Below are 61868 nucleotides of genomic sequence, written 5' to 3' on the forward strand. Positions count from 1 at the left end.
GAGCGGAAGGCAGACACTTAACCAAATGAGCCACCCAGGTGTCCCTGATTTTACATTTATTTAGAGCATCGGTGCACAAGTGGTGGGGGAGGGGCAGAGGGAGAGAAAGAGAATCCCAAGCAGTCTCCACACTCAGCATGGAGCCCGTAATCACGACTCCAGCCAAACCCGAGTGCGTAGTTCAACCAGCTGAGCCACTCAGGAGCCCTACAAGATCAGTTTAAATAAAGACATTGTATTTCATATTTTGACATGCCAGCATTTGCTTAAATAGTTCTGTTTTAAGGGGCTCCTGGGTGGCTAAGTTTGTTGGGGATCTGACTCTTGATTTCTGCTCCCGTCATGATCTTGGGGTCATGGGTTAGAGCCCCTTGTCAGGCTCTGCACACAGCATGGAGTCTGCTTGGCCGCCTTCCTCTGCTCTCCCCACACGTGCACACACTCTCTCGCAGAATCCTCCGATAATAAGTTTTATTTTAAACGTTTCTGTGTTAGTGGGAGGGGGACATAGTTAAAGCAGTAGGAAACAGTGCAGGTTTAAGGAGTCAAAGGGGGACAGATGTTACCTTCCTTCTCTTTTCCAGGATCGGAGGTGAGCCGGCTGGCGTGTAGAAGTTTGTATGGGAACCGGGAGCTTCGGGGCCGGCCGGCTCTCATTACCCTGGTGGGCTTTCCTCCTCTTACAGCTGTGCCTTCCCAGCATTTGACATTCTACCCAGAACAGCAGAAAATGAGCAAATCCCAGGTGAGTGGTTTCTTTTCTTTATTCCATGTTTCATTTTTCAGCAAATTTTGTGTTTTTTATAAGTGTCTTCATAAAGTAGAAAAGTCAAAATAGATGAAAAGCTGCTTGTGGGTAAATAAAGAGTGAGTGGTACCTTTGTAACCTGCGGTGGTGGCTGTGAGTCATGTGACTGCTTGGTCATCACAGGTGAGCTCACGTTTGTCTGAGCTTCCTGATCTACGTAGCATTTTCAGTGACCACAGAGAGGAACCGGCCAGTTACTCCTGGGACGAAAGACTTAGTGACCCTGGAGTCTGGGAAAAAACGTCTTTGAAGTTCTTCAGGTGGTGAAGAGCTTTCTGGTCACCCCTGTTTGCCTGTAATCATTCTTCACTGGAGGTAGAGGTCAGAACTCAGGTTTTATTAGGGACCAAAGTGCCGCTGGACTCTGGAGAGCTTTCTGAACGTCCGCTCTGATCTAGGGACAAAACCCTCAGGCTCTCTGGAGGCATGAAAGAAAGGGATGGCTTCTTCTTAACTCTTCAAACAGTTGGATGGCAGATGGTTCAAACTCCGTTTTTGGCAAATGCTTATGCACTATTTGCTCACGTTTCTTTCATTTTGATAAAGTATATATAACAGAATTCATCATTTTAACCATTTAACCAGAAGTGTACAGCTCAGTGGCATGAATTACTTTCACAGTGTTGTGCAACCGTTACCCCTATTTTCGTAACTTTCTTGGCTCCCCAGACAAATCTCTGTAACCCTTGGCCAGTAAGTAACTTGCAGTCCTCCCAGCCCCGGTAACCAAATCTTCCTGTCTCTCTGAATTTCCCTATTCTAGGTATTTTATATAAATGGAATCACACAGTCTCTGTCCTTTTGTGTCTGGCTTCTTTCACTTGAATTAACATTTCTAGGGTTTATCCCTGTCGTAGCATGTATCAGAACTTCCTTCCTTGCAGTGTCTGCATAATCTTTCGTTTTACAGATGCATCACCTTCCGCTCATCCATTCGTGTGTTAATGGACACTTGGGGTTGTTTCCATCTTTTGGCCCTTGAGAATAGTGCTGCTGTGAGCGTTCAGGTACAAGGATCTGCTTACCCATTCGCATTTCAGTCCACTGGGGGTATCCTCACTTCTTCTGCATTACTTGCCTAAATATGTCCTGATAAAACTTAGCAGTAATGTCTCTGCCGTGGACGCCAGCAGATGTTTTCCAGACCTTACTTTAGTAGAATATTCGGCTGCATGTGGCAGTTAACCCACTTTGACCTTCTAGAAAGGCCTCTTTCTATGACATTTTGTGGCATGGTTCTTCTGGCTTTTTCCCTACTCTGATTTCTTTGTCTCTCTCATGGCATCCTCCTCCTCTTAGGCCCATTCTCACAGCTTTTCCCCAAATTCCCATCCTTCATTCCGTCCTCCTGTTACTCTGCCAGTCCTTTCTGTTTCCTGCGCTCTGTGGTGGTAGTACCAAGTGTTAGCCTGGGCTCTCCCCTCACGTCTTGTCTTTCTCCGTGCCGGTGGCTAGAGTCTCCTCTGTTTTCCACGTTCCAAAGTTAAAATGATCGTTTGCAGCCTCCCCCCATCTCCTGTCTAAGCTTGTTTGCCCATCCCCTGTCGGATGGTGGGCCACCTGCGGGGCAGTTAAAGGAAGCACTGGAATGGATTCATCCTGAAGCCTTCCCTCCCTCAGCCTCATCACATGTGCATCTCAGTTTTATTACTTTTAAGATGGCAACAGTTCTTAAACCTGTTCTTCCTACTGAATTCTTTATCCCCCTTCAGAGCTTAATTTTCTCTTCCCTGGACTGTTGGAAGAGCTGCTCTCTTCTTCGTCCCCCAGATTACATCTGTCCTCCTGAGTAATTAATCTGAAATGCTATTCTGGGGTGCTTGGGTGGCTCAGTTGGCTGAGTATCTGACTCTTGGTTTCGGCTCGGGTCATGATCTTGTGGGTTGTGGGATCGAGCCCCATCTCGGGTTCAGCGCTCGGCGGGGAGTCTGCTTGAAGATTGTTTTCCTCTGCCCTTCGCCCCCCTCACATAAGCGTGCTTTCTCTCTGTTTAAAATAAATTCATAGGGCGCCTGGGTAGTGGTAAAGTAACAGACATATAGGGGGTACCTGGGTGGCTTGGTTTTGATGTATAATTCTTTTTATGCGTTATTGGTTTCATTTTGCTAAGATTTTGTTGAGGATTTTTGCTTCTGTGTTGATGGAAGATACTGGTCTGTAGTTTTCTTGGGATGTCTATCTTATTTTGGTATTAGGGTAATGATGGCCACATAGAATGAAACAGGAACTGTTTGTTCCCTTTGTGTCTGTCTTCTAGAGGAGATTGTAGAGAGGTAGTATAATTTCTTCCTTAAGTGTTCGGTAGGATTTTTACCAATGAACCAATCTAAGCCTGGTGCTTTCTGTTTTGGAAGATTATTAATTATTTTATTTGTTTGTTTGTTTATTTTTAAAGATTTTATTTATTTATTGGACAGACAGAGATCACACGTAGGCAGAGAGGCAGGCAGAGAGAGAGAGAAGGAAGCAGGCTCCCTGCTGAGCAGAGATCCCGATGCGGGTTCCATCCTGCGACCCTGAGATCATGACCTGAGCTGAAGGCAGAGGCTTAACTCACTGAGCCACCCAGGCGCCCCCCTATTTATTTATTTTTAAAGATACTATTTATTTATTTATTTGACAGCACAAGCAGGCAGAACGGCAGGCAGAGGGAGAGGGAGAAGCACGCTCTCCACTGATCAGGGAGCCCGACATGGGTCTTGATCCCAGGATCTTGGAATCATGACCCAAGCCAAAGGCTTAACTAACTGAGCTACACAGATGCCCCAAGATTAATAACTATTGACTCATGTTCCTTGATAGATGTAGACATAGATTGTGTATTTCTTCTTCTTCTTTTTTTTTTTTTTAAGATTTTATTTATTTATTTGAGAGAGAGACAGCGAGAGAGAGCATGAGAGGGGAGAAGGTCAGAGGGAGAAGCAGACTCCCCGCAGAGCTGGGAGCCTGATGCGGGACTCGATCCTGGGACTCCAGGATCAGGACCTGAGCCAAAGGTAGTTGCTTAACCAACTGAGCCCCCAGACGCCCTGTGTATTTCTTTCTTTCTTTCTTTCTTTTTTTTTTTTTTTTTAAGATTTTATTATTTATTTGACAGACAGAGATCACAAGTAGGCAGAGAGAGAAGGGGAAGCGGGCTCCCCACTAAGCAGAGAGCCTGATACGGGGCTCGATCCCAGGACCCTGGGATCATGACCTAAGCTGAAGGCAGAGGCTTTAACCCACCGAGCCACCCAGGCGCCCCAGTGTATTTCTTCTTGCACATTTAACAGGTGGTGTCTTTGTTTGGATGGGTCCACTTCATCTGGGCTATCAAATTTGTGGACATAGAGTTGTTCATTATATTCCTCTGTTACTTTTTTGCCACCCCGAGAATCTGTAGTGATGTGTCACTTCTTTCATTTTACATATTAATCATTTGTGTCCTCTCTCTTTTCGTAGAAAACCTAGCTAGAGGTTTATTGAATTTTTAAAAAAATCTTTTCAAAGAATCACCTTTTGGTTTCATTGGATTTTTTCCCTATTGATTTCAATTTTACAATTTCTTTTGACGTTTCCATTGGATTTCTACTCTAATTTTTACCATTTCTTTTCACTTTTAGTTGTTCTGGTTCTGGTGATTGATCTTAGGTCTTCCCTCTTTTCTAATATGGGCACTAAGTGCCATGCCTCTGGCTCTACTGCTTTGGTTGTGTTGCACGCGTTTTTTATACATTGTGTTATAATTTGTATTTAGTACAAACTATTTTAAATTTTCTTTTGAGATTTCTTCTTTCATCCATGAGTTATTTAGAAAGTGTGTTGTTGGGGCGCCTGGGTGGCCTCTGCCTTCGGCTCAGGTCATGATCTCAGGATCCTGGGATCGAGCCCCGCATCGGGCTCTCTGCTCAGCAGGGAGCCTGCTTCCCTTCCTCTCTCTCTGTCTGCCTCTCTGCCTACTTGTAATCTCTCTCTGTCAAATAAATAAAATCTTAAAAAAGTGTGTTTAATCTTCATATATCTTGGAGTTTTTCAGTTATCTTTCTGTTCCTGATTTATAGTTTAATTCCACTGTGGTCTAAGAGCAGAAATTGTATGATTTCTAGTTTCCTTTAGTTTATTAAGATGTGTTTTATGGCCCACAGTGTGGTCCCTTGTGGTGAATGTTCCATGTGAATGTAAGAAGAACGTATTCTACTTCTGTTGGACAAAGTAGCCAATCGATGTCACTCCAGTCCAGTTGATGGATGTTGTTGTTGAGGTCGGCTCTGTCCTTGATTGTCCCCCGGCTGGATCTGTCCGTTGCTGATAGAGTGATGTTGAAGTCTCCTAACTGTAACCATGGATTCATCTTTTTCTCCCTGTAGTTCTGTCAGTTTTTGCCTGACAGATTTGACTCATGTTCTTTGATAGATGTAGACATAGATTGTGTATTTCTTCTTCTTCTTCTTCTTTTTTTTTTTTTTTAAGATTTTATTTATTTATTTGAGAGAGAGACTGAGAGAGAGAGCATGAGAGGGGAGAAGCACTTATCTGTTAAGGATTATTATATCTTCTTGGAGAGTTGACACTTTCTTCATTATGAAAGCCTCTCTTTATCCTTGATAGCTTTTCTTTGAAGTCTGCTCTGTCTGAAAATAAGATAGGCCCCTGCTTTCTTTTGATCGGTATTATCATGGTATATCTCTCCAGCCATGTAGTTTGATGGGTTCATTCTTTAAGGAACAATTTTTTCCCAGTTTTTTTTTTCTTGTGGCATAGAAAATTTACCATTTTAATTATTTTAAGGGTACAGTTTGGTGGTAATACGTTCATAATGTCGTGCAGCCATCACCATCTGTTCCTGTAGGTCTTCTAGAATCTTACAAAACTGAAGCTCTGTGCTCGTTGAGTAGTAACTCTCTATTCCTCCCTTCTTGTCCCGAGCAACCACCATTCTTCTCTGTCTCTCTGATATTCTCTTATGCGTAACGTCTTAAAGGTTCATCTATATTGTAGCAAGTGTCAGAACGTCATTCCTTTTCTCTGACTGAATAACACTCGATCTTATGTACATACCACGTTTGCTTCTCCATTTGTCTGTTGATGAGCACTAGGGTGCTTCAACATTTTAGCTATTGTGAATAATACTGCTATAAATACGGGAGTACAGATATGCCTTTAAGACCCTGCTTTCAGTTCTTGGGTATAGAGCCCGAAGTAGAATTACTGGGTCATATGATAAATCTGTTTTTCACTTTTTAAGAACTGCCGTGCTCTTCTGTACTGGTTGTACCATTCCACATCCCCACCAGCATTTCTCCACGTCCTCTCAACCATGTGTTTTGTGTGTGTGCGTGCGTGTGTTTTATAGTAGCTGTCCTAATGGGTATGAGGCGGTATCTCATTGTAATTTTAATTTGCATTTCCCTAATGATCAGTGATGTTGAGCGTGTTCTTATGTGTTTATTGGCCATTTGTGTGTCTTCTGTGGAAAAATATCTGATGAAGAATTTTGCCCATTTTTGAATTGGATGTTTGTGGTATTTGTGTGTGTGTGTGTGTGTGTCTTTAGGAGCCCTCTATATATTCTGGGAATTAATACCTTATCAGATATATGACTTGCAAATATTTTATCCCATTCTGTGCATTGCATTTTACTCTGTTGATAGCGTCTTTTGATGCACAACATTCTTAATTTTCAGAAAGTCCACTTTGGTTTTTTCCCTTTTGTTGCCTATGCATCATATCCAAGAAATTATAGCCAGATCTAGTGTCATGAAGATTTTGCCTTATGTTTTTTCTAAGAGTTTTATAGTTTAAAATAGTACATTTAGGTCCTTGATTCACCTTAAGTTAATTTTTGTATGTGGTGTTAAATAGGAGCCCAGTTTCATTCTTTGCCTGTGGATACCCAATATTCCCAGTGCCATTTATTGAAAAGACTGTCTTTTACCCATGGAATGGTCTTGGCACCCTTATAAAAAATTATCTGGCCACAAATGCGAGGATTTAATTCTGGGCTCTCTATTCCATGAGTCTGTGTGTCTGTCTATATACCTGTGCCACACTGTTTTGATTTTTGTCGCTTTGTAGTGAGTTTTGTAACTAGGGAGTATGAGTCCTCCAACTCTTCTTTTTCAAGGTTGTTTTGGGTATTTACTTGGGCAAAGGATCTCCCTTTGAGATTCCATGTGAATTTTAAGATGAGTTTTTCTATTTCTGTAAAAAACATCACTGGGATTTTGAGAGGGATTGCGTTGATTCTGTAGATCACTGTGGGTAGTGTTGACATCTTCACAATATTAAGTCCTCCAATCCATGAATGTGGGCTGTGTTCCCACCTAGTTATGTCTTTAATTTCTTTTTTTTTTTTTTAAAGATTTTATTTATTTATTTGTCAGAGATCACAAGTAGGCAAAGAGACAGGCAGAGAGAGAGAGGAAGGGAAGCAGGCTCCGTGCTGAGCAGAGAGCCCAATGCGGGGCTTGATCCCAGGACCCTGAGACCATGACCTGAGCTGAAGGCAGAGGCCCAGCCCACTGAGCCACCCAGGTGCCCCGATGTCTTTAATTTCTTTAAGCAGTGTTCTGTGGTGTTCGTTGTGCAATTTTTCAACTCCTTTGTTAATTCCTAAGTATTTTATTCATTTGGTGTGATTGTAAATGGGATTGTTTTTATAACTTCCTTTTCAAATTGTTGTCCGTGTACAGAAATGCAGCCACTTCCTGTGTATTGATTTGTATCCTTCCTCCTACTTTGCCGAATTCATTTATCAACTTTAACATTTTTTTTGTGTACTCTCCAGGGTTTTCTACATACAAGATCATACCGTTTGCAAATAGATATAATTTTACTACTTCTTTCTGATTTGAATGTTTTGTTTCATTTCCTTCCTTCCCTTTCCTTCCCCTCCCTCCCTCCCTCCTTCCCTCCCTCCCTTCTTTCCTTCCTTCCTTCCTTCTCTCCTCCCTCTCTCCCTCCCTCTCTGTCTCTCATAAGTCTTCTGGCTAAAATTTCCAGTACTAGATTGAACAGAAGTGGTGTAAGTGGTCATCCTTGTCTTTTTCCTGATTTTAGAGGAATAACTTTCTGCTTCCACCAGTAAGTGTGATGTTTGCTGTGGGATTTTCATGTATGACTTTTATTATGTTGAGGTGGGTTCCTGCTACCCCTAGTTTCTTGAGTCTTTTTATCGTGAAGAACGAGTGTTGGATTTTCTCAGAAGCTTCTTCCACGCCAGTTGTGATGATTGTGTGTTTTTCCCCCTCATTCCCTTAACGTATGGTGTATTGTGTTGATCGATTTTCATATTTGGAGCCATCCTCACACTCCAGGAATAAACCACACTTGGCCATAGCGGGTAGTCCTTTTATTGTTATGCTGCTGAATTTAGTTTGCTAGTATTTTGTTGAGGATTTTTATAGCAGTGTTCATAAAGGATAATGGTCTGTAGGTTTCTCTCAGTGTCTTTTTCTGGCATTGGTATGAGGGTGATGCTGGCCTCACACAATGAGTTAGGAAGTATTCACTCCCCTTCAATTTTCTGGAAAGGTCTGAGAAGGATTGGTATTAGCTCCTCTTTAAAATGTTGTTAGAGGGGCGCCTGGGTGGCTCAGTGGGTTGATGCCTCTGCCTTCGGCTCACGTCATGATCCCGGGGTCCTGGGATCGAGCCCCGCGTCGGGCTCTCTGCTCAGCAGGGAGCCTGCTTCCTCCTGTCTCTCTCTGCCTGCCTCTCTGCCTACTTGTGATCTCTGTCTGTCAAATAAATAAATAAAATCTTTAAAAAAATAAAATAAAATGTTGGTAGAAAAAAAATAAAAATAAAAAAAATTAAAATGTTGGTAGAACGATACAGCGAAGCCATGAGGTCCACCCAGGACTGTATTTGTTGGGATAGTCCTCATTACTGACCCAGTCTCCTTACTAGGTGCAGTTCTGTTCAGACCATCTGTTTTCATCCTGATTGAGCCTTGACTGGGTTTTGTGTTTCCAGGATTTTCTCCATTACCTCTTGGTTACCCAAATTGTTGGCATGCATTTGTTCATACTGCTCTTACAAACCTTTTTATTTCAGCAGAACTGGTAAAATGTTCTTATTTTCATTTCTGACTTTATTTGAGTCTTCTCTCTTCTTTTTCCTTAGTCCATTTAGGCAAAAAATTGTTCTGTTCATCTCTTCAAAAAACTGGCTTTTGTTTTCATTTTATCTGTTGTTTTTCTCTATTGTTTATTTCTGGTCTAATCTTATTTCCTTCTGGCAGGTGGGTTTGGGTTTAATTTTCTTGTTTTTCTGGTTCTTTAAGTTGTAAAGTCAGGTTATTGATTGGAGAGCTGTAAGGGTGATTGCTTTCAAGTCCTTTATGGTTCTTCCTTATTCTCAGGGTCACACCTGCTGCCTGCCGAGGGCCCAGGATGCTCCGGCAAAAAGGAAACAGTAGGTTGTCTACATTTAACTTTTAGCCGGGGGGGGGAAAAAATTAAGCTTATCATTGTGTGGATTGGCAGTCTGTATATATTATCCATTAAGAAGTAAATAAAAATTGGAAGGTGCTCAGACTTTATTCCTAGGGTGAGGGTAAATTATTCTGGAGACACTACAGTATAGGAATGAACCCAGACTTGCTGTGTAGTGTATCCCTGGACACCATGGCAAATCTCTATCATCTTACAGCCCTACACACTGTTCTGTCACACTTCTGGGTGCGTCTCCTGACTCATTGGCCCTGCTTACGTCACGGTGCCACCTTAATGACGATCTCCGGTTTAGTGAAGCCCAACTTGACAATATAAAACAGAACCCTATTTTCTGACATTACTTAATACTCTTTGTAAATGACTCTAGCACAGCTCGCACGATACCTTATTACAGCATAAGTGTTCATAAATCTGATTTGTCTCCTTATTAAGACTCAAGCTCCTGGGGCTAAGCCTTGGTGGCTCGGTTAGTTGAGTGTCTGATGTTTGATTTCGGTTCAGGTCATGATCTCAGGGGCCTGGGCTCGAGTCCTCTGTTGGGCTCTGTGCTCAGCGGGGAGTCCCCTTCTCTCCCTTGACCTCTACCCCTCCCCCCACCTCACATGCTCTTTCAAATAAATCTTTAAAAAAAAAAAAAAAGGCTTAGGCTCCTTAAGGGCAAGAAAAAAGAACAGGATTTATTTAGCTTAATATTCCTTGCAGAGTAAGACAGTTTCAGAAACATAGTAAGAACTTCAGTTTTTTTGTTTGAGTTAATAAGCTAATATTGGGTTTTCTGGGTTTTCCCATCATATTCAGTTTATCCACAAAGTAAAAACAAAAGATATTATAGAATAGGCCACATATATACTTTTATGGTCAACTTGCAAAGTAAACATGTTAAGACTTGTCTCCCACTTGTCTGTTTCATGTCACCCAATGCTGCTCTCTTTGGCTTGAACAGAAATGTGCTGGTCAGGGATCCGTGTCATTCAGGGATGTGACTGTGGACTTTACCCGGGATGAGTGGGTACAACTGACGGGCACACAGAGGACACTGTACCGGGACGTGATGCTGGAGAACTACAGTCACCTGGTCTCAGTGGGTGAGGGTGTTCCCTGTGTCACGTCACAGCATGCATTTCCTTTCTTCCTTCATAGCTGCCAGAGTTTGTGGGCCCCTGAAGGAGTGTTTAATGATACCGTGTGTAGGGGTGCCTGGGTGGCTCAGTGGGTCAAAGCCTCTGCCTTTGACTCATGTCATGATCCCAGCATCCTGGGATCTGGGATCGAGCCCCGCATCGGGCTCTCTGCTTGGCAGGGAGCCTGCTTCCCTTCCTCTCTCTCTGCCTGCCTCTCTGCCTACTTGTGATCTCTGTCAAATAAATAAAATCTTTAAAAAAATAAAAGTGATACTCTGTGTATATCTCATGATCTCATGGGTGAGAGATGTTCCCTTTGGGCACATGCTGTGTTCTTGCCTCCCTAATGCAAGGTGCACACGGGCACCTTTATCATGTGGCTCCTGAAGCTGCACCTTCCTCATCCTCCAGGGCCCTTATATCGAAGCAGCTATGACGAGTTTTACCCTGTATTCCACTTACAGGGTGTCACCTCACCAAACCAGAGGTGATCTCCAGGCTGGAGCAAGGAGAAGAGCTGTGGCCTTCAGAGGCAGAATTCCCAGACCAGGGTGATCAAGGTGAGTTAGTCATTGTGGAGGAAAGAAGAACCCTACAGAAATCAGGCCCCAGGTGGGTCGGTTCTGAGGTTGGTGTGTGTCTCTGTAATTCAATTTTGGGCCCTCAGACCTTTGGAAGTAGCTGAGCAGCGAGCTGGCAGACCTCCAGTCACCCAGGTCACCCCTGTCTGTCACTTGTAAATACCGTGTTGCCCTCTTCTGCCTGATAGCCAGTATGGAACGCCTGCCTTCTTCGCCTTAGAACTTTGTCTTTGGTTTCTTTCTCTAGTATTCATCTTCCTCCGTTTCATGGACTATTTCCTCGTTATTTTTCCTCTGGCCATCCATCCATCCGTCCATCCATCCATCCTTCTGTCCTTCTGCACATGTTCCTCCTGCATGCCACTCGTGTTCTTGATGCTGGAGATATGCTGGTGAACTAACAATGTTCCTGAGCTCTTAGAGCTTACAAGCGAGCAGGAGAAGATAGACGTAAACGAAAAAAAATTACTTAAGTGGTGAGAAGACCCATGAAGAGAATTAAAGCAGGCTAAAAGGAGATCGTGGGGTGTGCTCTTTTAAAAGGTGGTCAGAGAATGCCTTTTTGATGAGGTCCGCATTAGAGCGGGATACTGGGTTTTCCAGGGAGAAGGAAGAGCCAGGCCATGCTCTTGTGGCAGCTGTTGGTTGGAAGAGCTCTGGGAATGGCAGGGGGCCATCATGGCTGTAGGGGTGCATCTGAGAGGGACATTGGTAGGGGCTGACTTCAGAGAGGTAGCCAGAGCCCAGATGATGCCTTAGAGGACAAGCTAAGGGCTTTGATTCTGCTTTAGGTGAGAGGGACAACTATTCATGGATTTCCACAAAACAGTGTTTTAAAAGAATTTCTCTGGCTACTGCCCAGAGAAAATCAGAGATGAGCGTGAGGGTGGTTGACGAAAGTAGAAGCAGAGACAGAATGCAGGGCTGCTTTCCCCAGAGTGCCACCAGAGTTACTGATCTGGCAGATTTCAATTTATTGCTCATGCTGACAGTCTCAGTAGTGCCATGGAGGAAGTTGAAAAAATCAGGTTATTTATAGCATTGGAGGGCATGGTTTCAGGTATATTTTTAACATAGGAACTTGATAACCATTGAGTAAGGACCATAATATAGTTTAGGATGTGTGGACACAACAAGGATTGAAGGGTCCTGGAGAATAAGTTTATTATTTATTGGAATGTTGAACAGTTTGTTTAAAAGGTTGGGGGCAAGATTCTGAACTGAACAGTAAAATTGCTTGCAACTCTTAGCTTCCCAGGCAAGTGTCCCAGAGTAGTACAGTCCTGTTCTGAAGACAGAATACTGGTCAGGTTTAGGTAGGGACTGGGCTGTGTGGGTGTGGATGGTTTCGGTTCTCAGCAGAGCAGACCTGCTTGCAGTGGTTCAGGTGAGCAGTGATGGGGGCTTTGAGTTCCGAGCTGGTGCGGGTGAGGAGGCGGGGCTGCCACTGAGTCGGAGGTGGCCTTTGAGAGAGGGACAAGGGTAAAGGTTAGGGGTGGGAGGTGTTTACCGATGTGGCAGATTGGGGAGGAGATGTTTGGGGGAAGTTTAAAATTTAACATCTACTAATTCTAAAACCTGAAGTCCCTTAGATTTTAGTTCTATTCTGATAGCCAGTCCCTGCTTTAGTTCTAGAATTGGTAAGCAAATCAGTTCTCAAAAGCAGTCTTCTGCTGTATTACATTTCACCATTTCTTGACCAAAGTTCATTTGCTAGTAGGTTCTTTAAGAATTCATGAGAACAATACTTCCCTGCATTCTTACAAATACAGACTTGCTGGTGTTACTTCAACTGAGTATCATTTTGTCTACATATAAAATTATTGGGATTTACTTTTAGTCTTTAAGGATTTTGTAATTCTTTCTCCACTGCTTTTAGCACTGAATTCTATTATGGATGCCTGAAATCGCTTGATTTTTTTTTTTTTTTTCTCTTCTTAAAAATGACTGACTTTGGGTTCTGGGGATGTGATGTGCAGCAGGGTGACTGTGGTTACTAGTACAGTAAGTACAGTGGAAAATTGATTGTTCTAACCACACACAGTTTACCTGGGTTAACCGAATATGGTGATAGATGTTTTGATTATCTTGATTTTAGTAATCATAGGAAATGTGTTAACATTTTTGAAGTACACTTAATTTTTCTTCTTTATAACCTTACAGACAGAAACCAGGAAGACCAAGACAAACGTTTGTGGCGAGTTTCACTCATCAGCAAAACATCACTAACTAAGAAGAGAGAGAATGTTTTCAGAGAAACACCCTGTCAGGATGACTCTCATGGAAAGCGTTTGAAAAATGTTTCAGAATCAGTTATTAGTAATACCAATTATTCAGGTAAGAACTTTGATGAAATTAATGCATGTGGGAAGTTACTGTCTGATAATGACCCAGGAAATACTCATACTGCAAAGAAGTCTGGCGAACAGAACCTAGGTGGGAAATCCCCAAGTCCTATTGGGGGCTGTACTGAGCAACAGAAAATTCAGACTTTGGGGCCACTTTTTGTAAATAACGAATGTGGAGAGATCTTTCTTAATAAGGCAGCTGTCATTACACCTACGAGGGCTCAAACAGAAGGGCAGTCCTGTGATTCTAAGGAACAGGGGCGAAATATCAGAGATGAGTCAGCCCTCGAAGTCCTCCAGGAAACTCACACGAGGAAGAACCGCTGTGAGGGCGATGAGTGCCGGAAGTCAACCCTCTTAAAACATCAGAAAGTTAACGTGGAATGTAATGACAACGAGACTAATTTCAGCAAGAAGTCCCATGACACTCAACCTCCCGAAACTCACACAGGAGAGAAACCCTTTGAATGTAGTCACTGCCAGAAATCTTTCGACCGGGAGGCCCACCTGACTCAGCATCAGAAGACACACACAAGAGAGAAACCCTGTGGAAGTAATACATCTGGGAAAACCCTTCAGAAATCACAGCTCATAGACCCTCCGCAGTCTCAGGCAGGAGAGAAACTCCGTGACTACAGCGAAGCCCCCGTGCCATCAGGCCTTACCGATCAGCAGAGAACACGGTCAGAAGGGAAGCTTTATGTGTGTAACGAGTGCAAGAAGTCTTTCCGTCATAGCTCAGCCCTCAAAGTCCATCAGAGAATTCACACGGGAGAGAAGCCCTATCAATGCACCGAGTGTGGGAAATCCTTCTATGCCAAATCAAACTTGAACCATCATCAGAGGACTCACACGGGGGAGAAGCCCTATGAATGTAAGGAGTGTGGGAAGTCCTTCTGTGTGAAATCAAACTTAACTAAGCATCAGAAAACACATACAGGAGAGAAACCTTTCAAATGTAATGAATGTGGGAAAACTTTCTTACAGAAGTCACAGTTTGCTGACCATCAGAGAACACACACGGGGGAGAGACCCTATGTATGTAATGAGTGCGGTAAGTCCTTCTACTATAAGTCAGCCCTGCACGTACATCAGGGGAAGCATACAGAAGAGAAACCCTTTAAATGCACTGACTGTGGGAAATCCTTCTGCTATAAATCTGCCTTAATTATCCATCAGGTTTCTCACACAGGGAAGAAACCCTATGACTGTAATGAATGTGGGAAAACCTTCTGTGTGAAGTCAAACCTCACTAAACATCAGAAAATTCACACTGGTTTGAAACCTTATGAATGTAATGAGTGTGGCAAAGCCTTCTCTATGAATTCGATCCTAATAGTACACCAGAGAACCCACACGGGGGAGAAACCCTATGGATGCAATGAATGTGAGAAGTCCTTCTATAAAAAATCAGCCCTCACTAAACACCAGAAAACACACACAGGGGAGAAACCACATGAGTGTAACGAATGTGGGAAGGCCTTCCATATGAAATCCACCCTGATCATACACCAGAGAACTCACACTGGAGAGAAACCCTTTAAATGTAACGAATGTGAAAAGTCCTTCTACGTGAAGTCACTTCTTAACATTCATCAGAGAAATCACACGGGAAAGAAGCCCCACGTATGTAGTGAGTGTGGGAAAGCCTTTTCTATGAAGTCCAATCTCACCGATCATCAGAGGACACATTCAGAAGAGAAACCCTATGAATGTAACGAATGTCAGAAGACCTTTCGCCATAAGTCAACTTTAACGGTACACCAGCGAACTCACACAGGGGAGAAACCCTATAAATGTAATGAATGTGGGAAATCTTTCTATATGAAGTCAGCCCTTAGTCAACACCAGAGAATACACACAGGGGAAAAGCCTTATGAATGTAAAGAATGTGGGAAAACCTTCTTCCAGAAGTCACACCTCACGAAACATCAGCGCACCCACACAGGGGAGAAACCCTATGAATGTAAGGAATGTAAAAAAACCTTCTTCCAGAAGTCACACCTCATTGAACACCAGAGAACCCACACTGGGGAGAAGCCCCATGAATGTAACAAGTGTGGGAAATCTTTCTGTTATAAGTCAGCCTTAACCATACATCAGAGAACTCACACGGAAGAGAAACCATATAAATGCAATGAATGTGAGAAGTCTTTCTGTATGAAATCACACCTCACTGTACACCAGAGAACTCACACAGGGAAGAACCCCTTTGAATGTAAGGAATGTGGGAAGACTTTTTATGTGAAGTCAAACCTCATTAATCATCAGAGGACTCATACAGGGGAGAAGCCCTATGAATGTAAGCGATGTGGGAAGTCCTTCTGTATGAAGTCGACCCTCACGGTTCATCAGCGCACACACACGGGGGAGAAGCCCTATGAATGTAACGGATGTGGGAAGTCATTCTGCAAGAAGTCGACTCTCACGAAACATCAGGTAATTCACACAAGGGAGATACCCTAAGGTGCAGCAAATGTGGAAAGCCCCCCTGTGTGAAGTCGAATTTTGTCAACGCCAAGAGCTCCCGTGGAAGAGACCTTAAGACTGTAGTAATGTGGAGAACTCTTGGGGAGATTCAGTCTTTAGTTGGCCTAAGGGGGTTGGTGGGCTCTCTCTGGAACGGATATTGGGAAAGTTTTTGTGTCAGATCTTATGAAATACCAGAGAGCCCACATGGAGAGAGCCGAGAATGTTCTGTATGTTAGTGTCCACCTATGAATCTGAGAAGGTGTCTCAGAGGAATCGGTCACAGGGCTCAAATCACAAAGAATGCCACAGAAGTATAAAGGCATTTACAGAGTCACAACTTACTGATCATCAGGTAATTGATATTTGAGTGGAACTGTTATCAGTGTTTTACATGCATGAAAGCTTTTGAGGGGAAAAAAAATCAGACTCTGTATAAGAAAGGAATTAATCTTGAGGGGAAATCTATCAATTTGGGAAATGTGGATACATTTTCTTTGGAAATATGCTAACACTAGAAGTCAAGATTCCGATGTACAAGATTTTGAAGATGTGGCATAAGATACCTCTGACGCTAACGGTGCTCATTGTGGGATCATGAGGCCTCTGGTGGCAGCCGCTCACAGCACCAGACGCCAGAGGTGCACCTGAGGAATCGAGGTTTTGGTATATTGTATGCAGCATACACACGTCCTGCACGTTTGGTTTATGTAGCGGGTGTTGAAATAGGTGTCGGTAGGAAGTATCTCCCCATAGCTTAATAATTACCATGACAGACTTCTCACACTACAGGGCCCCTGTGTGTTTTTGTATGTTTGTAGTACAGAATGCATTACAGGGGACATGCTTGACAAATTCTGAAATTCTATATGCCAACATAACATTCAGTGAGGAACACAGAGTACAGTCCACCATATGGCATGCTCCCTTCCGTGTAAGCTGAGAGGAAGTAAGATACAGACACAATTGCTTGTTTTTGCAAAGAGAAAGGCTAGAAGGATAAACTACAAGCTAAGAAAAATGAATTCCTATGGAGGCAGGAGTGAACATGGTGGAGTCAGGGATGGAAGCAAGGTTTCTTTGGTTACGCCTTTGTAGGACATTTTGACTTTTGAACAATATAAATTATTTATATATTCAAAAATAGAAAATAAAGGCATTCTGAAATTGAAAACAAATGAACTTTATATCAAATTGGTAACAACACAGAGAAAATAATTCTTACAGGAAACTTCTGAATACAGAGTTATGACTATATATCCTTAATGGTATGTTTAAGGGCAAAGATTTGCAAAAAATTACAAATACCACTCATTTTTTGTTAGTAATATTTGGTGTTATTTTAGATCTAGCTTGTGTATGTTGTAAGATAAAGCAAAAAGAAACTGTTAATGTTACCAGGAACCACACTTCCCAGCTTACAAGAAGAGATGACCATAAAAATGAAAGAATTTATGTAAAACTCCCCATAAGAAGTATGAACTGATCAGACGTTATTTTTAAAAAGTGTATGTATGTCTGAGCTCTGTCCGCTGAGGGCCTGGAAGCGGGGTCAACCCCACAGATGTGCAGCCTCGGTGCCAGCATTTCCCTCTTGAGGAGCCAGGACTCCCTGGAGAAACAGCTGGTTCTAGGTCCGGGCCCTTAAGTGTCCAGGGTGAGGCTGGGAGCTCTTGGGTCAAGAAACCAAGGAAGTACTCAAGATTAACGGGGATGCGTAAGTGGTCCCAGATGCTACCTTGCAGTGTTTCTCCCTGGCCAAATTTGAGGTAGTTTGACGGTCCAACAGAACAACTGTAATGGATTCCACAACATTTGATTCAACAAAAATCTGTGTCCACATCAATATGGAAAAAGAGAAAGGGGCATGAGCTTATTTCCACCGTTGTAGGTGAATCTTACACAAGCTCCTTTCTCTTTAATGAGAAGGAAAGCATTTTCACCCTGCCCTTTTAGTAAGAGCAGTTGTGGGAAGGCTGCATGTTCTAGACAAGTGTTAGCTAATAAATGTAGAAGGAATGATAGAATTTGAAAGATCATTAATTTGCAACCCCTGGGGCGTCTAGGCAAAGAGTGTCTGTGACGCCAGCATCAGTAGGTGTAAAGAACCAGGGATCTGTGCAGGGCCAGAGAACCTCCCACGGGCATCTTTTTCACTGGCCCCGGAAAAGGTATGCCTTTACAGTGGAATGATTAACTGCCCCCCTTTCACCATCAGCAGTGGTGACACCACACTGTGTGCCTCCTGTTAGGGTGCAGCGTCCACACGTCACCCGGGGGTGTGCTCTTGCCCAAGTACTTCGTAGGAGTTTAATCAGGTGATTGGTTTACAGCAGATATGAGAGCGCAGCTTCAGTGGAGGAAACCAAAATCCAGAATGTGGCATCCACCAAGACAGTTGGCCTGGTGTCTCCAAAAGTCAATGTCATTTTAGAAAGAAAAGGTCGGGGCGGGGGGCTCTTTCAATCCAGAGAGACTAACGAGACCTCACCAGATGCAGTGTGTGGTCCTTGATTGGATCCAAACCCCACTTAGCTAGAAAAGACATCCATGTGGGTACTTCTGAGGCCTTTGGAGGAACTGAAACGTGGAATGGCATTGGATAATGTTAGGGAATTCGAGCAGTTTTCTTCAGTGTGGTAACGGTGGTGAGTGCGAGTCTCTAGGACACCATGCAGAACAGAGGGGAGCTGTGGGTTCTGCCGCTGGGAAATGGTTTGGGACACGAATGTGCATTATTAGAGGAAGCAGGAAATAGGGCAGAAATCTCAGCAAGCACTGAGCGTGGTGCTCGGGACACGGGTGTTCACTCTCTACAGAGCTATGATCAATGCTAACCGTTTTTGGAAAAGCACTGTTTTTTGGCATATACAGTGATGCCCGTTGTTACTGATCTGCACATCAATAAAGAAGCCGAACAATTGCCTTAAAAAAAAGAATGTGTCTTGGGCTTGGCTGATTTAATGAACACCCGTTCATCGAGTGTGCAGGGGCAGGGGTGTGGCTGTTTGCAGGCGGTGGTGTTTGTCCCACTGCAGACAGCGCCGTGTGTAGAAAATCCCCTTCTCTTCCCACTCCTGGGGGGATTTGCAGGGCGCCTGCCGAGGCTCGGCGGCTGGAGTCCCCGTGGGAGGAAGAGCAGGCTCCAGAGACTGTGCCTGGTCCTTGCTCCCCTCGAAGCAGGCTGGCAGCTGCTGTCGCATCTTCCTTGGAAGAGGGCCTCGATGGGGCCTGTGCTCCTCCTTGCCAGAGGCTGTTTGGTGTTGGCAGGATGACCAGACAGTGAAGTATTCCGGGTGATCTGGGGGAAGGTTTTATCATCGATAAAGAATCGGGACCAGAATGGCATTGTCCGTATGGATGCCCGTTGATGGCATCTTGTGACTCGGGGTGGTTGTCAGGATGGTGATCTGAGGGAAGGCCGGTCCCAAGGGCAGGGAGCTCGGGGAGTGGTGAATTAACCAGCTCCGAAGCTGCTCCGTACCAGGAAGACTGAGGTCTTCAATCTCCCTTAGAGTTTATGCCTGTTGGAGCTGGGATTTTTCTGTTGCTGGGAGCTATAAGGCATCTTAATGTTGCAAATATATATATATATAAAATATATATTTTATATATATATATTTAAGTGTGTGTCTATATATACATGTATATATATGTAGTATATATCTTATTCTATAAGCCAGAAGTGGTAGACACAGGAACTTGGGAACAAGAATGATTTCCTTCAAGAAAATGATTCAGTGACTGCTTTCTCTCCTGTACAGTTCCATGCCTTGATGAAATAATGCCATTTCTTGTTGGAAAGAAATAGAGCACAGGAAATGTCATTTTGCAACCCAGTTACATATTAAATATTCTTTATGTGAAATTTATTTATTCTTATTTATTCTTAATTATTTATTCCTTTCATTTATCTTTCCCACTTTTTTCTTGACAAGATGTGGTTTGATGCATTTGATTTTTATTTTCTTCCTAAGTTGTTGTCTTTACACCACTGAATTAATCTTTCTGTCCCTGACTTAAAATACTGTCTTTATTATGGATTAAATTATCATTTGCAGTGGCTTCGCTTTTTACCTGCTCAGCCTCTTCCCCACATCCTTCCAGAAAGGGAAGCTGATCCCTCCAGGGCTGGCACATTCCCTGGCAGGCCAGTCACAGTTCAGTTGTTCCTGGGAGGGACACTTAATCTAGAGGCCAGTGAGAGTCGGGGGAGTTCCAGCCAGGGCTTCTGGCGGACGTCACGGAGCAGTGGTTGGCTGGTTTGGATCGCGGAGGTTGGTTATCCAAGTTTTCTCCTATTTGCAGTCAGTCCTGACTCACGGCTTGTAAGTACTCTGATTCTGGGTTTGTTTTCCGTTTTACTGACCGTAATTGTACTGAACAAGATCATGTTTTCATTGGTCTTTTTATTTATTTTTTAAGATTTTATGTATTTGAGAGAGAGCTCACAAGCAGGGGGAGCAACAGAGGGAGAGGGAGAAGCAGGCTCCTGCTGAGCAGTGAGTCCAATGAGAGACTCGTTCCAAGGACCCACTGAGCCCCCCAGGTGCTCCTTCATTGTTCTTCGTAATGTTTTTGCACATGTTGCAAAGCACATCTGTCTTCATTCTTTTCCAAATCTTTCTTGGCTGTTCCTGCATTAGTTCTTAGGGACAGTCTCAGGTGTGGTTCCTCTCCAAAGCCTTTGGGATTCTGATTGTGTGCTTAGTCTCAACTGCCCACCAAGTGTGGCACACTCTTGATCCAGCTGGGCGGGACCAATCCCCAGTGACTGGAGATGAGGGACTCACGGAGATAGACGACGTTCTCTTTCCTGGGAGTGGGCCATACTTTGTTTCTTTGCATGTTTTATCATTATTCATTGAAAACTGGACATTTTTTTTAAAGATTTTTTATTGACAGAGTGCACACACAAGCAGAGGGAGCAGCAGAGGGAGAGGGAGAAGTAGGCTCCCTGCTTAGATGTAGGACTCGATCCCAGGACCCTGGGATCGTGAACTGAGCCGAAGGCAGAGGCTCAACCATCTGAGCCACCCAGGTGCCCAGAAAACTGGACATTTTAAATATAATGTGGCAACTCTGGAAATTAGATTCTCCCCACCCCCAATCCCAGGGTTTTGGGAGGGTTTAAGATTTTATTTATTTGACAGATCACAAGCGGGCAGAGAGGCAGGCAGAGAGAGAGAGGAGGAAGCAGACTCCCCGCTGAGCAGAAAGCCTGATGCGGGGCTCGATCCCAGCACCCCGAGATCATGACCTGAGCTGAAGGCAGAGGCTCGACCCACTGAGCCACCCAGGCGCCCTGGTGGGTTCTTAAATGTGCTTTCTAAATGGTGTTTTCTGTTTCAGTAGGTGTGTCATCTTTGTCACGTGCCGCCACTGGATGCTTTGTTCCATTAACTCAGGGATTAGGTGTGTTTTGCCAGATTCTCCTTAAACATCAAGAGCTGAGAAAAGGTTTAAAGGTCGGGGGGAGAAAAAGAGAAATAACTCATCTCTGCAGACCTTCAGCGCTTAGCCAAGCTGGTTCCTGTCCTGCCCTAGCCTTCACATCATTTCTGTGGAGCCTGGAGGCCCATCTGAGGTGAGCGTGTACAGATGTCTCTAAGCCTGTGTCCCACCCTAGGCACAGGTGATCTCCTGGCACACATGGAAGCTTCTAGAAGCTTATGCTCACACAGTTCTCCTTTTCAGCCTCCTCCTTCCCAGGTGTGTCAGTCTGCCGCTCACCATGACAGCCATTCCTGGCCCCTGCTGGCTTATACCCGGGACCTGGGTCTTTGCGTGCTTGTGGCACAAGCTGTCTGGGAAGCTGCACAGACCTGTGACTGACGGGAGTCCAGGAGACCAGGGGAAGCCGCACAGCCCTCCTCCAGACAGCGGTCCAGCTGGGACACCCACTCTGCAGCTGAGAACGAGGTCTGTCACTCGGCCCTGGCCCAGGGACTTGCCTACACCACAGGCCGTCACCACGTGGCAGCTGATCTGAGGTGTGTGGGGTGGTCGGGAGCTCTGCGGCTGCACAGTGTGCCTCCCTCACCATGCCTCCCCTGTTTTGGACGACAGTCCCGAGTCCTGCAGAGGTCACCCGCTCATTAGTTGTTTCTACCAGTGGCGGGGGTGGGGGGTGGAACCCAGAACCCTCCATTTCCCGCCTCTGCCACACCTCCTGTCAGTTCTTGAGCACGTCCCACTGACCAGTGTTCTGTGCTGTGAGCACTCCTGAGCAGCCCTGGTGCCATCTGATGGAGAAGAATATTTAGAAATCAAGATCTGAGCACATACTTTCCTAAAGATAAAAATACTACATACTTTTTTAGGAACTTAAACTTTGTAAACTGTGCTAGTATTTTTTGTTAGGATTGCTGTGGATTCTGCTAGATCTCTGGTTACGTTACAGAAGCTTCCAGTGGGCCGCCCTCTCTCTTCCCACGACGTACTGTTGGCTTGTAGCATGAGCATGAGGTTTGAGAGGGACACAGTCATTGCAGTTTAGAAGAAATGATGGCAGTTCACTTTTTGTTGGCTAATTGTGTATCAGCGTCTGACCGGCTGCCAGGATAGAAGATTGCTATCTCATGTACAATTCCAGTCTAACAGGTGGTCTCCGGGAGGTAGGGTAGCCCCTTCCAGGTGGTTCTCCAGAGGGAAAGGGTCCCCTTTATCCAGTTGCTTCTCTGTCCCCTGGAAAGGAGTCAACAAGAGACAGTCGTGGGCCACATTTGGCACCTGCCTCTTTCATACGGCATGTAAGCCACAAATGGGCTTACATTTGCAAGTAGCTTTTTTAAAAAGATCGAGAATATTTTATAGCATATGAAATTCAATGAGACTGAAATTTGTGTCCCATGTCAGGTTTATTGGGACAGGTGCTTTCACGCTAGAGGCAGGGCTGAGCGGTGGCAGAGGCTGTGCCCACAAAGCCCGAAGTGCTCCCAGCTGGCCCCTCCCAGGGACCATTGGCCAAGCCTAGCCCTCAAGTGTTGTCCTTGTTCTCAGGGTAGAAGCTGGCTCGGCACCATGGTTCTTTCACAGCCAAAGGAGGGAGACAGAGGCAGCGAAGGAGACAGTCCTCTTTTAGAATGTGACTCAGAAGATGACATCACCCTACTCATCCTAGCCGAAGCTGGGATGTCAGAGCTGCTGTGGGGTGCCGGCTGGCACTGGACGGAAGGGGGCACTGGTGCCCGGAGCAGCACAGGCTGGCCCACTCGGTGAGTTCTGCGGGGCCATGCAAGTCCTCCCCGGGGTCGGGGTGGAATCCCTGTCCTAGGACAGACGGGTTTAAGTAGTGACTGGGGCGCCTGGCTGGCTCAGTCAGTAAAGCATGTGCCTCTTGATCTCAGGGTTGTGAGCTCAAGTCCCATGCTGGGGTCGGAGCGTTCTTTAAAAGAAATTTTCAAAGTACAGAATGACCAACTAATGGAGCAGCTACAACCATTTACAGGAAGTTGGCTTGGGGTGAAGTTGCCAAAAAGGACAGAGACATCATTTAGGTACCTCGGCTCCGAAACTCCAGCTAAAACTGAACAGCATAAAACACTGAGGTTTTTTATTTCTCTGTCCTTTAATTTTTGTGTAATTTTTCTGGAGTCCTGGGGAACCGTGTGGGTCATACCACTCAGTTCAAGACATTTTCAGTACCGGTTTCTGCCTGGAAACCGTTCTTGACCTGGTTCTTTCCTTCATTCCAAACCCCGATTCCACGCACTTCCCATCGACAGCCATTCACACGTGTACAACCACGAGCCCATTCCCCTGGAGCCGGTGTGGGTGTGTGTGTGTGGGGGGGGGGGTCATGGTAACGGATACAAGGATTTAGTTTCATGAAATTCCATTTTTTGAAATTCTTCCTTATGCTTTATCAGACGAGCTACGTGCAGATACAGGCTCCGCGCCGCCCTGCTGGATAGCAAGCACCCCACTGCTTCATCTGTGTTTCACTCGCCTCTTCCTGGACCTAGACGGTCCCGCACGTCGTGCTGACAGCATTGCTCTGTGTACACATCCATGTGTGTACAGAATGTCTCTGGGACACAAAAGCACATCAGCAGTACCACTCCACAAGGCACACACATGAATTTTAAAAGGTATCTCCAGGTCAGTTTACCCATTTCCCCACTGATGGTACACGCCGTCGTCAGTGTAAAGGGGTACTTCACTGGTTTACAAACGTGCGTTATTTCTGGTGACAGGATTCTAAGCACTGCCCTTTCTTGCTACTTTGCTGGATATCCTCATGTATTCTAATTACTGGTCTTTAGGTTAAACAATTTTGCTTTATAGACAGATTTTTCTGTACCTTTCTGTTTGGAATCACAAAAGCCCCTTTTAATTTCATTTTTTTAGTCTGAAAAAGTTTTTAATTCATAATTTTCTTCCCATCCTGTCTTAACCCCAGGATAAGGGTAGGATGGCTGTGGTGTTCTGGTTTCAGTGTTTGATTTTTCACACGCATCTTCTCTTTCTTCTTGGTCTGACATCCCAGGCCAACCACTCCTCTCATCACACTGCCCACTGACTGGTTTTATGGCTGGGTTCCCGCCCTGTGCCCCACCTCTTTTGGAATAACTCTTCCCGCTTCATATAACCAATAAACCTTTGTGTAAGGATATCTTGTAAGACAATTCTGAAATCTGGATTTCTACATCCCGTCAAGGTTGCCAGTTGTGGAGACGTCTGGTGTGCTCTTAGTGACTCCTTCTGCGTTTGTTTTTCGCAGCATTAATTTTCACGTGGATTCTGCAAATCAAGGACAGGACGGGTGGCAGGGGAAGGTCTGATCCCTAGTTCCTGCTCCTCAGGATGGCTTCGGCAGACCCATGTAGAAGAGAGAGCCCGCCCCCGACTAGGAGGAACCCCCTCCCTGATGGATTCTCTCCTCTCGGCCTGTTAATTCACCACTGAAGTGTCCTCCTCCATCCAGAAACCCGTGTCTACTTACTGTAAGGATCTGGCCACGGCGTGAGAAGAGGCTGCTCCGGGCAGGTGTGTGTTGGGTGCCCCCCACCCCCCTCGGATGGATGGAGCCTGCGCCTGCTGTTGCATGAAGCTACCGTGCTGGGCCAGAAGGTGCTGGGGACACGACCGTGCAGGGCAGGAGAGGAGGAGATTCCAAGCCCCAGGTTCCCCAGCGCCTGCCTCTCCAGTGGCTCTGGCTGCTCACACCTCCCCCAGGACCCCCCACAGCAGCCCCCTGGCCCCACGAACTGCTCTACGGCAGCCCCAGGGTTGGGCTCTGTCCGTTGGGCTCAGTCAGCAGCCCATGCCGGGTCATCCGTTTGTCAAGAATCCTAGGCTTTAAGTTCAGGGAAGGGAAAAGCGATTTATCTGTGATGTAGTTATCTCTGTGAGGAGAAGGAAAAGGACTTTGCTTGTCCTATTTGCAGGCATTCTATAAAGTGGGTCGTTCTCGGGGCTGTAGTCGTGGAAGGGGGGCTGGCGGCACAGCACGGCCAGGCACACGGCCACAGAAGAGTGGCTCTGGGGTCTCTCAGAGGATGGGGTCCTGGTGCTGACAGCAGTCTTTGATTTGACCTATCGGAAGCTGCTTCACTGACTCAACAGAAAAAACTGTGGGAATCTCACGTGTCCACTGGCCAAGAAGGGTCTTCCTTCCCCTCAGCCCTGGAAAACGCTTCTCAGAGTTCACGAGGTCACTGTGTGTGATGCACACGCGCTCCCGCTCTGCCCCATTCCACGTTTGGTCCTCGCTGCGGGACTGACGCAGGTGTCCCTCTAGTGCTCTGCCTCAGGCCAGGGTATCTTACATGCTTGCCAGGAACAGTTAGAAATTTTTTAAACACTGTATTCCATCAAATTTAAGACAAACTCTTATTTTAAGTGCCTCTAGGGAAAAAGAAAAACAGGGTCATCAAAGCAGCAGCAGCCACTGAGCCCACGCAGAGACGTGACAGGAAAACACCGACAGCGCTGCCGTGATGAATAAACCCCGTTACATCAGGGATGCAGCTCGGGACCAGCTCTGCGCACCAGGCCCTTGCGTGCACGGCTCCTTGAGGAAGAATGTGTTACACCACGTCCACATTTTAAATATTTTACTTAAAATGCATACTGTGTATTTAAGCTATGAGGACAAACTGGGAAATCTTTGTAGATATTATTTCAACAAATAAACCATGAATATATTTTCCTACACCAACGTAACGATCTACCAGCCTTTTCATCCCGGTTATGTAGCAAACGCACAGTCTGCTCAAGAATATGGAGGGAGAGTGCTGAGCAACAAAACCGGTGTCACGAATGAGCCCAATACGTGAAAAATACGGCATTTCACCTCCATGTGCAGGGCTGGCGTTCACATACAGGCCATCAGGCTGGCCACTGGAAAGCAAAGGTCCTTACCTGCACACCACATACTGTGAACCAGCAGCGGAGCGATGATCCGTGAATAACATAAATCAACCTGAACAAGATTTAATGTCATGCATTGTAAAAAGGAAGGCGTATCTGACATCATTATTGGGCTCTAAGGGTTCTTCTGTCAATGATGTAACCTTTTGAGGAAACATACACATTTAATTGTTTGAAGTTGGTTTGTGGTGCTCAAACTATTTACATCAAAATTTACAGAAAATAAGACCAATCTCTATCAGTACTTCTAAACTGGCGATTGACCTCAAGTCCTTCTCAATTTCGTAATTCCTACAAGGGTATAGCTCTGCGTCTTCAGCTGTCCCTGACACAGCAACCTAAACCAACTGGCTCCAAAGTAAATTCTGTCTACAACAGAAACAGCAGTCCAGAGGCCGAGGAGCCGCGCGGCTGGGTGGGTCAGGGCTCTGCCATCATCCAGGTCCCAGGATCTCCCCGTCCTTCCGCTCTGCCATGCTCAGACTCTAATTCTGTGCTGAAGGGCACAGCCAGGCATCACACGCAGCAAAGGCGACGCTCCACAACAGATGCTTCACCCTGCACGGTTCTCTCCTGGGATCTTTGAGGGAACCTTTTCCAGAAATAACCTGTCCGATACCTCCTTTGTTTATCTGCACAGAGCTGGGTCCCGCGACCATTCTAAACCAACGGTTGGCGATGAGAAAGCGATTAGCATGATTAGTTGAAACTAGTCAGGATGTCCCCCCCCCATTCCACGAGGAGAAATGGAGCCCCAAATTCTGCTAGCGAACAGTAAGGAGTGACTGGGGTCACTCAGCATTGTCTGCCACAAACCCCTAGGAAGAGTTCGTTCAGAAGGAATAGAGCACAATATTTAAAAATACTATCAAATAAAAATACAGAAAATTCCTAAGTTACAGAGTATGTATGTTCCCCACACTTATGTCAGCATCCAAATAAAACAGATGGAGAAAATGGATACAAATGGAAATATCTTAAGTACTTAAATATTTTAAGCAAATATAACTAGAGAGTACAATGAATATTACAGGTGCTTTGTACTACTGGAAATGTCTGGCATTAACAACTTAAAAGTTATCTATGCACTTCTCTATTGTATGTGTGAATTTCTAACTCTTGCTGACTCAGATACAGCTGAACATGTTATAAAAAACACTGGCTTCTTTACAGAAGACTTTGTTCATTAACAGCGATCAAAAACATTTAAAAATGCCAGGCAAGAGTATGAGAAGCAGTGTACTTGAGACTATCAGATGTCAGCACGGTGACCGTTTCAGGATACTGGGATACGAACACGGTGGGGCTTAAAATGGATAATCTCACTGTGTCTTCCGAATTATTCTAATAAGGATACAGTGGCTTTCCAAATATGATTCAAACTGAACATACACTTCCTGTAATGCAGCACCCTAAAAAGCAAGCACAGAGACTGAAAACCCCTCAGAAACCTAAGCCCAACATGGCCAGGAGCCGCTCCCGTTGAGTGTGAGGTTGCTACGCTGTGGTCCGGATCGCTGTCGCTGCTTTCACAGCTTCTATTTACATAAGTATCTTTATCGTCTGTATTTTTGTTTTCAAGAAGCTGGATACTACATCAGAAATGTAACATTTAATATGGATAATTTCCAAAGGAGTAGGTTTCCCGCCTTCTTTAAAACGGAGAGATTTTTCCCTTGGTATGAATTCCCTGATGTGTGAAACAGTTTGAGTCCACGGTGAAATGCATACACATTCTGAATGCTTACGATGTTGACCCCCGGAGAGAGTCTGGAATCCGACAAGTGCTGTGGTCGTTACAGTTGTGGTTCCTACCCTGTGAACTTTCAGGCCTCGAGTGTGACTAACACAAAGCCTTGTGCACAACACCCATGTGAGCTCTGACGTACGTCAGCAGGCATCTCCCACTCACCACACTGAAAGGTTCTCCGACTTCAGAGAAGCCTCCCCACGTCCAGTACATTCACATTCCCTCTCCTGTGAATCCTCTGATGGCTATTGAAGGCTGATTTGTGGTAGAATTTCTTCCCACACTCGTTACATTCGTAGGGCTTCTCTCCGGAATGAGTCCTGTAGTGTACAGTGAGGTAGGACATCCGAGAGAAGGCTTTTCCACATTCATTACATTCAAAGGGCTTCTCTCCCGAATGGATCCTGTGGTGGATGGTGAGATAGGACATCTGAGAGAAGAACTTCCCACACTCATAACACTCATAGGCTTTCTCTCCTGTGTGTGTCCTCTGATGTCTATTAAGGGCTGAATTCTGGCAGAAGGTTTTCCCACACTCATTACATTCATAGGGCTTCTCTCCTGAATGAATTCGATGGTGTATGGTGAGGTATGACATCTGAGAGAAGAACTTTCCACATATGTAACATTCGTAGGGCTTCTCTCCTTTATGTATCCTCCGATGTCGGCAAAGGGCTGAGTTTTGGTAAAAGGTCTTCCCGCACTCGTTACATTCGTAGGGTTTCACTCCTGAATGGGTTCTGTGGTGTATAGTGAGGTACGACAGCTGAGAGAAGAGTTTTCCACACTCGGTACATTCGTATGGTTTCTCTCCGGTGTGCACTCGCTGATGTCTCATGAGGGCCGAGTTCAGGTAGAAGGTTTTCCCACACTCGTTACATTCATAGGGCTTCTCTCCTGAATGAGTCCTGTAGTGTACAGTGAGATAGGACAACCGCGAAAAGAATTTCCCGCACTCGTTACATTCGTAGGGCTTCTCTCCAGTGTGGGTCCTCTGATGCGTGGTGAGTGTAGACTTGCGGCAGAAGCACTTTCCACACTCATTACACTTGTAGAGTTTCACACCCGTGTGGATTTTCTGATGGTCGTTAAGTGCAGACTTTTGGGAGAAGGTTTTTCCACAGTCATGACAAACGTAGGGTCTCTCTCCTGAATGTGTTCTCTGGTGTTGTGTGAGGTGTGTCTTCTGGCAGAAAGATTTTCCACAGTAACTACATTCATAGGGCTTCTCTCCTGAGTGAGTTCTCTGATGTTGAATGAGGTGTAACTTCTGGTAGAAGGTTTTCCCACATTCATTACATTCGTAGGGCTTCTCCCCGGTGTGTGTGCGCTGATGGACAGTGAGGGTCCCCTTCTGGCAGAAGGATTTCCCACACTGATTACATTCATAAGGTTTCTCTCCTGTGTGAGTCCTCTGATGGATGATGAACTTTGACTTCTTACAGAAGGATTTCCCGCACGCGCTGCACTCATAGGGCTTCAGCTCCATGTGAGACCTCTCGTGTACGCGGAGGTTGGACATTTGCAGAAAGGCTATTTCAGATTCATTCCACTTATAGGGCTTCGCCTCCATATGATTAACAAAAACTGTATCCTTCTGAAAGGCTTTCTGGCATTCAATATATTCAAAGGGTTTCTCCAAAATATTAATGTTATGATAAATACTTTCTTCATTTAGACTATAAGCGTCCCCATTTTGATTAAATCTGTAAGACTCATCTCCCGGATGAGTTTTCTCAAGTTTAATCTGGGGAAGTGGTTTCCCACATGCACTACATTCATCAGGCTTCATTCTTGCATAGCTGCCATCACTACTAATATATTCTGAAATAGATTTCAAACTCTTTTCACACAAGTCACATTTATAGGACATTTTTCTTGAAGGAATGGGATTCGTTTCCACATTAGAAGTCTTACCAAGAACATTACCTCTCTCTTCAATCAGGGTTTTCTTGTTGATGGATACGGCTTGGCTTGAATATTTGCTTTCATTTTCCTGGACTCTCTCTCCTAGAACGTCGGCTTTCCAGACTTCTTCTAAAAAAAGGCAAAATAAACAAAATTTTATATCTCTTCCCATGTAAGATACGGAAGATGGCTTACATGTAAGTGTTTCATTTTAGCGTAGATGCTAGCTGCATGGACGGATGAAAATAATTCCCAGTGTACTTCTTTCCCATACAGTTATGGTTTGAAATAAACACACGCAAGCATGCACACACACACACACACACACACACACACTGACACACCTCTGAGGTGAGGAAGGGGAAAAACACAAGTACCTGTGATCTTTGCTACTTTATAAGATTTTGTTCCAACTGGGCATAGATGGTAAGATATAAAAACACAGAGCGATGATGAGAAGACAAGGGACAGTGGATGAACAGATGGGCAGCTGATAGGCAGACATGGAAAGACTCACACCAGACGGGGTGAATGAAGGGCCCCAAGGAGCAGAGCCGGGCGAGGAGGGGTGGACAGGCACCCCAGAGGCATCAGGCGTGGGGGAGGGGACCGGCACTTTGCACCGCGCCGCTGCACAGCAAGCGGGAGAGATGGATGGTCTCGGGCACTATCACCTTTCACTGAGATTCTTGTGGCAGCATTCTCACCGGCCCAGATCCTTCCAAACCATTTTGCCCAGATTCTGCACAGCAGGGCCAAATCCGCGTGCACCCAAACCTCCTTCTGTTTAGAGGAGCACCCGTGAGGCCAGGGCTCTCACTCCCTGTGGTTCTGTGTCATGTGGAAGGAGAGCCCCAGGAGCTCATGTCCAACATGAACGATAAAACAGACCAGAGCGTGCCAGCCCTTCTGAAGTGTAAGACTTCATAAACCCTCTGTGATGTTAGGATTTAACCTGAACTCAGTCGGACCACGGAACTCTCTGTCTCTGTTTGGACAACACAGCATGCGCTCTGGCTGGGTGACCTGGGGGAGTCCTTACATCGCCCTTAGCTCAGGATGACCCACAGGTGATGCGGAGACAATGGTACCTACATTCATAAAGTGCTCAGACCAGCATCTGGCACAAAACACATGTAACACAGCAACTAGTTTTCCCATTTTCAGTCTCCTGGCAATTTCCTTAAAGGAGTCTTGCCTCTCACACAGCATGGTCACTGCATTCTGAGAAGAGACTTCACCGCTCCTGAGTTTCATCTGGTTTCACTTTCATTTACAAACCTTAAAAATCAGATTTCCCAAGCCACTCATTATTTTTACTTATCTTAAAAGTTTTTAGATGAACCAGACAACTGCAATTGCTGTCATCCGCATCCCCAAACTACAGCTTCCCTGAGTCCACTGCCAAGACAGGACAGATAAAATGGGGGAAACATCTGACAAAGAATACTTTTCACCTAGATTCACGGTATGATTCCAAACTGGGATTATACTGGCCTACAAATACCTTCTGCTCCAGGAAAACCAAGCTATTTGTTGGGCAAAGTGTGTCATCTGATACACACAAGGGGGGCTGGGTGTGGAGGAGGGGACCAGCACTCAGCGCCACTCTGCTTTGCAGCAAGCTGGGAGACATGGATTCCCATGTCGGGCACCAGGGGCTGCTTCTGAGATCGCTGGGGTGCCAACAACGCCCAGCTCACGTTCAAATCCAAGTCTCCGCTCTTACTGTTTCATATAGTTCACCTGACCTCCAACCCCGACCTACTCAAAACCTCTCAGGGAGTCTCTGTGTTCTCAAAACAAAACCAAAACCAAAAACTGCTTAAATCCTTTCCCACTTCAATCAGCTCCATCTCCCCTGAAAGCTGAAAATAATTACCGCCCCCTCCCCCCCACCGCCAAACAATGACTTTAGCACACTGGTTCAGCCATGCACTGGACCATCAACGGTCCACGTGAACGTGGAGTTTTAAATTACACCATGCAATACTCTTTTCTTAACCAAATCCTGTCTCTTACAAAGTATGACTCTATTCCCTATTTCCTTTGAGCCCCTGAACAGGAATCAGATTTGCTCTTAATCTGAATCCTGTGGGTATGTTTCAGGCACCTGCGATATAAATGGGGATGTGACCCAGGCCATGTGTATTCAGAACTGCTTATAAATTATTTCTCAATAGATGGACAAGAAAGTTCTGTCACCTACCTGGATCCTCAGATACTCGAGTGCACACTACATGGTATATAACAAGGCAAGAGAGAACACGTTACACACTGAAATGGGGAAGAGAGAGGCTCAAGGGCGCCTGGGTGGCTGAGTGGGTTAAGCCTCTGCCTTTGGCTCAGGTCACGATCTCAGGGTCCTGGGATTGAGCCCCACATTGGGCTCTCTGCTCAGCGGGGAGGCTGCTTCTCCCTCTCCCACTGCCCCTCCCCACTGCTCATGCACCCTCTCTCTCAAATAAATAAATAAAATCTTAAAAGAAAGAAAAAAGCACAAACAAAATATATATCCTACCAAATAACAGATTACTTGACCATTGATCACCTAACTTTTTTCAAGGTGTGGCCATGAGGTAGAGTCTACTCTGAGAGAAGGAGCAGACTGAGATAACGGTAAAAGCCAAGGAAAAACTTCAAGAAGGGGTGGGAAAACTGAGCCCGGACTGGAAGAACGTGTCATCGGACAAATGGAGCAGGCCCCTCTGAAGTGAAGCGACAGGGACAATAACCACACTAACAGAAGACACTTAGGTGCGAGGACCCCGTGGAGTGTACCAAGGGCTGTGGGGAAGCACAGAACATTCATTTTCCAGGCAGCAAAGGGAAGAGGAGGAATTCGCACCCCCTTGGGAAGCAGCAGGGGCTCACCAAAGGCTCCTCCTGGGCGACCAGTGATAAAATCGACTGGAAACGTCAAGGAACCCATCTTGCAGGTGCAAGGGGGTGCAGGACGGCTACCACAGGAGAGGCTGGACAGGAGGACAGGGACGGTAAAGCATAAACAAACAGGCAAACAACAGCCCTAAGGACAGAGACAGGAGGAGACCTGGGAGGAACTCAGGAACCAGAACACACCACAGGTGGAAGCAGACCCGTCGGGGACATCTTCTGGAAGGTGGAGGGAATAGAACTCACTCCCGTGCACCACACGCACTGAGCGCCTGACGGGACAGGACGCTGGTCAAGCAGTGGGACAGAACAGGGAGTGAGAGACAAGATGGACATGAGTGTGTGGGGCAGGCAGGAGAGCCAGACACCGCTGTCACCAGATGTAAGAAGCACCGGATTGTGGGAAGGACAAGCAGCACACAGGCCACAGGTGAACCAAACGCACCGGCTCAGGCACAGGTGAGGGTTTGGAATCTGACCTCAGAGAAGGGGGACGTGAAACCGGGGTCAGAAACCACTCTGAGCCATTTTACAGAAAAGAGGAAGAAGAAAGGAAGGTGGCAAGAACCGAAGAGTCACATCAGTCACTTTTCGACAACAGGCTTATGAAGGCCTAAGGATGAAAGGACCCATGATAATAAGGTGGCTGGAAACGCCCTGGGAGCGAGCATGACGGCAAGGCTGGGGGAAGAAGGAAGTGACTGGACAGGGGCTCTGGGAAGAGGCAAGCATGGCAACGTTCTGCATACACAGGTTCTCGTGGGAGAAGGAAGAAGGCGCTGGGAGAGGGACTTGGGTAGCTGGAGCACACAGGTGACTGTCTGTAGTCACGTCTACAGGTTTGGGACCGTTAACAATTCCCAGGAAAAACACTTCCAAGTTACCAGTCTCCGCACTGCCTGCACTAACACACCTGGGTAACTCTGTGGTAGGAATTCTCCTTCTACTATCCATGGCTCTTCTCCTTGCTCCAACTTGATGATAACTTCCGGTTTGATAATGTGACAGCCTGTTAACAGAAACGAAAGAGAACTTGAGCCTGACTGCTGGGCTGCTGGGTCTCTGTCGTCCGAGGACAGCACTGCCTCACAACCAGCACCACAATTAGAACCTTTTACTGGGGAGGTGAAGACCAAAATGCCCTGCCTGCTGCCCAAAACAGACCACTCACGTTTGTCCCGTCAAACTCCAAGTCAGAGTCGGTAACATTTGAGGGAAATCCCATGTATCTTAGCAATCGAGAAAGCGGGTTCTCCTCACCCACGGAAATGAGATGGCTGTAGTTCTCCAGCATCACATCCCGGTACGTGGTCTTCTGCTCGGGCTCCAGCTGCTGCCACTCCTCCTGGGTGAAGTCCACGGCCACGTCCCTGAATGACACTGGCCCCTGTAACGGCATCGGATCAGAACTGGATGAGGTGAAGGCGGAGGAGGACAAGAGCTTACCAAGCTCACTGGTCAAGTTATCTATGAACACTGTATACCTTCCTTATTGAGGGAAGAAAATAAACATAGCAAGAATATGCCAGGATGAGTTCATTTAGCATACACAAAAAAAGAAAATACCGTCTTGCACTATGAGCTAGGAACAATCCTGGCTGCTGGGGACACAGACCAGCACATGCAGCCGCCCTGAGGAAAAAGCACTGAGGAGCACTCCCACCAACGCAGGACACACTTTGCTCCTTTTTGCTTCCAGAACATTACCAATGTCGGTTCTCCTCTCACCTCTCCCACTGCTCCTTCTATCTCCTTTGCTGGCTCCCCTGTTCTCCAAGTCATCCTCAAGTTAGAGGGCCCAGGCCTCTGTTTTTGGTCCCTTACTCTGCTGTCTGCACCCTGCTGTGATCCACCGGACCGCCTGGCTTTAATTCCCACCTACACATCAGCATGTCCAAACCAGCCACCCTGACTTCTCTCCTGAGCTCCAGACACGTCCCAGATCCAAACTCAACAGCCTAAAATTCCACCACTATCTCTGTTCACACCTGTTCCTACTACAGCTTACAGAAGTGATACTGGCCACAACTGCCAACACCACAAGCAAGTCCAGCAACAGACAGCCCAATTGTGTGCTTTACTGCAGGGTAAGCCTACCCGGGTCTGACACGGCTGCCACATGAACTGTCAGTAACGATGGGCTTTAGCTGTCCGTAATTCCCGCTGGGGAACTCAGAACCCCCTTCCTCCCACCCACATTCCAGGAGAGTGGGAGCAAGGTCCTGCAGAGGGGCACACAGCTCACAACAGATCCAGAGACTGCCCAAACCAGACTTTTAAACATTGATCTTCTGAATCAACTGTCCACTCAAATACACCAGTCATTACAACAGTCCCGCTGTATCGCGACCTCTAAAATAAAGGTAAGAGTGGTGCCTATCACATCACGTAATACCAGCATCAATCGGGCTAATCCATGGAAAAGCATTTAGCCAAGTCCTTGGAACATAATACACACTTCTCAATGACACCTACATATTACTGATACCTGTCCCTTATCAACTCTTTCCAAATAAGGACAGAAAGTAGTAAGACAGAAGTTTAAGCAACTAAAGGTAATGCAGCTGTCAAGTTTATGCAATTACCCAGGAAGGATTATAAAAGTGTCCCTGTGTTAAGAAAAAGGCCCTGGAAGGAGAGGAAGCAAGATGGTGGAGGAGCAGGAGACTGAAATATCATCAGGTCCCAGTTCAGCTCGATAGTTATCAAACAATTCTGAACACCTACAAACTCAACAGTAGATAGAAGAGAAGAGGAGCCACAATTCTAGGAACAGAAAATCGACCACTTTCTGGGAAGCAGGACGTGCAGAAAAGTGAATCCAAAGCGATGGGGAAATAGACCGCGGGGGGAGGAGTCAGCTCCCAGCAAGTGAGAGAGCAGCGGAACACAAAATCTGAACTTTCAGAAGTCTGCTCCACCGAGGGACATCACTCCAGAGGCTAAGCAGGGGTGGAGCCCTTGCGGGGACAGTGTGGTCTCAGGATCTGCAGGGTTGCAGAAAGACCAGGGGTGTCTGAGGATGGCAGAGCTACCGGGGATCAGAGCTGGGGATCAGAGCTGGGAAGCCGGCTGCAGAGACGAAGCTGAGCAGTGAGCTCTCAGTTGGGCTTCCTTTAAACTGTGATCCAACGCACAGTCGGACCACTACTCTTCGAGCAGGGACCCCACAAGTGGTAGATCTGGGAAGACACCCTCCTTCTTCCTCTGGGAGGAGTGGCGCAGGAGTGTGTAGCAGGAATCTGCTGGGTTTGGAGGCTCCAAAGACCCTGTTTGGAGATAGAAATGCTCGAGATAGAAATGCTCAGTCATGGGCCAGGTGAACGCAGAGTGTGGCCAGAGACTAGGGAGATGGGAGGGACTGATTGCTTTTCTCTGAGGGCGCACTGAGGAGTGGGGCTCCGAGCTCTCAGCAACTACGGGCTGGAGATTTGGAGGCCGCCACCTTCACTCCCGTCCTCCAAAGTGGTATGGAAAGTGTTCAGAGAACAAAGGCTACCGAGAGTGAACCCGAGCAGATTACTTAGCCAGGCCCCTGGCAAGGGAAGTGCCATTCTGTCTCAGGCAAAGACATTTGAGAATCACGGCAACAGGCCCTGCCCCCAGAAGATCAGCAAGGATATCCAGCCAAGATCAAGTTCACCGATCAAGAATTGAGGAACTGGGGGCACCTGGGAGGATCAGAGGGTTAAAGCTTCTGCCTTCGGCTCAGGTCATGATCCCAGAGTCCTGGGATCGAGCCCCACATCGGGCTCTCTGCTCAGCAGGGAGCCTGCTTCCCCGCCTCTCTCTACCTGCCTCTGCCTGCTTGTGATCTCTCTCTGTCAAATAAATAAATAAAATCTTAAAAAAAAAAAAAAAAAAGAATTGCAGAAGTGGGTGCCTGGGTGTCTCAGTGGATTAAAGCCTCTGGGCTCTTAAGCCCCGCGTCAGACTCCCTGCTCGGAGGGAGGCCTGCTTCTTCCTTTGCCTTATCTTCTACTTGCGTTCCCTCTCTGTCTCTGTCAAATAAATAAACAAAAATGTCTTAAAAAAAAATAGAGACTCTTACTTCTAGGATAAATGAGGCAGAAGACAGAATTAGTGATATAGAAGACCAAATGACAGAGAATGAAGAAGCTGAGAAAGAGACAAACAACTACTTGACCACAAGGGGAGAATTCAAGAAATAACTGATACCGTAAGATGAAACAGTATTAGAGTAATTGGGATCCCACAAGAAAAAGAAAGAGGAGAAGAAGGTATATTGGAGCAAATTATAGTAGAGAATTTCCCTAACACAGCGAAGGGAACAAGAATCCAAATCCAGGAGGCACAGAGAATACTCCTTAAAATCAATAAAAACAGGTCCACACCCCGTCATCTAAGAGTAAAACTTACAAGTCCCAGTGACAAAGAGAAAATCCTGAAGGCAGCTCAGGATAAGAGGTTTGTAACATATAATGGTAGAAGTATTAGATTGGCAGCAGACCTATCCACAGAGACCTGGCAGGCCAGAAAGAGTTAGCATGATATAGTCAGAGCACTAAACGAGAAAAACACGTAGCCAAGAATACTATATCCAGCTAGGCTATCACTGAAAATAGAAGGAGAGATAAAAAGCTCCCAAGACAAAAACTAAATGAATTTGCAAACACCAAACCAGCCCTACAGGAAATATTGAAAGGGATCCTCTAAGGAAAGAGAGAGCCTAAAAGTAACATAGAACAGAAGGGAACAGAGACAATATACAGTAACAGTCACCTTACAGGCCATACAATGGCACTAAATTTGTATCTTTCAATAATAAAGAATGTAAATTAATGTAAATGGGCTAAAGGTCCCAATCAAAAGACACAGGGTCTCAGAATGGTTAAAAAAAATTAAGACCCATTGATATGCTGTCTACAAGAAACTCATTTTAAACCCGAAGACACTTCCAGATTTAAAGTGAGGGGGTGGAGAACAATTTACCATGCTAAAAACAAAGAGTGGCAATCCTTATATCAGATAAATTAGATTTTAAGCCAAAGACTATATTAAGAAATGAGGAAGGACACTATATCATACTTAAAGGGTCTGTCCAACAAGATGATCTAAAAATTTTAAATATCTATGCCCTGAACATGGGAGCAGCCAATCATATAAACCAATTAATAACAAAAGCAAAGAAACACATCGACAATAATAAAATAATAGTAAGGGACTTTAACACCTCTCTCACTGAAACAGATTGTCTAAGCAAAAGATCAACAAGGAAATAAAGGCTTTAAATGACACACTGGACCAGAGGGACATCACACATATATTCAGAACATTCCATCCCAGAGCAACAGAATATACATTCTTCTCTACTGCACATGGAACATTTTCCAGAACAGATCACATCCTGGGTCACAAATCAGCTCTCAACTGGTACCAACAGCTTAGGATCATTCCCTGCGTATTTTCAGACCATAATGCTCTGAAACTAGAACTCAATCACGAGTGGCAAGTTGGAAAGAACTCAAATAAATGGAGGCTAAGGAGCATCCTACTAAAGAGTGAATGGGTCGACCAGGAAATCAAAGAAGAATTTAAAAAATTCAAGGAAACAAATGAAAATGAAAACACAACTGTTAAAGATCTTTGGGACACAGCAAAGGTGGTATTAGAGGAAAGTATATACCAATATGAGCCTTTCTCAAGAAACAAGAACGGTCTCAAGTACACAACCTAACCCTAAACCTAACGGAGCTAGAGAAAGATGAGTAAAGAAAGCCTAAATCCAGCAGGAAAAGAGAAATTAGAACAAAGATCAGAGCAGAAATCAAGGAAATAGAAACCAAAAGAAGAGTGTAACAACTCAACAAAAGTAGGAGCTGGTTCTTTGAAAGAATTAATAAGACTGAAAACCCCTTGGCCAGACTTATCAAAAAGAAGAAAAAGGACTCAATTAATAAAATCATGCATGAAAGAGCAGAGATCACAACCAACACCACAGAAATGCAAACAAGTATAAGAACATATTATGAACAACTAAATGCCAGCAAATTTGACAATCTGGAAGAAATGGATGCATTCCTAGAGGCATATAAACTACCAAAACTGAACCAGGAAGAAATAGAGAACCTGAACAGACCCATAACCAGCAAGGAAATTGAAGCAAGGTCTGAAGGAAACCAAAGTTGGTGACATCACCAATTCCAGACTTCAAGCTCTATTACAAAGCTGTAATCATCAAAACAGTATGGTACTGGCACAAAAACAGACACATAGATCAATGGAACAGAAGAGAGAGCCCAGAAATGGACCTTCAACTCTATGGTCAACTGATCTTTGACAAAGCAGGAAAGAATGTCCAGTGGAAAAAAGACAGGCTCTTCAAGAAATGGTGTTGGGAAAATTGGACAGCCACATGTGGAAGAATGAAACTGGACTATTTCCTTGCACCACACACAAAAATAGATTGAAAATGGATGAAAGACCTCAATGTGAGAAAGGAATCCATCAAAATCCTTAAGGAAAACACAGGCAGCAACCTCTTCAACCTAGCTTGCAGCAACATCTTCCTAGAAACATCGCCAGAGGCAAGGGAAGCACGAGCAAAAATGAATTATTGGGACTTCATCAAGATAAAAAGCTTCTGCACAGCAAAGGAAACAGTCAACAAAACAAAGACAATCCGCAGAATGGGAGAAGATATTTGCAAATGACATACCAGATAAAGGGCTAGTATCCAAAATCTGCAAAGAACTTATCCAACTCAACACCCAAAGAACAAAAAACTCAATCAAGAAATGGGTAGAAGACATGAACAGACATTTCAGCAAAGAAGACAGCCAAATGGCCAACAGACACATGAAAAAGTGCTCAACATCACTTGGCATCAGGGAAATACAAATCAAAACCACAGTGAGATACCACCTCACATCGGTCAAAATGGCCAAAATGAAAAAGTCAGGAAATGACAGGTGTTGGCGAGGATGCAGAGAAAGGGGAACCCTCTTATACTGTTGGTGGGAATGCAAGCTGGTGCAACCTCTCTGGAGAACAATATGGATGTTCCTCAAAAAGTTGAAAATAGAGCTACCCTACGACCCAGCAATCGCACTACTGGGTATTTACCCTAAGGATACAAATGTAGTGATCTGAAGGGGCACGTGAACCCGAATGTATATAGCAGCAATGTCCACAATAGCCAAACTATGGAAAGAGCCTAGATGTCCATCAACAGATGAATGGAATGGATAATGAAGATGTGGTGTACACACGTACACACACACACACACACACACACACACACAGGGATACTATGCAGCCATCAAAAGAAACCAAATCTTGCATTTTGCAACAACGTGGATGGAACTAGAGGGTATTATGCTGAGCAAAGTAAGTCAATCAGAGAAAGACAATTATCATATGATCTCTCTGATATAAGGAACGTGAGAGGCAGGGTGGGGAGCTGTGAGGGTAGGGAAGGAAAAAGTGAAACAAGATGGGATTGGGCCAGAGACAAACCATAAAAGAGATTCTTAATCTCACGAAACAAACTGAGGGTTGCTGGGGGGTGTGGGGGTAGGGATAGTGTGGCTGGGTTATGGACATTGGGGAGGGTATGTGCTACGGGGAGTGCTATGAAATGTGTAAGCCTGATGATCCATAGACCTGTACCCCTGGGGCAAATACTATATCATATGTTAATTAAAAGAAAAAAGAAAGAAAAAGAAAAAGGCCCCAGGGATTCCTACAAAACACGGAGTAAAGAGTGGTGTGGACAGCAGTGAAGGGAAAGGCTGTGTCATACTCAGGGGCCATGTGAGAAGAACACAAACTCCAGACGTTGACCGAAAAGCTGTTTTTTCAAATGGAACAATCAAAGAGTGCAGGATGCATCCCACTGGCAAGATTCTCCGAGATGCCTAGTCACCTGACCCTGTTATTCTCCCAAGCTCCAGGTGTGGGGACATCTGGGGACCAGGCTTTGCTGGCCTGGGAAGGGTAAAAGATGCTGGGCTCAGAGCACTGAGCACTGTGCTCTGGGGCACAAAGTGGTGTTAAAAGTGATTCCTGCCCAATCCAGACCAGTGTGTGCAGAACTGCCCTGGCCTGGTCTGTGAGCAGACAGGCGAGGGGAGCAACAGCGAACAGGTACAAGCTGTACCCATCCTTCACTCAGACATCTCCAGCCAAGATTGCAGCCACCCTGATGAAGACCGGTGCCCACAAGTTCACGTGTTAAAAGTCATTACCAAAACTAAGAGAGCAAGGGATGGAAATAGGAAGTAGTTAAGTTCTAAAGCATAAATAGAACAATGTACACCTTATTTTAACTTCTGGTTTTGCCATCTGTAATTTCACAAAATGTACAATTTGCAAGAATTTTTTTTTACGCTTGCATTTTTGCCTTATTAAGAAAAAATACATATTAAGGGAAAAAATGATAGTTTTTGTTGTTTGTAATGCACATAAAGTACATGCTTACAACCAGCATTATTGTGAATGCTCCAAACTGATTCTCCTTCCTGATGGGTCTGAGTAGCTCGCCCAAGTTCATGATTACATGCAAAGAGAAGAGAAAACCATATTGTTCTTTCTCTGACTTTGAAAAAGCAGCTTCAGAAGCTTTTGAAACTTGAAGAAAATGGGTTTCACAAAACCTGGTTAACAAATTAAGAAACTAGCCAGAACTGCAGATATTTAAGGATTTTAGGTGATTTTCAAAAGGGAACAACCCCTGATGTGTTAAAAGAACACTGAGTACGGGGCACCTGGGTGGCCCAGTGGGTTAAAGCCTCTGCCTTCAGCTCAGGTCATGATCCCAGAGTCCTGGGATCGAGCCCCATATCGGGTTCTTTGCTCAGCAGGGAGCCTGCTTCCTCCTCTCTCTCTCTGCCTGCCTCTCCACCTACTTGCGATCTCGGTCAAACAAATAAATAAAATCTTTAAAAAAAGCTATTTTGTAAGTCAATTAAGAAAAGCAAAACAGTATTGTGACAGAAAGCCTGGCATGAGTGGGCACTTCACATAAAAACTGAAACTGAAAAAGCTACAGGCTGTGTGACTCCCGTGAACAACGTGGGGGTTAGGGACACTGACCCTCACAGCTGAAAGTCTGCATACAACTTATGAACCGCCCCCAAACTTACAGTATCCTTCCGACCAGAAGCCTTACCCACTACATGCCATTGATTAACACATGTTCTGTATGTTACGTGTATGATAAGTTGTATTGTTACAATACAGTAAGCTGGGGGGGGGAATGTTAGGAAAATACCTTTTTGGTGCCAGTCTGTATTTATTGAAAAAAATCCACATATAAATAAACCCAGAGATCAGGCCCATGTTGTTCATGGGCATTCTGGGAAGGCCAAAACTATACACACAGCGCAAAGACAAGTGGTTGTCGGGGACTGGGGGAGGGAGGGATGAACAGTTGGTGCCCAGGGCACTTTCAGGGCAGTAAACGTGGTCCATATGATAGAGTCATGGCGGACATGTGCACTATCCAGACGTCAAGGCCTGAACCACACAACGCAAGGTGTGACCTCTAACATCAACTACAGGCTTCAGATAATCACCTATCACTACTACAGTGAACCACACAGACCTAAGACTTTCACAACAGGAGGAAGAGAGACAAGAAGGGGTTGACGGCACCTCTGTACTCACCACTTAATTTTCCTATAAACTTACACTGCTCTCAAAAATAGTCTACCCAGGGCACATGGTGGCTTGGTTGGTTAAGTGACTGCCTTCAGCTCAGGTCATGAAGCTGGAGTTCCAGGATCGAGTCCCACATCGGGGGGGGGGGGCTGCACAGCAGGGACTCTGCTTCCCTCTCTGACCTCCCTCCTTCTCATGCTCTCTCTCAAATAAATAAATAAAATCTTAAAAAAAAAAAAAAGTAAGTGTACTTACTTTTGGTAAGGGAAATCTGTGTTCTGAGGTGGCCAACCAATCCAGCAGCAGATCCCAGTCCCAGCCCCAGGGCCATTGCGGGTTCCCCCTACCCACTGGCCGCGGCCATAACAGTGCCACAGATATGGAAGTAAAAGTGTATAAACTACCCCCTTTGTGTTTGGGGCTCAGACCTTGGCAGGTTACTCTCCTCTGAGCCCGCCAGGGTTACATAAACCTCTGATCATCCAAGGTCTCCGAGTGCTACCTGGTTCTTTGGCCAATATCCAGTCCAGGTTCCACAACATTTGGTGTCCTGACTGGGAAACCCAACCACGCTGGCCCACTGCTGCCACTGGTGTGAGGGCAACAGTGGGACAGTGACAAAAATGAGGGGTTATAATGGAGAAGGTGCGCCCTTCGAAAACTCTGGCAGTCTCCCACCCGGTTGCCTCAGACAGGCCTTGCTCCGCTTTTCCCGCCAGACTCAAGGAGACTTGCAGGTGACGACCTGGTCCTAACGTCAGATTCCAGTAAGGCCTGGGGTACCAGCACCCAGTCAGGCCCATCCATCAGGGTGGAAGGGGAGACTGATCACTTCCCAGAGACCTCTTAGATGTCTCACAGGTAGGGCCTCCTGGGGGGAGGTCCCTCAGGTCAGAAACCTCCCAGAAGGGGGATCAGAAAGGAATTTCCGAAAGGAATTCCACAGGTCAGGGCCTCCCGAAAGGGGAGGAACCGTAATAACTTTGGTGCGAATGGGTGAATAAATGTGCGGTTTGACCTGGCTTGTCAGGCGGACTGATTCTGTGGCTCCACGGTCTTGAGATCACAGAGTCTGAGTAGGCCCCAACCTGTTCCATGGTGACCTCATAGGATCTATGATGAGCCCTTCGGGGCACTAGTCCGGGGTTTATAAGGACTTGATACAGCTAAGAGGCAACCAAGTCTCCTCCGGGAGGGCACACAGGTGGGCATCTGACTGGTCTCTCCTCTGGAGGGACACCCGCCCTTTGTCTGTCTCTGTGCCACCACACACGGGGACAACAGTATGGGATCAGGGCAGAGTAAACCTATGGTCCTAGACTGAATGATCAACATTTCAAGAAGGGGTTTTCAGAGGACTATCGAGTAAGATGCATCCCCGCAAAGTAAAAATGCAATGTGAGTTAGAATGGCACAGCTTTAATGTCGGATGGCCTTCAGAAGGGACACTGGATGTCCTAATGGTTCGTTGGGTGTTATGAGTTGTAACAGGAGAGCCAGGACACCCCAACCAGTTTCCATACACTGACTCCCAGCTAGGAATTGCCCAGACCCTACCCCCGGGGTGTGATCTGCTTGTAATAGGCAGGGATAAGCCAGGGTCTTAAATCACGTCACCCAAAATGCCCCAAAAGACCAACAGAAGCCCCAGCCTCCAAAGATCCTAGCTGGAGATCTTGAGGATAAATTGATCCTGCCCCCTCTGTCTGCACCCCCAAGGCCGTCTACACCTGATCCCACACAGTTCTAGACTCTCCACCACCATCGGTCTCCCCAGTATCCTAGGCCCAGAGGATCCACTTTTTCCAGGAGCATCGGTCAGGTGCACCCGTGCCCTCCAAATGCTGGTATGAGAGACACGGGAACCCGAGAGGCACAGGAAAGACAGAACAGTCCAACCCGGCTGTCCCATGATGTATTATCAACATTTCTCCACCACCGACCTCTTCTCTGGAGAGCAAACCCAAGCAGATGACTTAATCTGGCCCCTGGCGTCCTGGGATCGAGCCCCACATCAGGCTCTCTGCTCAGCAGAGAGCCTGCTTCGCCACCCCCCCGCCCCACCTACTTGTGATCCCTCTCTCTCTCTCTGTCAAATAAATAAATAAAATAAAATAAAATAAATCTGACCCCTGGCAATGGCAGTGCAGTTCCATCTCAGGCAAAGACATTTGAGAATCACTGCAACAGGCCCTTCCGCAGATCAGCAAGAACATCCAGCCACAACCAAGTTCCCAATCAATGAGAGCTGTACAACTCTAGCTCTGGGGACACACCACATAGAACCCATGCCTTCTTTCCCATGGATCCTTAGTCTTTCTTTTCTTTTCTTTTTAAAGATTTTATGTATTTATTTGACAGACAGAGATCACAAGTAGGCAGAGAGGCAGGCAGAGAGAGAGAGGAGGAAGCAGGCTCCCTGCTGAGCAGAGAGCCCGACGCAGGGCTCGATCCCAGGACCCCGGGATCACGACCTGAGCCGAAGGCAGAGGCTTTAACCCACTGAGCCACCCAGGCGCCCTTCCTTAGTCTTTCAAAGTTAATTTTTAAAATTTTCTTTATTTTTCTGTTTCTATTTTTTTAAATTTTTCTTGTTTCTTATTTTAACCAATATCTTATCAATTCCTTTTTAAAAATCTTTTTCAACTTCCTTTTTTACAGTGATATTCTATCCCTTATTTGTACTTAAACTTTCTATTTTTGTATATATACATAAGTTTTTCTTTTTTCAGAGGCTCCCTGCTGAGCAGAGAGCCTGACATGGGGCTCAGTCCCAGGACCCTGAGACTATGACCTAAGCCGAAGGCAGAGGCTTACCCCACTGAGCCACCCAGGCGCCCCGATACAGTTGCTGCTGCTGCTGCTTTTTTTTTTTTTTTTTAAAGATTTTATTTATTTATTTGACAGACAGAGATCACAAGTAGCCAGAGAGGCAGGCAGAGAGAGACAGGGGGAAGCAGGCTCCCTGCTGAGCAGAGAGCCCAATGTGGGGCTTGATCCCAGGACCGTGGGATCATGACCTGAGCTGAAGGCAGAGGCTTAACCCACTGAGCCACCCACGCGCCCCGATACAGTTTCTTCTAACAGACCAAAATATATGCTAAATCTAATGAATGGCTTTATTCTCATCTCCCGCCAGATCACAATCCTCTCTTTTTTTAAAATTTTTTATTCTTTTTAACCAACTTATCAAAGATTTCAAAAATCTTTTTAAATTTTCATTTTTACAGTCATATTTCATCCCTTCATCATATTTACTCTTATTTTTGTATATATGTTTTCTTTCAAATTTTGGGAGGCAGTTTCTTCTAACAGACCAAAAGACACCCAAACTCTAGTGTGTGGCTGTGTTCTATTCACCAGCCTGATCATATTGTTGTTGTTCTTTTTCTCCCCATCCCCACCCTGACCCCAGTTTTGGGTCATTTCCAATTTGTTTAGTGTATATTTTTCTGGGGTCATTGTTAACCTTGTAGCATTTTGTTCTCTTGTTCATCTGTACTTCTCTGGACAAAGTGACAAAACGGAAAAACTCACCTCAAAAAAAAAAAAAACAAAAAACAAGAGCCAATACTGAATGCCAGGAAGCCAATCACCATGGACATTAGTAAGTTGTTGGAACTAGAGTTCAGAATGATGATTACGAAGATACTAGTTGGGCTTGAAAAAAGCACAGAAGACACTAGAGAATCCCTTTCTGGAAAAGTAAAATGTAACCAAGTCAAAAATCAAAAAGCTATTAATGAAATGCAATAAAAAATGGAGGCTTTGGCTGCTAGGATACAAAAGGCAGAAGAGAGAATTAGTGATATAGAAGACTGAATGATGGAGAATAAGGAAGCTGAGAAAAAGAGAGATAAATTACTACTGAATCAGGAAGGGAGAGTTCCAGAGATAAGTGATACCATAAAACAAAACAGTATTAGAACAATCAGGATCCCAGAAGAAGAACAAAGAGTGGGACAGAAGGTATATTGGAGCCAATTATAGCAAAGAACTTCCCTAATTGGCAGAAGGAAACAGGCATCAAAATCCAAGAGGCACAGAGAATCCACCTCAAAATCAATAAAAATAGATCAACACCCTGTCATCTAATACTAAAACTTAAAAGTCAAAGAGACAAAGAGAAAATCCTTAAAGCAGCTTGGGACAAGAGGTCTGTAACGTACATTACAGTCGAAATATTACATTGGCAGCAAACCTATCCACAGAAACCTGGCAGGCCAGAAAGGACTGGCATGATATATTCAGAGCACTAAATGAAAAATATATGCAGCCAAGAATATTATATCCAGATAGGCTGTCACTGAAAATAGAAGAGATAAAAAGCTTCCAGAACAACCAAAACTAAAAGAATTTGCAAACACCAAACCAGCCCTACAGGAAATATTGAAAGGAATCCTCTAAACAAAGAGAGAGCCTAAAAGTAACATAGAACAGAAAGGAACAGAGACAATATACAATAACAGTCACCTTACAGGCAATACAATTGCACTAAATTCGTATCTTTCGATAGTTACCTTGAATGTAAATGGGCTAAATGTCCCAATCAAAAGACACAGGTTATCAAAAAAGATTAAAAAAAACGAGACGTATTGATAAGCTGTCTGCAAGAGACTCATTTTAGACCCAAAGACACCTCCAGATTTAGAGTGAGGGGGTGGAAAACAATTTACCATGCTAATGGACAACAAAAGAAAGCTGGGGTGGCAATCCTTATATCAGACAAATTTGATTTTAAACCAAAGACTATAATAAGAGATATAAGAGATGAGGAAAGACATTATATCATACTTAAGGGCCTGTCCAAAAAGAAGATCTAACAATTTTAAATATCTATACCCCTAACATATATAAGCCAGTTAATAACAAAATCAAAGAAACACACAGACAATACTACAGTAAGAGTAGGGGACTTTAACACCCCCCTCACTGAAACGGACAGATCATCTAAGGAAAGATCAACAAGGAAATAAAGGCTTTAAATGACACACTGGACCAGAGGGACATCACACATATATTCAGAACATTCCATCCCAAAGCAACAAAATACACATTCTTCTTTACTGCACATGGAACATTCTCCAGAATAGATCACATCCTGGGTCACAAATCAGGTCTTAACTGGTACCAAAAGCTTGGGATCATTCCCTGCATATATTCAGACCACAATGCTTTGAAACTAGAATTCAACCACAAGAGGAAAGTTGGAAAGAGCTCAAATACATGGAGGCTAAAAAGAGCATCCTAGTAAAGAATAAACGGGTCAACCAGGAAATCAAATAATTTAAAAAATTCATGGAAACAAATGAAAATGAAAACACAACTGGTCAAAATCTTTGGAATGCAGAAAAGGTGGTCCTGAGAGGAAAGTATATAGTAATACTAGCCTTTCTCAAGAAACAAGAAAGGTCTCAAGTATACAACCTAACCCTACACTTAAAGGAGCTGAAGAAAAAACAGCAAAGAAAGCCTAAACCCAGCAGAAGAGAAATTATAATACAGATAAGAGCAGAAATCAATGAAATAGAAACCAAAAGAACAGTAGAACAGATCAACGAAACTAGGAGCTGGTTCTTTGAAAGAATCAGTAAGATTGATAACCCCCTGGCCAGACTTATCAAAAAGAAAAGAGAAAGGACCCAAATTATTAAAATCATGAATGAAAGAGAAGAGATCACAACCAACACCGAAGAAATACAAACAATTATAAGAAAATATTATGAGCAACTATATACCAGCAAATGAAACAATCTGGAAGAAATGGATGCATTCCTAGAGACGCAGAAACTACCAAAACTGAAGTAGGAAAAAGTAGAAAATCTGAACAGACCCATAACTGTAAGGAAATTGAAGCAGTCATCAAAAATCTCCCAACAAATGAGAGCCCAGGGCCAGATGGCTTCCCAGGGGAAGTCTACCAAGCATTTAAAGAAGAAATTCTATTCTATTCTATTCTATTCTATCCTATCCTATTCTCCTGAAACTATTCCAAAAAGCAAAAATGGAAGGAAAACTTCCAAACTCATTTTATGAGGCCAGCATTACCTTGATCCCAAAACCAAACAAAGACCCAATCAAAAAAGAGAATTACAGACCAACATCCCTGATAAACATGGTTGCAAAAATTCTCACCAAAATACTAGCAAACAGGATCCAACAGTACATTAAAAAGATTATTCACCACAACCAAGCGGAATTTATTCCTGGGCTGCAAGGTTGGTTCAACATCTGCAAATCAATCAGTGTGATACAATACTTTAAAAAAGAAAGAACAAGAACCATATGAAACTCTCAAAAGATCCAGAAAAAGCATTTGTCAAAGTACAGCATCCTTTCTCGACCAAAACTCTTGTAGGGATAGAGGGTACATACCTCAATATCATCAAAGCCATCTATGAAAAACCCGCAGCAAATATCATTCTCAATGGGGAAAAACTGAGAGCCTTTCCCCTAAGGTCAGGAACAAGGCAGGGCTGTCCACTATCACCACTGCTATTCAGCATAGCACTAGAAGTCCTAGCCTCAGCAATTAGACAACAAAAAGAAATAAAAAGGATCCGAACTGGCAAAGAAGTCAAACTCTCACTCTCTGCAGATGATGTGATACTACTTTATGTGGAAAACCCAAGACTCCACCCCAAACTCCTAGAACTCATACAGGAATTCAGTAAAGTGTCAGGATATAAAATCAATGCACAGAAATCAGTTACATTTCTATACACCAACACCAAGACAGAAGAAAGAGGAATTAAGGAGTCAATCCCATTTACAATTGGACCCAAAACCATAAGATCTCTAGGAATAAACCTAACCAAAGCAGCAAAGAAAACTATAGAATACACATGAAAGAAACTGAGGAAGACACAAAGAAATGGAAAAACGTTCCATGCTCATGGATTGGAATAAGAAAAATTGGGAAAATGCTTATGCTACTTAAAGCAATCCACACATTTAACGCAATCCCCATCAAAATACCATCCATTTTCTTCAAAGAAATGGAACAAATAATCCTAAAATTTGTATGGAAGCAGGAAAGGCCCCAAATAGCCAGAGGAATGTTGAGAAAGAAAACCAAAGCTGGTGGCATCACAATTCTGGGCTTCAAGCTCTATTACAAAGTTGTAATCATCAAGACAGTATGGTCCTTGCATAAAAATAGACACATAGATCAATGGAACAGAATAGAGAGCCCAGAAATAGACCCTCAACTCTATGGTCAATTAATCTTTGACAAAGCAGGAAAGAATGTCCAATGGAAAAAAGACAGTCTCTTCAACAAATGGTGTTGGGCAAACTGGGACAGCCATATGTGGAATGAAACTGGACTATTTCCTTACACCACACACAAAAATAGACTGAAAATGGATGAAAGACCTCAATGTAAGGCAGGAATCCATCAAAATCCTTGAGGAAAACACAGGCAGCAACCTCTTCAACCTCAGCCACAGCAACTTCTTCCTAGAAACATTGCCAAAGGCAAGGAAAGCATGGGCAAAAATGAACTATTGGGACTTCATCAAAATCAAAAGCTTTTGCACAGCAAAGGAAACAGTCAACGAAACCAAAAGACAACTGACAAAATGGTAGAAGATACTCACAAATGACCTATCAGATAAAGGGCGAGTATCCAAAATCCCTAAAGAACTTATCAAACTCAACACCTAAAGAACAAATAATCCAATCAAGAAATGGGCAGAAGACACGAACAGACATTTCAGCAAAGAAGACAGCCAAATGGCCAACAGACACATGAAAAAGTGCTCAACATCACTCGCCATCAGGAAACACAAATCAAAACCACGAGATAACACCTCACACCAGTCAGAATGGCTAAAATGAACAAGTCATGAAACGAGAGGTGTTGGTGAGGACACAGAGAAAGGGGAACCCTCTTACTCTGTTGGTGGGAATGCAAGCTGGTGCAACCACTTTAGAAAACAGTATGGAGGTTTCTCAAAAAGTTGAAAATAGAGCTACTCTGCAACCCAGCAATCGCACTACTGGGTATTTACCACAAAGATACAAATGTAGTGATCCAAAGGGGCATGTGCACCTGAATGTTTATAGCAGCAATGTCCACAATAGCCAGTCTATGGAAAGAACCTAGAAGCCCATCAACAGATGAATGGATAAAGCAAATGTGGTATATATCTACATTGGAGTATTATGCAGCCATCAAAAAAAGACATCTTGCCATTTGCAATGATGGGGATGAAACTAGAGGGTATTATGCTAGGTGAAATACGTCAATTAGAGAAAGACAATTATCACATGATCTCATTGATACGAGGAATTTGAGAAACAAGACAGAAGATCATAGGGAAAAGGAGGGAAAGATGAAACAAGACGAAACCAGAGAGGGAGATAAGCCATAAGAGACTCTTAATCTCAGGAAACAGAGGGTTGCTGGAGTGGAGGGAGGTGGGAGGGATGGGGTGGCTGGGGGATGGACACTGGGGAGGGTATGTGTTATGGTGAGCGCTGTGAATTGTGTAAGACTGACGAACCACAGACCTATACCCCTGAAACAATACATTGTATATTAATTTTTTTTTAAGATTTTATTTATTTATTTGACAGAGATCACAAGTAGGCAGAGGGGCAGGCAGAGAGAGAGAGGAGGAAGCAGGCTCCCTGTGGAGTAGAGAGCCCGATGTGGAGCTCAATCCCAGGACCCTGGGATCATGACCTGAGCTGAAGGCAGAGGCTTTAACCCACTGAGCCACCCAGGCGCCCCATTGTATATTAAAATTTTTTAAAAAGGAACCATCAGTCACTGGGCTACTGGGTAAGAATACAACTTTCACAGAGACTCTGGATGTGTGGGTGCATATACACACATACCATGTGTATTCTATATACACATCCACTCATATCTCCCATCAGAGATTATATAATCCCTTTTGCACTGGCCAAAAAAATCTACTGTCAGGAAAGTCAATGTGAATAAAAAATGTGATTAAGATAAAAGCCACAAACAAAACATAAGAAAAGCTTCCAAACATATGAAAATATACTTAAACTCACTTGTGGTTCAGAACAAACCCAAGTCCTGCCCATGGCTGCCGCCAAGTAAGCATCATTGAAGTCTCCCGTCCCACTCCCATCATGTCTAAGTCACAGTCTCTCAAAGAGCCTGAACGGCTGTGGAAGCTCTTCATCAGAGGTCTGAGCCTTGAAACAACCAATGAGAATCTGAGGAGCCATTCTGAGCACTGGGGACTGTGTGGTGATGACAGACCCCAACACTAAGCACTCTAGACGCTCTGGGTTTGTCGCATACTCCCCTGTAGAGAAGGTGGAGGCAGCCATGAACGCAAGGCCGCCCAAGCTGGACGGAAGAGTTGTGGAACCAAAGAGGGCTGGCTCAAGAGAAGATTCTCAGAGACCTGGTGCCCACTTAACTGGGAAAACAATTTTTCTTGGTGGCATTAAAGATGACACTGAAGATCATCATCTAAGACATTATTTTGAACAGTATGGGAAAAGCGAAGTGATGGAGATCATGACTGACTGAGGCAGTGGCAAAAAGAGGGATTTTGCTTTTGTAACAGTTGATGACCAGGACTCTGTAGACAAGACTGTCATTCAAAAATACCACACTGTGAACAGCCACAACTGGGGAGTAAGGAAAGGCCTATGTAAGCAAAAGATGGCTACTGCTTCATCCAGCCAAACTGGTCCAAGTGGTTCTGGAAACTTTGCTGGTGGATATGGAGGTGGTTTTGCTAGGAATGACAGCTTCGGTTGTCGAGGGAACTTCAGTGATCGAGGTGGCTTTGGTTGCGGTTGAGGTAGTGGTAAACAGGGTGGCAGTGCGGATGGCTAGAACGGATTTGGTAATGATGGAAGCAACCTCGGAGGTGGTGGAAGCTATAATGATTGCGGCAATTACAACAATCAATCCTCAAATTCTGGACCCATGAAAGGAGGAAATTTGGGAGGCAGAAGCTCTGGCACCAAAGGTGGAGGCCAACACTTTGCCAAACCATGAAACCAAGGTGGCTACGGTGGTTCCAGTAGCAGCAGTAGCTACAGCAGTGGCAGATTTTTGTTTGTTTTTCTTTTAAGATTTTATTTACTTATTTGAGAGAGATCACAAGTAGGTAGGCAGACAGAGAGGGGGAAGCAGGCTCCCTGCTGACCAGAGAGACTGATGTGGGGCTTGATCCCAGGACCCTGAGATCATGACCTGGGCCGAAGGCAGAAGCTTAACACACTAAGCCACCCAGGTGCCCCAGCAGAAGGTTTTAATTACTGCCAGTAAATGAAGCTTAGCAGGAGAGGAGAGCCAGAGAAACAAGGAAGCTACAGGTTACAAATGATTCCTGAACTCAGCCAAGCACAGTGGTGGCAGGGCCAAGCTGCTACAAAGAAGACATGTTAGAGGATACTCACGTGTACGGGGCAAACAACTCCAGGACTGTATTTGTGACTAACTGTATAACGGGTTACTTTAGTTTCTGTTCTTTGGAAAGTGTAAAGCATTCCAATAAAGGATTTTAATGTAGTATATATATTTTTTGCATCCATGCTGCTAAATATAATAGTCTGATCATGACCCTGAATAAATGTATTTTTTCTTAAATGTGCTGTGTAAAGTCAGTCTACTCTGAAGCCGTCTTGGTACACTTTCCCAACATTGTGAAGTTCAAATTCCTTCAGGGTGATGCCAGGTTCCATTCGAAATTTATCTGCAACCTGCTTGGGCACAGAAGCCACGGTCTCCCCAAACCTTGGTGCAGTTGAACTGACAATGTGTTGTGACCTGGAGTTCACATTAAAAGGGTCACCCAAGCAAAGTCCTGGAGTTTGTTTGGTTATTTAATATGATTGTTGGCACATCCTAGGCAATATATCTAAATTGAATAATGGTATCAGATAAAATTATAGATGGATTAAAGCTTGTATAACACCCATTATCATGTGTAATCAATAAAGGACTTAATATTCTCTTGAGTGTGGTGGGGGGAGGGGCGGGGGGGGGGCTAAGAAAAGAACAAACCCAACCCCACCAACGCAGTATGGGCCTACGATCAGCTAGAACACCCCAGGCCGCATTCCTTCTCTGCCTGTTGTCTCACTAACAAGCCAGGGCCCCTTGACTGCCCCCGCCCACCCCAGCCTTGCATTTCCTGACACTCAGGGAGCCTCTGAAGTGCTTTTTCATATGGGGACAAAATTATGTGATTCAGTTTTGGAGAAATGCTCAACGCGGAAAATACACTTGAGCCCGTGGAGGAAAGGAGCACAGAAAGGAAGTTTCTATAATGGTCCACAGATGAAAAGAATGAGCTATTTTAATGGCAGCATGGAGGAGACGAAGAGGAAGGGACAGAAGCCACTTAGAACACAACAACAGGAATATGCACATATAACACAGGATGCAGACTGAGAGGAGAATGAATCCCATTGTTCGGGACAGAGTGATGGGCTAGACAATGGAACAGAGAGAGGATGGGGAAGGAGAGCAGAAGGCATAGGTGGGGGGGGGCTGCAAATAATTACTTTTGAATCTACTAGGTCTATTAAGGTGACTCGAGACACCCTCCCCGGAAGCCCTGGCACCTGGTCCACGTGGGAGAACAGATAGAGCTAGTGTTCAGAGGATGTGAGGGGGAGGTCTGCCAGGTGTAAAAGTCAGCGGGTCGGGGGACATGACAACACATGAAGAGGGCAGAGGAAGCAGTCACAAAGAGACAGGAGAAACTCGTCAGAGATGCCAACAGACCACCTCTGCAGACAGGAAAGGTGGCAAGTGGTCCAACCCAAGGACTGGCTCCCAGCTTAACCTTTACCGGGTCAGGTTCCAGAGGGACAGGGGCAGACCCGGAAGTGCCGTTTGGGATACAACGTGAGTGGGAAATCAGCAATCTGTCCCAGAGGTGTCACCGCCCAGTCTGAGATGCAAACCAGACAGATTATCAGAGAACTAGTTAGCAAGACTCCCTGGAGGGTGGAAAGGCCATTCCTCCAGAGCTCCCTCACCCTCCCCTTGAATCGAGCAGTAAAAACGATGCATTTATGGGGCAATGTTTTAGTTACCAGAGAAATTATATGCACTGGGTGCTCCCTGGACAGTATGCCTTGCCTCCAGGAGGCACAAGTGAGATACCAATAGCCATAGTTTGGGGATGGCCACTCAGGAAGCCTGTTCACCATTACAACAACCCGGCCCAAGAAATCACAAGACACGCGAGAAAACAAAACTATTTTTTGGTACATCAGTGTAAGTCAAGTACTGAATGTATTTGTCACATTTTGCAACGAATGTCAACTGAACTCTGGCTTCAAGGGCTCTGAAGGATCCTGCTGTCCACACAGATGAACGTGACAGACGTGCTTGGGGCCCCGCTACTATTCCACGCTTTGTCCGCCCACACCTTTTTTGTTTTTATCTCCCCATTCCCACTTTAAAGTCTGAACTACTCACGTCCTAACGTCTACTGTAAGTGCCAGTGGGGAATAAAGACATACACAGAAATACTCACCAAAGATTTACTCATTTTCTGCCGATCTTGGAAAAACAGGAAGGACAGTGAAAGCGGAGGCAGACCTGGGGAAAGAAAAGACAAGCAATGAAACTAAGTGAGATCTGGACTGCCGAGGAAGTGGGGGGAGTACTCTCCTGGAAAGTTCCACGAAGGAAACTGCGACACTGTCCCTTTAAATCTTCAGAAATGACCAAAAGAATGTGGGCGCACCCACCTGTCTGTAACTCCCACCTGATTGGTATGTAGTTCCTTAACTAACAAACCTGAATCCTATTGAAATAATCCTCCATCATTAAAAGTAACATAAAACAAAATCTGTTACACTCTTCTATCTTCTCACTACCCCTTTTAACTACTTAAGAACAGAACGGGATGCTCTGAGGAAAGAGATGCGCTCAGGCATGGCTGTCTTCAAATCATTTGTACAAACTGCAAAGTGCCCCTCAAAAGGGTCTTTTATTAAGAAACTCATTTTGACTTAAATGTAACAAAACAGAATCCAGGTCCAGGAGGTGAGTCCTGCGAGCAAGCCCACCCCCAGACCCCGTCAACGTGGACAAGCCCCTTCCCTTCTCAGGCCCAGTCTTCTCCGGTCAACTCCTCCTCGCACACTGGTCCTGCCCTACACTGGGGGATACCCCAGGGCACAACCCAGCGGGGTCAGCACACGCTCTTGCGCGCTTACAGACCCGTCTAGAACTGGACAGAGAACCGGGGGAGCAAGGAGTGCCGGGGTGGAGGGGAGAGGGGAACTCCCTGCGCCCCCAGGAAACGTGAGTCCCACGAGTCCCGAGTCCCGGGGGAGCGCCCATCCCCAGGTCCAGCCGCCCGCAAGACCCAAAAGCGCACGACCTACCCCGTCGGGACACGCCGAGCTGCTCCGAGGCTCCCGAGGACTCCGGGGCGGGGGTGGCTCCTCCGCCTCCCGGGGCCGCCGTTCTCGGTGAGCCGGCTCTGGGCCTACGAGACAAACTCACTTTGTGCCGACGACCCTCCCGGGGCCCGATTCGGTCTCCAGGGGCCTCGCCGTCCCGCGGGAGCAGACGGGCCGGGCCGGGGCCTCGCCGCCCTGCGCCGTCGCCGCCGCCACCGCCCGGCCCCTCCGGCCCAGCCCCCGGGCTCCGGGGCTCGCGCTCGGGGGTCCCCGCTCGAGCCTCCGCGCGGACCCGCGCCCGCACAGCCCCACGCTCGCTGGGTGCCGGCCGGCTGGACGGCCTGCAGCCCCTCGGGCTCTGGGACGCTCGCCCGCCGGAGGCCGAAGCCTGGGAACCACGGCGAGCGGTGACCGGAGCTCGGACAGGAAGCGAGAGCTGCGCAGCGGCACTACGCGTGCGCGAACACGCACACAGGCCGAGCGGCACATGCGCAGGACGGCGGCGGCAGTGCGCCTACTGGAGCCCACTCGGGAGCCCAACAAATACCCGACCTCTGTTTCCCGTGAGTCCAAGCGCCCACAAGTTAGGGGACGTCTCGAAAAAGCCACACTTAAAAAGAAAAAGGCAGGGGCGCCTGGGTTGCTCAGTGGTTAAAGCCTCTGCCTTCGGCTCAGGTCGTGATCTCAGGGTCCTCTGATGGAGTCCCGCATCGGGCTCTCTGCTCAGCAGGAGCCTGCTTCCTCCTCCTGTCTCTCTCTGCCTGCCTCTCTGCCTACTTGTGATCTGTCAAATTAAAAAAAAAAAAAAAAAAACTTTAAAAAGAAAAAGGCAAGGGGAGGGGAGGGAAAGGTAGGGAAAGGGAAGTAAAAGGGAAGGGAAGGGAAGGAAAGGAAAAGAGAAAAAAAGAAAGGAAAAAACTGAAAAGAAAAAGACAATCCCGCCTTATCTAGGGTGAGAGTAGCGGTAGAGGGTATGTGGCTGCCTGTTGAGGGAGAAGCTGAGAGAACGGGAGTAGCTACTGAGACAGGTGCCCCTGAGTTGCCCGCGGGACTCTTCCTGAGTCACTGCTCCTATTTCTTTCTAGTTTTCTCCGTGTTTCCCCTTCACAAAGCAGCTCCTCCTTGTTTGTCACTCAGTCTTATTTATTTGACACACAGAGAGAGAGATCACAAGTAGGCAGAGAGGCAGGTGGAGAGAGAGAGAGGGGTAAGCAGGCTCCCTGCTGAGCAGAGAGCCCTATGCGGGGCTCGATCCCAGGACCCTGAGATCATGACCTGAGCCGAAGGCAGCTGCTTCACTGACTGAGCCACATCACACCCTTGATCCCCATCACTCTCCTACTTTTCCATCTCCAGGCATTGGAATTCTTCCATCACTCCTGCTTCTCAGGAAAAGCCCGCTGCTCCTCTGCTGTGTGGCTAAACTTCGCTGTTGCTGCCTCCTGACCTCCACTCAGTGGGCACCTATAGCCCTGGATGCTTTCCGGTTCCAGAAGCTTGGCTGCTCTGACTCTTCTGTGCTCTGGGAGCCACACATCCTTCTGCCATCAGCTCACATTTCCGAACCACCTCCTTGGATTCGTATTCCTTCTCAGCCTTCAGTGGCCTCTAGCCTCTCCCACTTTCTCAGCTGGTCCCTCTCTTTATCCTCCAAGTCTCTTAAGCGTCACCCCTTCTCAGCAGCCTTGGCTCCCCCTTCTCTTCAACTGGATCAGTCCTGATCTCAGTTTCTCTAGGTGTCCAGGCTGAAACCACAATGTTCTGCTCCATTGTTCCCAAACACTCCCAGTTCTCACCTGTCATCAGTCACCTGACCGTTTGCTTTCTCGCCTGTTTGTTACTGCTTTATTGTTTGCATCCATCATCCTGTTTCTTGTGTCTTTTCATTCAGGTCTTTCCTCATTTGAGTTGTTTCCTAATCTGCCTTTACCTGCCACCCTGCAGAGACCTAAAGCTTCTTAAATATACATTTTAAGTCCTAGGTGTCTCATAAGTTATATCTGTTTCCAAGCTGTCATACTGTTTCTCCTCTTTGTTTCCATGTCTGCAGAATCTAGTCTCTGCTGTTCTCAGTCCATCAACTGTGTCCCAATTCTGAATGCCATCCCTCTCCTAGAGCTGCTGTAATTAGATGCTGATGTCCCTGTGGCTCTTCTGACCTTGGTGGTTTCACTTTCTGAAATTGCTCCAGGCTTAGGAGTTCATCTCATTTATCAGAACTGCACCCCAACCCCAACCCCAACACACACACACACACACACACACACACACACACATTTTTCCTTTGGCTTCTCTTTATTCCGTTGCTCATTGTTCCTATATAGAGAGCTATGTTTATCTCCTAAATTTCTCACATCTCCCAAGCTATTCCAAATCCCCGTGAGCACCCCATTATTTCAATCCTTATTTGTTCAACTTCTCCAACATCTCCTGTGATAGATCTGTCCCCAAACTGTTACCTTCCCTGACTACCTGAGTTTTGCCAGTCTCCTACCATAGCCAATGTGTTGTATAAGTAATTTTTCAGATACCTCTCCCTCCCTGGTCCCTGGGAGAGAACGTCTAAATCTTTGGAATTTCCTGAGTGATAGGAATGTTTGTTACTCACACTGGGCCCCTTGGACCAAACCTGAGTTTGTGCTAATGAGGTGAGTCAGGATACGGCCAGCCATACCAGGAACCCCAACATGGGTGGGGCTTTGAACAACTTGATATCAGCCCAATCTCTAGGGGAAGGAAGAGAGTTGGAGACTGAGTTCGATATATGGCCAATGATTGAGTTAATCACACTTGCATAATGAAACCCCAATAAAAACTCTGGTCACCAAGCTCAGGTGAGCTTCCTGATGGGTGATATGCATCTATGTGCCAAGACATCCATGGGATGCTTCCCGAGGACACTGAAGCTTGGTATTTGAGACAGCCCCAGTATTCTCTGGTGCTACCATCTCCCAAGATGATTTCCTCCAATATTCAGGATTCCTGCCATTAACTCTTTCTTCTCCATGCCTCTCTTATTTGACAGCTTTAGCTCCTCCTATCTTACTGTGTTTCTGAGAAAGTTCTCCCAAACCCTCATTTCTTTCCAGTTGTTCTATTTCATCCCACACCGTAGATTTTCTTTCTACCAAAGAAGGGTGCTCCCTTGCACCTGTGGGTCTGCTTGCCATGGATCATTGCCTAAAATGCATAATCTCACTGAGTCACCTTGCCCTCATTGTGAATTTCAGATTATCTAGGTCCCCATAGCACTATCTTCCTTCTTCCCCTTTTCCTCCCTCAATATCTTTGCCTTGTTTCTTGCTTTAAGACACAAGCTCAGGGTTCACTTTGTCTTCTTTTTTTTTCTACATGAAAAGTAACTTACACTTGGGGCGCTTGGGTGGCTCAGTGGGTTAAGTGTCTGCCTTCGGCTCAGGTCATGATCTCAGGGTCCTGGGATCGAGCCCCGCCCGCATCCAGTTCTCTGCACAGAGGGGAGCCTGCTTTCCCCTCTCTCTTTCTGCCTGCCTCTCTGCCTACTTGTGATCTCTCTCTGTCAAATAAATAAATAAAATCTTTAAAAAAACCCCACATCCTCATTTTAAAAAAAAACTTACACTTATTTTTCAAAGGTAAGAAGTGTGGCTGAATAATCACAACCCCATTAAAAAAGGGTATCATTGGACAGTGAACAGTAAGACCAATTGGGATGACCACAAACACCACAAAGATAAAGACTTTTATCCTTATTATGTTTCCTCAAGAGACACATTGCAGTGTCCTCTTTAATAACCTAAAATAACATAAAACAACTTACAAACGTGTCATCAAGGCAAGTAAAAAAATTACAACGGATTCCCACAATTTAATAATGAAGACTAAATGTCAAATAAACATTTACAGTAATAACAACTTGAGGGAACCACCTACCTGATTATAAGTGTAATTGATACATAACTATAGTAAAAACACAAAAACCTATCCTGAATATGTCAACAAAATTTTATCTACAGGTGTAATCTCATCACAAAACTTTGTAGGAACAACATGTTTTGAAAACTATGACTATTTCAGAACTTTTAAAAATAAATACATAAATATAAAATATAAAAATAAATAAAATAATTCTAAGGGCAACATTTTCAAAATATACCAATGAAATTCATGGCATAATATTAGGCTATTATAATCCTTTGTCTCTCGTTTTATATTTTTGAAGTAATCTCCTCCTCGTCTGTGTCCCAATGCATAAAAAACAGGATCTCCAACTCCTACCTCAAGGGAGATTTGAATTTAAAAAATCTGAAATATTTGGTGCCACCCCAGGGAGGGGTGGAACCTGAAAAAAAGCCTGGTTTCTTATTGTCTTTCTCTGGACTCCTACAGGTACTCCCAGCTCCTCGGAGTACAATATGAGAACCCTCTTCAGCTAATTCTAGAAGGTCCTGGGTTCTTCTAGATTATCTGCACAAGAGACTCCTCTCTTCCTTCCTCGTGCCTGTCGTTAGTATCTGGATTGACTTCCTGCTGAAAACCTGCGTCTCCCCTGGGCCCAGGGATCTGAAATTGAGAGAAAGAGTGGAAGTCAGATCGCAAGGAGGCAACTCTCCAGACATCTTGGTCAGTTCTAACTGGAGTTTAGACTAATTCATAAATCCAACTTTATCTCTAATCCTTCATTCTAAACCCCAATTAATTTTCAGTTATGACTCTTGGACTTTGGTGACCCTGACCCCCAAAATTTCTTCATGTGCCTAAGATCAGACCCAGTTATCTGCTTGATAGCCAGGACTCTAGGTCATTCTGCTCAGGGAGTAAAGCAAACTTGAGGGTCGCCTGGGTGACTCAGTCGGTTGAGCGTCTGCCTTCGGCTCAGGTACCTGGGATTGAGTCCCGCATCAGGCTCCTAGCTCAGATGAGGAGCCTGCTTCTCCCTCTGCCTGCTACTCCCCTGCCTGTGTTCTCTCTCTGTCTTTGACAAACAATTAAAATCTTTAAAAATAAAACAACAACAACAACAACGAAAGAAACAAACAAACAAACTTGAGAGAATGTTGCTTTAGACCTGAAACTCACCTTGGTCCTCTTGTGCTACTTAAAGTCTGAACATATAACCATACCGCAAACATCAACATCATGAACCATGAGACCACATAATCCTCCATTCTAACCCTAGATCCTAATGTTTAACCATAACACCTAGTCCTAAATTTGGTCAGTGCTACATGGTCTGAATGTTTGTCTCTCCACCTCCCTCAAATTTGTACATTGAGATCCTAACCCACAAGGTGATGGTGCTATGAGATGGGGTCTTTGGGATGATTGGGCCATGGGTGGGGCCCTCAAGAATGGCAGTAGTGCTCTGATAAAAGAGACCCCAGTGACCTAACTCAGAACCCACTTTGTCTGCAATCCAGAAAAGGGTCTGGCACCCTGCTCTCAGACTTCCAGCCTCCAAACCATGAGAAATAAATGTCTGTTGCTCAAAGCCATGTAGTACTTCGTTGTGGGAGCCCGAATGGACTGAGAACTAGTTCACACGATTTAAACCAAATCTTTACTTAATCCTCTGCCCAAATCTATAACTCTATGTGCTGATCACAATAAGCTATGCTGAAACTAGTATTTCTTTTTTTTTTAAAGATTTTATTTATTTATTTATTTGACAGACAGATCACAAGTAGGCAGAGAGGCAGCCAGAGAGAGACAGAGAAGCAGGCTCCCTGCTGAGCAGAGAGCCCAATGCGGGGCTCGATCCCAGGGCCCTGGGATCATGACCTGAGCTGAAGGCAGAGGCCTTAACCCACTGAGCCACCCAGGTGCCCCGAAACTAGTATTTCTGAAGGTTCACTCATTCTGACAAACTCCTTGACTGTGAACCTGAGGGGAAAGATGTAATGGAACAAGATGGGAGACTGGTCCAGAAGTGGGCAGGGGACACGAAGGACTCACAGATGCCATCTGGCCATCAGCAATATGCTCGCAAGCAAATCTGGATGAAAACATAGCTAGTCCTAATTTATCTTTTGTTATTGGATAGGTAGACTGTTCCATCCAATGTTCTATTGTTAGACATTTACTTTGTTGTAAATAAATCCCCAGAATTCATATCTCTGAGGGATGAAAGAGAAAGTCAAAACACAATGTAGGGGAAAAATTGGAAACTTGCTCTGTTTTCACAGAAAGTCAACAATTC

The 61868-nt window shown here is 45.3% G+C and overlaps 2 protein-coding genes, 1 long non-coding RNA gene and 1 pseudogene across 4 annotated transcripts in view; 2 read left to right on the forward strand and 2 right to left on the reverse strand.

Annotated features, from left to right (window-relative positions):
- LOC116876264 (zinc finger protein 665-like) overlaps window positions 1-16189 on the forward strand; it is a 17855-nt gene extending 1666 nt beyond the window's left edge. The window contains exons 2-5 of the mRNA XM_032872315.1: window positions 689-745; window positions 10190-10331; window positions 10832-10927; window positions 13112-16189. Coding sequence (XP_032728206.1) covers window positions 689-745; window positions 10190-10331; window positions 10832-10927; window positions 13112-15762 — 2946 coding nt within the window. The 3' untranslated portion in view covers window positions 15763-16189. The remainder of the gene's footprint in view (window positions 1-688; window positions 746-10189; window positions 10332-10831; window positions 10928-13111) is intronic.
- Window positions 16190-21059: 4870 nt separating this feature from the next.
- LOC116876515 lies at window positions 21060-24493 on the reverse strand. The gene is made up of 3 exons (XR_004384400.1): window positions 24368-24493; window positions 21967-22010; window positions 21060-21215 (listed from the first exon to the last, which is right to left on the reverse strand). It is a non-coding gene; the product is annotated as an uncharacterized LOC116876515 (long non-coding RNA).
- A 3420-nt stretch (window positions 24494-27913) lies between these two features.
- Window positions 27914-55728, reverse strand: ZNF12 (zinc finger protein 12). Of its 2 annotated transcripts, none has more exons than XM_032872736.1 (5): window positions 55673-55728; window positions 54814-54878; window positions 33956-34082; window positions 33609-33704; window positions 27914-29926 (listed from the first exon to the last, which is right to left on the reverse strand). In XM_032872736.1, exons 2-5 carry the CDS (start codon window positions 54826-54828, stop codon window positions 28077-28079), a joined length of 2088 nt encoding a protein of 695 aa, XP_032728627.1. In that variant the 5' UTR covers window positions 54829-54878; window positions 55673-55728; the 3' UTR covers window positions 27914-28076. The 2 variants fall into 2 exon arrangements, with proteins under 2 accessions (XP_032728627.1, XP_032728626.1); XM_032872735.1 differs by having other exon boundaries at window positions 27914-29929.
- Window positions 51431-52316, forward strand: LOC116876512 (annotated as a pseudogene).
- Window positions 55729-61868: the final 6140 nt, after the last annotated feature.

The sequence above is a fragment of the Lontra canadensis genome, unplaced genomic scaffold (genome assembly GCF_010015895.1).
Source record: "Lontra canadensis isolate GAN:19392208 unplaced genomic scaffold, GSC_riverotter_1.0 scaffold45, whole genome shotgun sequence".
In the NCBI taxonomy this organism is placed as follows: domain Eukaryota; kingdom Metazoa; phylum Chordata; class Mammalia; order Carnivora; family Mustelidae; genus Lontra; species Lontra canadensis.

Coding starts and splice junctions, on each gene's coding strand:
- ZNF12 (XM_032872735.1), bottom strand. Junction 33,705..33,955: donor CAGCCATCTCATTTCCGTGG/GTGAGGAGAACC, acceptor TTCTGTTAACAG/GCTGTCACATTATCAAACCG. Junction 29,930..33,608: donor CCTACCACAGAGTTACCCAG/GTGTGTTAGTGC, acceptor GCCTTTTTTTAG/AAGAAGTCTGGAAAGCCGAC.